At 31.0% G+C, this 72,089-nt stretch overlaps 5 protein-coding genes across 15 annotated transcripts in view; 1 reads left to right on the top strand and 4 right to left on the bottom strand.

Annotated features, from left to right (window-relative positions):
- Positions 1-22,173: 22,173 nt before the first annotated feature.
- On the bottom strand, positions 22,174-27,243 carry LOC111312330 (phosphatidylinositol 4-phosphate 5-kinase 1-like). Of its 2 annotated transcripts, XM_089765176.1 has the most exons (9): positions 27,196-27,243; positions 25,672-27,036; positions 25,414-25,578; positions 25,063-25,228; positions 24,761-24,871; positions 24,460-24,653; positions 24,227-24,357; positions 24,038-24,131; positions 22,174-23,450 (listed from the first exon to the last, which is right to left on the bottom strand). In XM_089765176.1, the coding sequence occupies exons 2-9, from the start codon at positions 26,799-26,801 to the stop codon at positions 23,147-23,149; spliced, it is 2,295 nt and encodes a 764-aa protein (XP_089621302.1). In that variant the 5' UTR covers positions 26,802-27,036; positions 27,196-27,243; the 3' UTR covers positions 22,174-23,146. The 2 variants fall into 2 exon arrangements, with proteins under 2 accessions (XP_089621302.1, XP_089621301.1); XM_089765175.1 differs by lacking the exon at positions 27,196-27,243 and having other exon boundaries at positions 25,672-27,186.
- An 8,523-nt stretch (positions 27,244-35,766) lies between these two features.
- LOC111312329 (oxysterol-binding protein-related protein 1C-like) lies at positions 35,767-47,681 on the bottom strand. Of its 5 annotated transcripts, none has more exons than XM_089765172.1 (10): positions 46,596-47,681; positions 46,147-46,503; positions 43,820-43,919; positions 42,570-43,018; positions 42,141-42,296; positions 40,977-41,144; positions 40,725-40,865; positions 40,350-40,580; positions 39,818-39,931; positions 35,767-36,030 (listed from the first exon to the last, which is right to left on the bottom strand). In XM_089765172.1, exons 1-10 carry the CDS (start codon positions 47,181-47,183, stop codon positions 35,905-35,907), a joined length of 2,430 nt encoding a protein of 809 aa, XP_089621298.1. In that variant the 5' UTR covers positions 47,184-47,681; the 3' UTR covers positions 35,767-35,904. The 5 variants fall into 5 exon arrangements, with proteins under 5 accessions (XP_089621298.1, XP_022768235.2, XP_089621300.1 ...); XM_022912500.2 differs by lacking the exon at positions 35,767-36,030 and adding an exon at positions 38,254-38,723; XM_089765174.1 differs by lacking the exon at positions 35,767-36,030 and adding an exon at positions 38,254-38,790 and having other exon boundaries at positions 42,570-43,015.
- Positions 47,682-59,690: 12,009 nt separating this feature from the next.
- LOC111312328 (biotin--protein ligase 2-like) lies at positions 59,691-66,231 on the bottom strand. Of its 2 annotated transcripts, none has more exons than XM_022912495.2 (10): positions 66,060-66,231; positions 65,706-65,976; positions 65,545-65,606; positions 65,251-65,399; positions 64,634-64,754; positions 64,062-64,217; positions 63,766-63,811; positions 62,976-63,042; positions 62,169-62,321; positions 59,691-59,915 (listed from the first exon to the last, which is right to left on the bottom strand). In XM_022912495.2, exons 1-9 carry the CDS (start codon positions 66,166-66,168, stop codon positions 62,184-62,186), a joined length of 1,119 nt encoding a protein of 372 aa, XP_022768230.2. In that variant the 5' UTR covers positions 66,169-66,231; the 3' UTR covers positions 59,691-59,915; positions 62,169-62,183. The 2 variants fall into 2 exon arrangements, with proteins under 2 accessions (XP_022768230.2, XP_022768231.2); XM_022912496.2 differs by having other exon boundaries at positions 62,245-62,321; positions 66,060-66,229.
- A 350-nt stretch (positions 66,232-66,581) lies between these two features.
- Positions 66,582-72,089, top strand: part of SDG37 (SET domain group 37) — a 10,509-nt gene continuing 5,001 nt past the window's right edge. For 2 of the 4 annotated variants that reach the window (XM_022912491.2, XM_089765169.1), the window contains exons 1-14: positions 66,582-66,739; positions 66,847-66,992; positions 67,075-67,209; positions 67,286-67,340; positions 67,446-67,564; positions 68,087-68,175; positions 68,254-68,335; positions 68,846-68,950; positions 69,056-69,146; positions 69,225-69,344; positions 69,598-69,704; positions 70,015-70,084; positions 70,914-70,977; positions 71,346-71,689. In XM_022912491.2, coding sequence (XP_022768226.2) covers positions 66,640-66,739; positions 66,847-66,992; positions 67,075-67,209; positions 67,286-67,340; positions 67,446-67,564; positions 68,087-68,175; positions 68,254-68,335; positions 68,846-68,950; positions 69,056-69,146; positions 69,225-69,344; positions 69,598-69,704; positions 70,015-70,084; positions 70,914-70,977; positions 71,346-71,505 — 1,443 coding nt within the window. In that variant the 5' untranslated portion in view covers positions 66,582-66,639 and the 3' untranslated portion in view covers positions 71,506-71,689. The remainder of the gene's footprint in view (positions 66,740-66,846; positions 66,993-67,074; positions 67,210-67,285; positions 67,341-67,445; positions 67,565-68,086; positions 68,176-68,253; positions 68,336-68,845; positions 68,951-69,055; positions 69,147-69,224; positions 69,345-69,597; positions 69,705-70,014; positions 70,085-70,913; positions 70,978-71,345; positions 71,690-72,089) is intronic. The other 2 variants (XM_022912492.2, XM_089765171.1) reach the window with 2 other exon arrangements.
- Positions 71,809-72,089, bottom strand: part of PPK1 (putative protein kinase 1) — a 5,928-nt gene continuing 5,647 nt past the window's right edge. The window contains exon 6 of one of the 2 annotated variants that reach the window (XM_089765165.1): positions 71,809-72,089. This exon is cut by the window's right edge and continues 711 nt beyond it. The gene's annotated coding sequence lies outside the window, so the exon portion shown is untranslated. The other variant, XM_022912490.2, reaches the window with a different exon arrangement.

Below are 72,089 nucleotides of genomic sequence, written 5' to 3'. Positions count from 1 at the left end.
TAGGAAGAATATCATAGCCAATCTCCTCAGGACTATTTTACTATTATTTGTTGCTTGATCCGAGTACTATTGATCCTTTAAATATCATATAATGTCATAATACCAGGGATTTTCATATTTTTCCTCTTTCAAGATGGCACAATGCATTGGAATATCCTTGACATCTAACTTGATGGGCTAAATTTTAGTAGTATTACCAATTCACACCATTACAACCAAGGTGACTAAAGCATCTACAATCTAATTTTCTTCACAAGGTGAGTGTTCAAACTGGATTGTCTCAAATTTCTTGCACAACTCTAAGATGTATTTATGGTATGAGATAAGTTTTGAGTCCCTTATCTTCTATTCACCCTTTAATTGATAGATGACCAAGGGTAAATCCCTAAATACCTTTAATACTTTAATTTTTTTGTCCAAGGTAACATGCAATCTCATAACACATGCCTCATATTCAACTATATTTTTAGTGCAATTGAAGTTTAATTTTGTTGCAACATGATAATAGTGTTTTATTGGAGATATTAGAATTACTCCAATCTCATGCCTCATGGTGTTAGCAACCTCATCAAAATACAACTTCCATTACTTTCCATCACATTTTTTTTCTATTTCTGAGATGGCTATTAAGTCTTCATCCAAAAAATCAAGTTGCATGGGTTCATAATCTTCAACGGCTCGGTCTGTGAGAAATTCGACAATGGCATTTTTTTTAATTGCTTTTTAGCTCATATACACCGTGTCATATTTTAACAACATTACTCGTCATCTTGCGATCTTTCTTGATAATGATGGCTTCTCGAAGATGTATTTGATTGGGTCTAATTTAGCTATAAATCAAGTCATGTGGTAAAGCATATACTACTTGAGTCTTTTAACCGTCCAAGTAAAGACACAACACATTTTTTCTAATGATGAATACTTGGACTTATATTTCATAAACTTCTTATTCAAATAGTAAATAGCTCTTTCTTTTCTATCAGATTCATCATGCTGTCCCAGTATACATCTCATCAACTTATCTTGCATCATTATGTACAGAATCAATGGCCTTTCTAAAACAAATGGTGCTAAAATTAAAGGATTTGATAGATATTATTTAACCTTATCAAAAGCCTGTTAGCATTTCTCTTTCCATTCATCGGGATTATTCTTTCAGAAGAGTTTAAAGATGGGGTCACATTTGAAAGTAAGTTGGAAAATGAATCGAAAAATATAGTTTAATCTACCTAAGAAACCTCGAGCCTCATTTGGTGTACTTAGCAACGATAAGTTCTGAATAGACAAAATTTTTTCTAGGTCAACTTATATTCCCCTTTTACTAACTATAAAACCCAATACTTTCCCTGACTTGGCTCCGAATATACATTTGGACGGATTTAACTTGAGCTAAAATTTCTTTAACCTCTCAAACAGTTTTCTGAGATTAGCTACATGGTCCTCTCCCTTTCAAGATTTTATAATCATATCATTACATACACCTCGATCTCTTTGTGCATCATATCATAAAAAAGTGTCACCATAACCCTTTGATAGATTATTCCAACATTTTTTTAGTCCAAATGGTATGATCTTGTAATAAAAATTTCTTTACATAGTTACGAATGTGGTCTTTTTCTTGTTATCTTGGGCCATATTTATTTGATTATAATAGAAAATCCATCTATAAAAAAGAATACTATATGTCTAGTTGTATTGTCCACCATTGTATCAATATTAAGTAAAAAAATTATCCTTCAAGTTAGTTGTTCAAATCACGATGTCCACACACATTCGTACCTTATCATCTTTTTTAGGAACAGGTACTATATTGACCACCAATTCAAAAAACTTGGTCACTTGTAGAAAACACACATCAAATTACTTTTTTACTTCTTCTTTAATTTTCAACAACATATTTGGTTTCATTTTTCTTAACTTTTGTTAAACTAGCTCGTATTCAAGCTTTAAGGGCAGCCTATGTTTTACTATTTCAGTACTAAGTCCAAGCATATCTTGGTAAGATCAAGCAAACACATTTATAAATTTTTTAAGTAGATCTTCTAATCATCGTCTTCAATTATTGGGAGTGAGGTACCAACCTTGACTTCTTTTATGTTTTCGACATCACTTAAATTGATCATCTCAGTAACTTCTTGATGAGGCTTAATAGATTTATTTTTCTACTTAATTAATCTTATTAAGTCTAAAAGTAAAGTGTATTCTTCAGAATCCTTTTCAGTGTCGAGTTTATCTGTATTAATTGAGTTTTTAAAATTAAATCTTTGATCATTGTTATGATTATCTTTATATTCATTTGGGGATCTAAAATTGAGTAAAACAAAAAATATTTATATGATGCTTTAATGAGAAAGTGGATTGAATAGAAGAAATGGATAAAACACATACTCTTATCTTTTATTGAAATAATAAGAAATAAAAGGCCCAAACATAAAAGATCATCTTAATGCTTTTAAACATAAGCAAATAAGAATTGTAATTACATTGAAAGAAAATTAAAGAAAGCAGGCATTTGGATGATTCTTTAATTATTCAATTTATAGTTTGGTGGGCATGGGCAAACCAATATTTCTTCTTTTTGGCTATCTTTGCTTACTATATGAATGGACAATTTAGTGAAAGCTTTTTTCCACCTTGGTTTTTTTCTAGTGTTCCCCTCAGCTATCGGCTACATTGGCTTCAACACCTATTTATCTATCATGACCACTTTAGTATTTTTTGAGGCTTTTACCTTTTCATACAACTCTATCTAGTAGGAATCCATTAACCTTTACACCTTATCATGGAATTGCTTGCATCTATTAATAGAATGCCCTAAAGTTCTGCTATGATACTTGCATATTTGATTTTGGACATATAATTAATCGAATGACATTTTGACCTTCTCCACTCTTTTTTTCATATGCCTTTCATCCTTATTCAAGGCATTGACTACATGATTAGGTAGGGAGTTTTCGCTGACATTGGGTGTTGTGTTTCCTTTGGTATCAAAACTTATTAGCCTTTTTCTTAATTAGATTTTACACCTTACACTTCAAAAAAGTATAATTTCAGTAGAATGACCAGTCACCCTATAATGGTAGTCACAATAGATAGTGAAATTATATCATTTGGGATAAGAAAGTTCAAACTATTTTACAAGAATGGAAGCAGTCAAGTAGTTTTTGTAAAGGTCTTGGTAAAGTTTTGTATAACTGATAGGAATAAGATCAAATGTAAGTCTTTTTTGGGTTTGTGATTCTCATATACCACTTGTTAGGTTGGTTGGATGAACAGTGAACCTTGTTGTGGTTGAGTGAAAAGGTTGTGTAGTTGATTGGTAGGAAAAAATGGAGGCATAATTTATAGTATGGTGGTATATTGGATAAATCGATCAAGGGTAGTTTTTGAATTACTATTTTTTGAAATTCACAGCTTGAGCCTTATTTTTTTTCTTTTTAAGCACCCTTTTTATGACAAAAAACTTTATTTCTTCAAGTTTACTATTTTTTATAGCATTCTTATAATTTCTCCTAAGATCACCATATCAACAAAATTTTTAGCTGCTTTTCTTATCATATTTTCATAGTATGGTGACTTTAAAGTACTTACAAACAACATCATTATTTCTTTCTCTATTAATGAAGGCTATACTTAAGCGATGACATCTCATTATCTTTGGGCATATTCCTTAAAAGACTCCGTTACATTCTTCTCCATACCTTACAATGAAAGATCGAGTCCAATCCGTTACATTCTTCTCTATACCTTACAATGAAAGATCGAGTCCAATCTTTTTATGATCTTATACGAGTTTTATTTAACTAAACATACTACCTTATAATAGACCTGATTAAGTTATCCTAAAATACATGCATGAGCAGTTTCTCATTACTGACATGTGCTACTATCTTGCAATAATACATTATGACATGTATAATGGAACATTTAGTACCATTGTACTTCTCAAATTTTGGTACTTTGAACTTTGATGGTATCATCACGTTTGGCACCAAGCAAAGCCCTTTGGCATTCATGGATCCATAAAAGTCAATACCTTCTACAACTTATAATCTTTTCTCAATCATGCTTATTATTTGATTAGTCTTAGAGTTTTTCGAGCATGCAGCCATCTGTAATTTTACTTTTTTTTTTGCCTTATCTAGACTAGAGATTTGGATTGGCTTAACTACCTTTTTAGCAAAGATAGGATTATTGTAACTTTGAACATTTGCCTAACTGGGTCATAGGGTATTCCTAGATAGTTATAACTTGGGAACGTGATCTATTGTGGCTGAAAGCTTACAGTGGTTTGGGTCTAATGTGGACCAAAACTTAAAAAATATAATGATTCAGTGACTTCATACGAGATATCTTCCTCCACCACTTTTTCTTTGTTTATTTTTTCTAGAGCCTCAAGAATCTTGCTTAGTTTTTCTTCAATTACCTCTTGAGCTTTTTTCAACTTTTCAAAACAATTTGCTTTGTCTTGCTCCATGTTTCTAACTCTAGCCCGAGTGTTATATGAATATTGAGCTATTTTTGCATCTCAATACCACAATTTAAAATCAATGATCATGATATAACATGATGAATGAATGTAATGCAATGCATGAAAAAAAAAGAAAAGAAAAAAATATTTACCATTTTAAAGATTTCAACAAAAGTGATCTTTCATTTATTCCACAAAAGTTTGTTTTACATTAAGTCTAATATTTTTCCTTTGTAAAAGTGCCTAATTTGTTTGTAATGATCCTTAGCTTCCTCAATAAAGTTCAACAATCGCTATCCGTGCTCTTCTGCTGACATGACCAAAGCTCTCAATGTCTCAGCCTCTTCTACCATTTTTCTTGCCTTAATCACTGCTTTATCTTTCTGGGTTGTAAGATGCTCTATGTATCTTTATCTTTCTAACCCTTTTTCTTTTGTTGAACCATACCTGATAAGATAATCCTTGTATTTTTTTGTGAGTGCAATGATGTGATTTTTTTTCTCATTTAACTTTTGTTTTAGTGTCTGGATGTACTCTTTGAGCATTTCACTTTTATACTGAGCTTTAACATAATCATCCTTCATTTGAGAGCATTCTCTTTTCAGCTTTTCATTCTCATAAGTCAAATTTGTATTGTTTATTTCTTTGGCTACACCAATATACGCAACCTTTTATGTTCTTATCATAGCTCCATAAGCTCCTTAAAGGTACCATCCCATTCTTTGATAACCTTTTGAGTTTTGTTGTATTTTTTAGAAATTTTATGGACTTGAATTTCTAACTTTTTTGCTTTGTCTTTCCACTATTCCTTTTCTTCTTAGAGCTTTAAAATTTCTTTGTCTTCCTACAATTTTTCTTTTCTTCCTAGAACCTTAAAATATCTCTTTCTCAACTTTATGTTTCTTCCTTGTAAGTTCTGACTCTAAAGGCACATTATCCAACTCTTGATTCATTAATTGGCAATGGTCTTTGAACATAGATGCAATCTCATTGCTTTTTTTGGCTCTCCAAATCAAATATCCTTAAGTGACTTTATTAGTAAATGGTCCAAGGCTTACCCTCTTAGGCTTTTTCCATACTTTGATCATGCCATCAAATTTTTGAAAAGTTTTAGGTTCTCCATATAAGCAGTCAAACTACTTAAGCTTATGTGTTATAGAAGTAAACTGTTCAGCTACATATTATCTTTTTACCATCAATGGTGCATAATCGTTGGCCCCCATAAGCCTAAAAGTGAAACCTTTATCTCATTTTCACATTGATACAATATAGGTTCCTAGTTCATCCACGGAGCTAGCCATTTCACCTGACAACTATGAACTTTTGCAATAGACATTCTCATTTTTTTTTGGGTTTTTGCTTCTGGCCATACACTCTCACAAAATTCTTTAACTGAATTTCAACTATAAAAATAAAGTTTGGAGAAAACACTCTTCCTGAATTTGAAATGAATTTTCATCCATAAATACAATAGTGGTATACAACCCAAAAAATGAGCTTTATCATTTTGTCTATAAAAATTCAGAGATCTGATGGTTTCTACCAATATTGCTAGTGCAAGATTGTATCATATTTTAATCTATTTAAATAAATCCATCACTTCTATCTCAATATGGCCTAAGACCCTAGGGAAAATGACCACCCTATATATTACTAGAGCAAATACTTTCATTTCTTGATCATCATCTAGTCATTTGATAATAAAGCCTCGAAAACACTCTCATGGAATACCTTTATGCTCTCTCTTTTCTTAAATATGTGAATCTATGAGCTCTTTTTTCATCCTTAAAATATACACCAGCTTTTTGCGATACCCTGATTTTTGCTTTTTCATATACACCATGTTTAGATACTGAAGATGCATACCCACCAAAGTTGAATACTCTTTTATTGTTGGCACCAGATCGACTTCATTAAAGATAAAACAACGATAGAAAGAATCCTAAAACTATACCATCATTTTAATTAGTGAGTTATCAACCTTCACTAACAGGATATATACAATATGCTCAAACTTCTGACAAAAAGCTTGTTGCCTTGAAGGAACCATACTGTTTTATATATTTGATAGACTTTTCAAATCATTTTATTTAAAGAGCAAATGAACATTCTTTGGTAAGGTAGAGACATAACCAGAAGATAAACAACCCATTTCTTTTCGCTGCCTCTTTTCAAACCTATCTTCACATCTATGGGCAAATCATATTTGAAGATTACAAACAAGGTGTAAACTTGATGTTCTGTGGGTTTCATAAAAACTTTTATTGAAAATACTTTCAGGGTAGGAACAATATGCAATATGCATCTATGTTTATAAATATACACAAGGAAAAAAATAAATAAATAAGATAAAAAATCAGTTAGTCATCTTAATGTAAAATAAAAAATAAACATTACAAAAGCAGGTAAAATAACAACATGACTCTAGATTTTGGATTAACTACAAAGGATGCAATGACACAGCTCTATCTATGGGTTAAACTCTTAAGGTTAACTATATGTGGCTTGGATTAGTTCTAAAAAGGCTCATAAATTGTTCTTTACATCATTATCCATCACAGACTAGTAAGACACCCCAATCCCCGTCCACTATAGGCTATAAGCGAAAATGATTTAATCTGAGTAAGAGTATTTCACTAGCCCAGACACAGACATGAAACCTCATGAAGGCATAAGTATTTCATTTCCTCATAAGGGACAAAGCTCAAGTGTAAAGCTTATGTTATGCACAAGCAAATAAATGATAGATATATGAAATAAATAAATGAATAACTAAACAAAATATAAGCAAGGAAAAGAAAAAAAAAAGGAAAGAAAAATAAAAATAAAAAATTTCAAGTTTATTAGGCAAGGCTTGGATAATAAGAAATCATTTGGTGGCCTGACTCTTAACATTTTCAGTGGAGACACTAAACTGTCATAACATATAGATCCGTAGACCTACTGCTAACATAGATTAAAAGAGTCACCGTTAGTCTTTTTTATTTAGTTGTGATTAGTCACTTGATTGAATCTATTTCATTTAAAGAAAAATTTCAAGATTGACTTAGGTAGCTTTAAATAATAGATTCTGATCCAAAAAATCATATTTTAGATTTGGGAGTATGGCTACATGTAAGAAAGATTATAGCACTCCCACAACGTCTATCCAAAGGATGATACCAGTTCAATTTTCAATTATCTAAGCCTTAAATATGTGCTCCGTCATCGGATTCATTAATATATTTTTATTCAAAAAAATAATTAGTAAAATCTTTCAATAATTTGGTAAGATTTACTTTGATGCAGATCTTTCAATAATTTGATGAGATTTTATTATAAAAATATTTATAAAATTTTATTTTTGACAAAATTCATTAAATCATCTAATTGTTTGGTAAGATTTAACTTAAGATGCAATCCTCCAATAGTTTGATAAGATAAAATATGAAATCTTCATTAAAAAAATATTTTCTTTTAAAAATTGATTTATGAAATTTTTCAATAATTTGATAGATTTCATAAAGTTTTAATTCACAAAAAATTCTCTAATAGTTTGGTAGGATTCATATATTTTTTTAAAATAGTTTTTTTTACTATTATTATTTTTTATTGTTTTCCAAAAATAAAATAACAAAAGGAATTTTTACAAAATATTTAATAAATAATAAATTACTCCATTAAAAAATCAATAAAGTAAAATAAAATAAAAACTTAAAATATAAAATGATTAAAAAATAAAATTAAAATTTTAAAAAAAATATGTGATCGGGTTAGGTCGAACCACGAGTGGCGCATAAATCTTACTCGGGTTCATGTGGATCCTGGGTACTCAAAAACGATGTTGTTTGGGGTGAGTATAAAAGCCAACCTTCAACTTTTTTTCTTCAGAAGCTCTCAGTCCCCTTTCCCTCTAGTGTAAATTTTCTCAACCTTCTCTGTAAAAAATCTAAGAACATTTAGTCGAAAATTGAAAAATTTGCAGTTTTTGAAAAATATCGTCGGAATCCCGTTAAAAAATTCAAAGCCTGTCAAAAAACTCATCGAAAATTTCAAACATTCAACCTAAAGAACCCAAATTTTTCATAAATTTTCAAAAATTTTCAGAAATTTAAACTTCAATCCCATAACTCCGGATCCAAATCTCAACACTTCAAACCTAAACAAAAAACTTTGAACTAAATCCAAAATATATAAATCCATAACCATCAAACTTAGAAATTAAACCCAAAAATTTTACCAAAAATTTTACACAAAGTCTTTTCTCCCAAAAATCAAAACGTGAATTGTTCTATCATTTTGTGTCCAATTTATTGGCTATTCTCAATAAAAATTTTAGGGATCAAACAGAACCAATCCAAGCTTGAATTTTGGGATTGAATTTTGCTCAAATATGATTTTAGACCTAGATCCTTGCTGATTTATCTAGATTGAATTAAAAGTCTTTTGATTTAATTATGCATTAAAACCCTTGACCATGCAGACTAGATCCCTTAATTCAGTTGATTAGAGATTCAATTTCCTTATTCAAACATATATTAAGAAAAAATGAAAGATAATAATAATAATAATAATATAATACTTATTCCAGACACATGTGAATGTCTACAATATTAATATGTAACTATATTTCTCCTTTTCCACCAATCTCGTGATCTATTAAAATTGAACTGCTTTCTTTTGATTTATCAGTCACTTTTCTGTTTCTTATGAAGTTCCTTCTAATTCAGATAATTGTTTTAATTGCAGGTAGGAAATTTCAGAGTTGAACCACCTGGGCTTTTCCGAGGCCGGGGAGACATCCAAAGGTATTGCAGACATGTTTGACAACTTTAAAGCTGTAGAGAATCATATGTTTTAGTTTGATAATTGAATTTGCAAGATTCTTGTATTACGTTCTTTTAGTTTTATTGTTGCTTATCGGATAGGAAAGTTGAAAAGACGTATTCGTTCAAGTGACATTACCATTAATATCAGAAAGGATGCCCCAATTCCGGAATGTCTAATCCCTGCTGAAAGGTTAAGAGATAGAGAGAGAAAGAGCATTCATTTTCTAGAATATATGAAAAGATTGAAGGTTATTTTCAATTTGGGTTATCTTAACTTTGAGATTTTTTGTTTGATTGCCAAATGGAAAGATATAAAATATGACAATACTGTTACATAGCTGGCTTTCTGGAATGATCCCATATTAATCCAAAAGAGTTCAAATACGTGTTTCTGGCAGCTAGTCGCTCTTTGAAAGGGCAAAATGACAAGGATAAACTTGAGAAAGCAAGGATGCTGAAGGTAATAAGCAACTTGATGGTGTTTTTGGTTTTTATTAGTTAACCATGTGTAATATATGTCCCTGCTTTAAATGCAGGATTATATAGAAAAACATCAGAGGAGCATATACTAAGGATTTTACAACTAAAGATGTTAGAAAACGGCAAATAGCAGTTGCTACCTATTTTATTAATAAATGAGCTATTAGGGCGGCTAATGAGAAGGTATATCACATGTGCACCATGAACCATTCTATTTGTATTTTTTTTACTGTATTCAAATACGATAATCGTTGGTTAAGATTGAATTTAATGGAGATAATGGATTGTTGGAGCTGATGTAGTTTATTAGGCATTTTGCGTTGGTCAGGTATTATATTTGGTGGCCTTATATGCATTTCTGTTGGATGTTTATGAAAATGTTAGTAGCCCTCGTTTAAACATAAGGATATGGTTCCTTGCTACCATCTATTTCATTATAGGTGGAGCTCATCATGCTTCATCCTGTGGATTCTGAGGGACTGTTTTAATTGGCTAGAAAAAATTGCATAATTCAACTGATTTTATTCCCGTGAAGTTGCAGGCCTAAAATCTAATATTATATTATTACTAACCAATCCCACTTAATCAAGCTTTGAATAAAATATTTCAAGTTTAAATTAAATTTAAAATACTATTTACTTAACAAAAATATTTTTATTTAATTTTAATAATATTAAAATATTAATTATAATAATATAAAATATTTTTAATGTTATTGAGACTATTCAAATCCCACTAAGTCGAGCTCTCAGCAATGGGTACAGAAAGTCATTCGGGTTTGACTAGACCCTAACTACAACGAACACCTCTCACATTATAATTAATTGAAAGTAATTACTGTGTCTAATAAAATCATATCAGTAATTAAATTATCAAAATAATCTTAAAAATATATCAAAAGTTATCTTAAAATTCTTTAAGCCATGAAAAACCATTTTCCATACAAGCATCATATGCCTTCAACTTTTTAGTTTGGTTAAAAAAAAAAAATTTAAGAAGGCTTCAAAACTTAAAATTCATTGGTAAATCTTGTAGACTCAAAAACATATGTAATTATTTAATTTATTAAATATTTTTAACTGTTTGATTTAATGATCAAGATAATTTTAAAAAAATATTAAAATTAATATTTGAACCCTAACTTTCTGCCCACTCGTTTAATTTAAGGCTCTACCCTTTGAATCATAAAAAAAAAGTTTAATTTACTAAACTATTCTAGTATATGTAAAAAATTAAAACGTTGAATATAAAAATATTATCAAAGGAAGTATTACATTTCTATTTTTACTTTCACCGCAAAATGCATATAACTTTTCTTTGCACCTTCTTCCAGTTTGCAAGTTTAGAAAATATAGATTACCGCACAATGTTTAAAGCTGACATTGCTTTTTCATTAGGTCAAGGGATTGGCCGGTTTCCTTAGAATTACATTCTCTCTCCATGGTTCTCCATCCAATGGTTCATCTTCTCTCCCTCCTACCTAACGCTTAAATTTATGGGATCTCATTATTACAATGAATCGCGTTCTAGGCGATGGCCCAAAGTGGGGGTGCAAAGACGACGATTTTCTGATTTTGTCTCTCAATACCCTTTCCATTTTCTTATACTGTCTACCCTAACCCACCTTGACATGTTTTGCTTCAATAGTTAAGTTTTGTTTTTCATTACTTAGAGCCATACAAACCCCAAAAAAAAGAAGCCTGAGACCCTGGAAAAGGCTTTTTTGGTGCACCCATTAAACGCTTTTCTGATTAGCTTTATCTGGAACCCTACGACCCTCTGTACGTTTTTGGCTAAAATTATACTACTTCGAGATGATGCTTGGCTGTCGGCTCTGAATCTGCCTCTAGTCTAGGTTAAAATTTGAAAATTTTTTTATTCTTTTATGTTGTGTTGTAAGTAGAGTTGTAAACGATGCATTGATACTCGTAAGTTATTTGAATTTGATTTGAATAAAATTTAAATTCGGTTCGATTATTATTAAGTCGAGCTCGAATTCGAGTAGTTCGATTTATTGATCGAATCGAATTTGAGTATTCTTATACCCGATTCGAATAACTCGCGAGCCTAATCGAACTTTTATATTAAAATTTTTTTATTATTTTAATCAATAAAATAAAATTTAAATAATCAAACTCTTGTCGAATATAAGAATAGAACTTATTTAACATATTAATCGAACTTAATCGAGTGAGTTCGAGTAATTCAATTTTGATCACGAATCAAACTCGAATTAAAAAAATGAAACTCGATCGAGTTAGAATTGAGTATCGAACATCGAGTTGGGAGTCATGCTCAAACTCGAGCTTCTCATTGTATCGACTCAACTCGATTGAACGATATCAAATGATTTTTCATTTCTGTTGTGTTGTAGGTTAATAACATCATAATCTTAAAATTAATGATACACTAATTTAAATATTAATTTAATCGATTCATATAATAATAATCCACACGAGAGATCATAGCATAGTCGCATAAAGACAGTTAATGATAAGTACAAAATTCATGACATCTTTTAATTTTATTAACCCTAGAATTGAATATGTTAATTAATTAGTGTTAATCTACACATTTTTTAAGAAAAGAAGTATTTATCGTGGAAATTTTAATTTTAAATTTTTTTATAAAAAATACCGTAATTTATACATAAAATAAATTATTATAACTATTAATATTTAATTTTGAATATATCACCTCGTAAAAGTAGTACATGAGTTAAATCTTAATATTAAATTTTGAATTTTTTCACCAAAGACATGCACATTCTCCTCCATCCTATGAAAGTAGTCGGATATGCCAAACGCTATATAATATATAATTTCTATTTATTACTTTTATTTTCTAAAACTTACGTACGGTTATCAGAAAAAAAAAAAAAAGGAAATTAGACTTGTGACGTGATAATTTTGTCAAAATAAATACATGATTTAGAGTTGCTTTAATTTTGCATATATGGAAGGAAAAAGGAAGAGCACAACACAGCAAAAACCAGTGGCCCAACGTGCTAAAAATTTGGTACTCCAACTAAATAATGCTGACGTTGCCCATCTCAAATTTAGGCCTAGACCCAACTGTTTAAAATCTGCATCCTAGCCCACTTTACAAGTACAATTCTTTGGGTTTTTGCAGATCAAATCTTAAATATGGTGGGCCTTAAGAACCTGCTTTGTGCTGGGTTATGGACACTTTTTGGTTAACTACAAAGTTAACAGAACCCATGAATTAGGATTCATTTGTTATGGGCTGGGCTTCAGATTCATTTGTCAGAAATGGACCCCGTTGACCCAAAATAGGAAAAAGATCAAGGAAGCAGAAAGACAATGTAGTAAGCATTGTTTCAAACATACTATATATCATAATGAAAACAGTTGGGACCAAAACTGATTATTGGACTCGAAGGTTCCCAGTTTTAAGAGGTAATTGCTAGCAATACATAATAGTATGTTTGATTACCATAATTTCTGTCAAACATCACGATTTTCTTTTAGCAGAAAAAAAATAAAAAGAAATTCTAAATCAACTACAATGACAGTGTTCACATCTTGATGTCCAGTCCAGTTTCTTTCTTCAATTATAAGCCACGTAAACCAGCAGCACAGCACCAGCACCAGCATCACCCCAATCCCTTTCACTCTTCTGTTGTGGGGAATTGTTTGTTACTGTTTGTCCTACAACGGATGCCACTCAACTTTCACCAGTTAGCTGGGATTTTGACAAAAACAGGGTCTTTCAAAAATTTTGTTCCATTGCCTTGTATGGTGCTGTTCAATGATGTTACAATCTTGGAAAATCAAGGCAATCATTCAAATTATTATTCATCCAAAAAGAAAAAGTTGAGAATAAATTAAGCAAGCTAGCTAAAATTAAAAGGATTAAAGTAAATGGGAGAAGTGCCTTTTCTTTCATACTTTGGCTATTAGAATATACAAAATGAATTTATAAAAGCAGATGAAAACAAAAGGGAGGGAAAGAAAGTCTAATTTGTAGAACTGAAAAATGGTATTCTACACTACACCTTTTTGGAAGTTGAGACAATATTATTGTGATACCTTACTCTGTCTCATCTTCCTTTGGTTTTATGTTAGTAAAGGGATAATGGGTTTTTTCTTGTTCTTAACTATATTTTTGTTAATGGTAACGAAATTTAAATAAAAAAACAAAAAGGACGAAGTGGTTGAGGAGTGTCCCCTTTATGTTGGGGATGACATAGACCTATTGCTGTTTGTAATCCAATAGTGGCCTTACTTTCCATTTTCAAAATTGGACAGCTTAGCCAAGGAGGCAACTGCTCCACCCCTACATTTAATTTTTAAAATGGAAAAAGTTTGTTCGTTTCCTATCAGATTTGGCCGTGTGAATATGATCATTCGAAACAACTCGAGGTTACTAGGTATTTTGTCCATATACTTTGTGTCATCCTAACTGGTTTATATATCTGTTAATTAATTTAATCTCTTAAATTATTGTTGTTTAAATTCAATCAAAATTTAAATTTAGAATTCATATAATCATTTTTAAAATATGATATTAAATAAATTTTAAATTTAAATATTTATAATATTTTTTTATTATCATAAAAAATCAATGAAATTTGATTTCGAGTGAAATATTAAAATTAATAACAATATGAATTAGTGCTTTATATTTTGTTTTTCCTAAAAAGTAGAGAAATATTTCTCATTTGATTTAGTTTGAGAACACTGACTTACTAAGAAAAAAAAAACGTGTGTCATATGATTAAGTATTATTTTTTCGTGCAATGCTTTTCTTTTCTTCATCTTTTATTGTGCCCCTCACGCCTTAAGGCATTATGATATATAGTAATCAATTCCAACGTACGTGCTTTCCATTATTCGAAAGCTGATCAGCTGCTTAATCTCAAGAAATTTGCTCTGATTCTCTCTTTCTCAGTTACATGTAAAAAATATTTGTAGCAATATTAGAACAATCCAACAGCTTTGATTAAATTACGCTTTGAAATAAGCTGTTTTAAGGTTATGTACCAGCAGACATAGTCAGTAGCTTGATTAGACACTGCCTTTTTTCATGTTTTCAAGGATATTGAAAGACTTGAGCTACTTTCTACTTCAATTCATTTATGATAGTACTTAAAAAAAAAACTACCACGATTTAAATTTTAATTTTCTACATCTAAAGAAAACCAAAATAAAATTGAGCTTGACTTTTGTACTTTGTGGAGTTTACAATTTCCCATGAAAATGGATTGCTAGAAAAGGAGAAATCAACCAACTGCCAAGCCACCTTGCCTCATTATAGAAGTGTAGCAGTTAAAAAAAATATATACGTCTTTGGGACATCATAGGGACATTATAATTAGGAATTCAAGCTACTTTTTTTTTTTTCATATATGTATATATAATAATCTTTTGATTGGGTAGATGAACTATAAATGCTGCATAAAAGCAATTAATTATGGGGGTAGACCTTGTCCCCCTCTAGACAAGCCTTATGTTTGGTATGATTATGCCTTTTCCCGACAAAGGGCCGCACTCCATTTAAGAATTGGAAGCCATCAGCCCATTTGTCTTCATCAATGTAATTATGTAAGCTTTAGATCATTTTAGATATGTTTGACAGCATGGTTCAAGTTGTGATCAGACACAACATGCCATGTTACCTTCAAGTTTCCTTGAGAAAACCCACATAATTTCCACTCCTTATCTACCATCTTGATATAAACCCTAAAAGTATATTAGTGTATCATAGATTTTGATTTTTTGACCTATTTCTCAACATGAATTTTGACAATGTGACATTGATATTAAAAAAAAAAAAATCATGAACCCTCGTTCTTCTGTTCCATATAATAGTGAATGAAAAGTTTACAATAATTGTAATCACCTGGGTTTAGCTCAAATGATAAAGTTAACACACGGTGAGAGTTTGGCAAAAATCCTAAATCCAAGTTTTAATACTTCACATTGGCATCCAAAAAAATTTTGTGCTAATCCTTTGTCTGTTATGATTACTTTTTGGGGTTTCTAATTTGAAGGATATATAATTCGAGTAAGGTTAAGGATAGGGTTTGGTAAAACCCATTTAGTGTAAATAAATTTGACTTTCCATTGGTAGGGTAATGACTACGTTTTATATATATAGTTGATAAAATTCCATATGTTGAGAATTGAAAAAGCCTGATTGGATTATAATTAATTCATACAGGGTAACAATGGCTTGCCCTAAGCTAATTAAGATTTTTTTTTATTTTGAGAATGTTATAAATTATATCTTAAAAAAAAGAATGTTAGAAATTAAATCTTAATTATTAAAATTATGATTCTAGTATTTTATTAACAATATATGACTATTGTCGTTAAAAAAAGATTTAATGAATGAAAAAAAAGAAAATGGCTTTTTTTTTTCTCTCTAGCACACTAATAATTCAAGAAAATTGCAATAAATAAAGGGATCATTCACTAATTCTTGAATTATGTTGCAACTGCCATGGATTTACAAGGGGTGAGTAGGGAAATTTATCGGATAGTACGTACTCTCTTTGATTTGGATCTATATCTCAATTCTAACAACGGGGAGTATGGAAATTAATTTCATTAGCACATGCACTCATAATTAAACAAAATTGTTGCAAAATTTTGGTGGCCATCCATTGATCCTGCAATTCATGAGATTATGCCCCTATATACTCTCCATCTATGGTATGTTTGAAATATTTTATTTTTGATATATAAATTTTTTAAAAAATTAAATTTAAGAACTTTTTATTTTCATTTTCATTTTTTTAAAGGGAAAGATATCTCTTTGTCTTAAAGAAATTAACAAAGAATATGTAAGACACGCATATCCTAGAGGACCTAAACCCTCTCTCACTTCTTAAAGCTTAAGCATAGTTGAACTTCTCATAAATACCATTTATAAAATAACCAAAAGACATGCAAGTGGACCGTCAATTCCTACTGTTATCTAATATTTATACAAGTAAGTCAATTAAGAGAGATTTCGGATAAGATAATTGGTTCAACATTAATTTGAGTCATTCATAGATGGTGTTTATAGATATCTCAAACGAAAAATTCATAGGTAGATGTAAAAATTAAAAACTTAATAAATTTATGTGCAAATAAAAATAGATTCTATTTTTTTTTATCATACACATGCGTACATATATGCACACACATATATATATATATATATATATATATTCACGCAAATAATTTTGGAATTCAAAATTAAAAGGTTGAATAACTTATGGAGATGGAATATCTACAAATAATTGAAAATATATCTAAATTAGGAAATATTATAAGCAAAAGTTAATCTAACTAAGGTGACATTTTTAAAAAATGTAATTAATGTATTGTTTCATCCAGAAGTTTATAAAATATTATATTAAATGCAAAAAAAATTATAAAAATATATATTTTTAACTATGCTTAACTAGTATATATAAAAACCCATTAATTAAAAGGTTAAAATAATAAAACAACTAATCCCCACGAAAAGAAATGGTGAAAAAAGAGGTGAAAATAAGTTTGGAGAAAGGGGCCAATGGCACACGTTATGTATCTACCACACTCTTTAATTAATTTGCCTCAGTTTCTAATGTAACACATGAATGGAATACGTACGTTAGGGCCAAACTCCAAGTCCTATCATTGAAGAAAGAAGAAGAAGAAGAAGAAGGTGGGCAGAGAGAGTTGGGTTAATGCGGTTATGGCTGGTTGTTTTCTAGACATTAACCCAAAGGGACCAGAGAAATTAAAAATGCAGTTCAATTTTCAAGAAAACGCGTACCTACTATTTAATTTGCATGTGAAAATCACCATCATTCTTAATTCACTTCCCTTCCATTATTCATTAATAAACATTAATTAATACAACCAAAAATTCCAAAGGCAAGTGGAAAACTCAAAGTCCCCCTCTTAATTACATCTCATAGTCATGGTACGTACGTGAGATAAATGCTTGTAACAATTGGATTTTCAGCCATGAAAACCATGACTATGAGATGTAATTAAGGATCCATTATGTTACATAATTAATGTGAAAGGTGGTAGGAGATGAAGTTATTTGAAGTTGTACTTGTATTTTGTATAGTATGAAGTAAATATACACATCTATATTTAGTATAGTATGAAGTAAATATACACATATACTAACAGGAAAGATATGTAAATGTACTTAAATTTTAAGATACGTAAATATAAACATCACATTGTCAACATTTACATATGATCATAAGATTTCGCATATGAACAGTTGAAACAATCTCATAGTTATGATACGGATATTAGTAGGGATGATAATGGGTCATGTATAAAAGTATATCCAATACTACCAACCCATATAAGTAGGATTAGATGCCCTATAAATGGTTTAGAATAGGATACGTGTATAGATTTAGGGTATCCAAATATGATTATAAATATTTTATTTTTTTTATTTTTTATGTATATATCACTTATAATTGACAAATCAATTACTAAAAATATATAATTATAAAATTATAAAATGTATTTTTAAAATTATTTTATTTTATTTTATTAATAAAATACATAAAAATAATTTAATTTAATTTTTTAATTATTGAAATTAAGTTGGGTTTTTGTAAATGGTTACCCGAACTATTTTTATCTAAATAAACAAGCTCCGATTACAATCAATTAAATTCACAGGGTTCAGATATTGTATTAATTAATAATCGGATTTGATAACAAAACCATTTATCTCTTGTGTTTTTCCCGATAAGGTGTTTGAGGAATGAAATGAAAACTAAAGCATTGAGTTGATATATCATGGCTGGCCGATCCAATCCTTGAAGGGTCGAGGGAAGTGCATCAACTGTTCAAGAGATTGCTAAAAATGTTGGGAACTTGGGTTTCTGCGGCAATTTTTGTACCAAAAGAGATGAATGCTTGCTTGCTGGCACATGCACGTGCCTTTTCTTTTATTTTATTTTATTTTATTTTTGGTGGGGGGGGGGGGGGGGCTTGTTTTAGACTACTGCTTCGTATTTGTATATCGGAGTATATGTATATCTCAATTCTCGGCTATTGATTGGGATTGAACATATGAGTAAATTAATTAACCTTATATTATTATTCTATGCTATTATAGTGACATGTAAATTTTTTATTAAATAAAATATTTAAATTCAACTAATTAAATTGGTATCATGAGTCAAATGCTTGATTGCACTAGAAATAAATTTAATTAGTGTTATTAAAATTTTGCCTTGATTTAGTCAAAAAATAAAGGGAATAAGAGAGTAATTTAATATATTAAAATATTATGAAATAAATTTGGAATTCAGTTTAAACTTGGGGTTTAGAAGAACAAAAAAGATTAGGTTAATTTGGCAATTTTACGTCATCTACCTGCAATATATAGATTGGAAAAAGAAATATGTGAAGTGAAATAATAGATTGAAAAAAAAAAAAAAAAGGAATGCCAATTTCCAATATTCATTATTTTCAATTTTTTATTCAACTCATCTTATAGAGTGCTGGTCTCCTTGTTATTAGTCACATGACATAAACTATGTCGCTCAAAACACTTACCAAAGCAATTAGAATTATCTTAAACAAAAACAAAAAGGTTAATGTAATTAGGATTCTAAATTATAGTAAAATATTTAATATAATATTTAAATTTAAAAAAATTTTAATGTAATATTTAAATTATAAATTTATAAATTAATATAATATTCAAAAAATTATTTATTCATTATATATTATTATTTAAAAACAAATCACAATAGAGATAAGTATTATATTAATTAACAAATTCTTAATTTATATATCATATAAAATTTTTTTAAAATTTAAATATCACATCAAATATTTTATTATAATTTAGAAGTTATTATAATATTAAAAAAATAAAAAACAAAACATAGAAATTTTGGCCAGTAGGAGAAGAATATTAAAATGTTGGAAGAACTTTTTTTTTTCAATACATAGATACTAAACAGGATCAAATTATGTAAATATAAAATTAATTAAAGTTATATATGTTTTAATATTTTAATAAATCGGTTGTTAGATTTAATAATATAATCGTATTTGACGACGTGCATGGTCTAAATGAATAAAGCATGAAATAAATATTATGATTAAAAAATTATAAAAAAGGTATGAAAAAATATAAAATTAAATTAATTTTAGATTGTTGTAAGTAGATCTTTCCTTATAAAATATAAATGAGGCTAAATTAATTACAAAAGATCTTTATTTTTTTTTTTCAAAAAAACCATGATGATAAGTTCAATTATTTTTATTCTTTTTGATAAAAATATTGGACGTGTTCAATTATTGCATTGAACTAACAAGCCATTTTTTCTGGCATGGCATGAATAATGGCATGTCCAAAAATAAATAAAAAGATAAGGAAATTGTTGAGCAATAATTATACAGTACAGCTACAACCAGCAGGTCAGATTATAAAAGAAAAGCAGTTTTCCAGTTTTTTTTTTTTTTTTTCTGAAAAAACTTCAGAAAAAGATTGAAGAGAACAAAATTTGATGAATTGCTGCAGCCTTCTGGGGTTACAAAGAGAGGTTTCTTGTCACTTTCAAGCCTTAAGATGCCGTGTGCTTCAAAACTTCTCCTAAATTAAATTAAAAAAAAAAAAGAAGATAAAGTGCATTTGCGATTACATGTATACTAAAGTTCTTATTTGGTGTATTATTGATTACTAATAATTTACTATTATTTATCAATTATTTCCACTCATAATTTTATTTGATATTTAAAAGGACACCCGACGCCCCAATTAGATAGAATATGAAAATTTTTCTCTTATTTTTTTCCACATGAATTAGTTGGTTGCTTTAAGTCACTCTTTAAAATTATTATATTAAGTAATATATTTTTAATATTAAATATCAACTATCGTAATTTCTAAAAATATTAATATTTATAATAATAATATTTTAATCAACCTTAAAAAATATGGCTTTAAAGTTTCTAACCATTGCGTTAACAAAATCCATAAAGGAAAGAAAATGGTCCCAACTCCCTCAACAGTCAACACATAGAAAGAAAGAAAGAAAGCCCACAAAAACACATCATACGAAATCTCTCCGTACAAATATTGACTGAGGAGAGTTGTTTTTTTGTTTTATACTTTTTTTTTTTTTACTTTGTTAATGTTTTTTGTAGTTTCGCTTTTTTAGGCATGCAATTGCAACGCCTACCTACCAAAGATATCATCGCTCTCCCTCTGTCTCTTGCTCTGTTAAATTTGGCAGGCCTATTAGTAGTAGTACCATCCTATTTCTCACCCTCTCTTTTCCACACACCCTGTTCCCCCTCTCTCACGTCTTTCACTGCTTGGTTATCGAGAAAATCGTCTCAGATCCATGCTTGATCTTCATGTTCCCCTTGGATTCGTCAAGACCAACATTAATTAATTTTAACTGAATTTAATATAGAGTGCTTGTATACTTTTATGTGAATGATGATAGCGCATACAGTTATCATGAAATTTTGGATTGTGTCTTGCGCACACTTCAAGGTTGATGAAGTTTTGAGATTTATTTGTTATTAAAAGTTTTAACTTCTCACCGTTGACGCATTATTTAATGATAAAAAGAAAAATTTATAATGTATGTAAATTTAATTGTTTAATTATATTTTAATTTATTAATTTGTTATTTAATAACTATAATTCTATTATAATGTCACATTGATTATTCAGTTAATAATTAAAAAAATTCGACTTTCTACTCTTGAATTTAAAATTTGAGATTGAGAAAATGAGATTTTATAGGATGTGGAAAAAAGGCGCAAAACTTATACTCCAAAACGTAATCCCAACTACTCTTTTTAAAAAAAAAAAAAGAAAAGGAAAATACGATTACATTATGACGTTAGTAAAAACCAAACATTCTTTGACTTCAAAAGCCTAACAGATCCTGATTTTAGGAGCAACTAATGTATATATCAGTTGACTTGTCGAATAATCTTCCGCATTGTAAGAACCCCAAACAATAATGTTTGTCAAAGATATAAAACCTAAACACTTTTTTTTTTTTTGGGTGTGGAAGGATGGATCAAAGAGACAGATCATATGCAAACGGTCCCACTATACACCAGACCCGTGCTTTGTGTCTAGGAAATCAGACAGTGGAAGGTCCCAAAAAGAGAACAAGGTCAAAAAGAGATGCAAACTCTACTGTATCCTGAGCCGGACTTTGACTCCCTTCAGTTTAAAAAACGAAAATAAAAACCCCTCACTCTTCCCAATGGTCTGATTCACACAATTTTATGACAATATTAACCATTCCCAAATTTGACAGGTGGAGGTTGATTTGATTGCTCCCTCGTATTTGGAAGAGCTAGAGTCAATGGTCTTCTTGGTTGTCCCCATTTTTGCTTTGGCAAACATTTCTTTATTTTCTCGTTCCACCGTTTCAATCTGTTTTCAAAGTTTGGTGAAAAATAATAATATAAATATTCAGAAGTAATAATAAAGTGTATAATATTTGAATTTTTTTTTCGAGATGATTAAAATATACAAAAAAGAAGGAACAGCAAAAAAAGAGGGAAGGGTGAAAATTAAAAAAAAAAAGGGAATAAGAAACACCAGCGCATCACTCTTTGCTTTCTCTCCTTTTCATGGGGCTTTAAACCCTTTCCTGCCCCAATGCCTCCCTCTCACTGCAAAAAGAAAAGCAAATGACCCCATTTTTATACTTCAATGCAGAACCCCATTTATATACAAGAGGTAAAAGAGGAGGGATGAGAGATCCCATGGGACTATGGGGACTTCTCTCTCCAGTTCTGCTAATCTGATTCAAATAATTCCTTTTTTTTCTTTTACTTTTGAAGAAATCTCTCTCACAGAAAAAAATTCATTAAATTCCATAAAACTATTCCATCCTTTCTATAAGCTGTACACTTTCCTTATTATTCCAAGTCTCCTCTCCCTCCTCCCACTTTGAATCTTCTCTCTCTCACTCCGTGGGAAACATCTTCTCTGCTCCGTATACCTTTCAAATCTTCACAGTTCACATTCCTCAGTTACCACAAAAATTTCACCCCACGAAAAGGAAAATGAAAAAGAGAAAATTAATTAAATAAAGGAAATCATCAGAATCCAAATTTCCCTCCCTCCTCCCCCCCAATTGAATGTTCAGTGGCCTGCACCTTCAATATCATGATGATGAGCTGATCCTCAAAATTCAGCCATCAGCATTCCTCAAAAACCTGCGCCCACCGAGCTCTCCCACAAATTTACAGTCAGTAGCTTGTTTAAGTGTGTCCTATGGAGTATTTGCTCGGTAACAGGAGCTGCATAATTCCCAGCGTGGCACTCCAGAATGGTGCAGTCAAGATTGAAGTTGCATTTTCTGACTAGACAGAGGCCGGATGTTTTATTCCAATTTGCCTTCTCATGTTGCTTACCAGTCTTCAACGAAAATTCTTCCTATAAAATCCCGAAACCTCTTTGAGTAGTGTTTTGGATCAACAGCTGATATCGAAGTAGGATCAGCTTGTAGGGATTTGTATGCATGCTCTAATTTCTTGCTGATGTCGTAATCTTGTAAGATATCAATGATGCCAAAGTATAAGACTACTTCATAAACTTCACCACTATGTGAAAAGTGACCGACTCCACCCTGAGTATACTGATCAAAGTCACTTCTTCTTGCCATTCGCTCTGCTCTTGCTGGCATATTTGCTCCTAGCCTAATCAATGGTTTCCTGGTAAAACAAAAATACATGTAAAATTTGAATTCAGTACTTGCTATTCATCCTCTAATCAAAACCTTAAGCTTTTTTACCTACCAAATTACACCTCACACACAAGAAGAATCAATAGAGCATGAAAAATTGGGATTGCATTCCAACTACCATACTCGTTTCAGATTCAATTCCCCAAAATATATTGTATGCAATACAATTTTTCACCAAGAGGGGAAAATCTATAAATCATATGTTGCAAGGAAAAGAGATTTTTAAGAAGAATTATTAGTGATACGTTTAGAAGCTTCGATTTCACCCTCAATTATTCATGTGCACCAAACTAGACAATGGGCGACAAAAATCAAGAAAACCCTAGGTTCTTATCTAGAACCATAAAGGACCACAGTTGCTACATGCCCCAAAAAATTTGTTGTCTTCTGGATTATACCCACAAGATCAATCAGACAACACAATCAACCTTCAATTATTCCAAGGGATATAATCAAATTAGAACAAATATTGGCAAATTCCATAACAACAGATAGATGAAACCCAGCATAAACTTCACACCTGTTAGTAACAGCTAGGGAGACAATAAAACATACCGGCCAGCTAAAATCCGATCCCTGTCTTGTAGCTCTGCTTCAAGAAATCTACAGCCACGCATAAACTTTTCATTTTGATATGAATCCTTTTTGCCTGCACATAGCATGCATAGTCAAATCCATATTCTTATTGCAACAGATTCTCCATTCAAATTTCATATGAAATAGTATGATTGTGTATAAACTTACCAGTGCGCAAGAGAAACGGTGATAACCCCATTTTATCTCCTGTATTATCATCTCGAAAGTGTAGTCCAACCAAAAGACTGTAATCCATAATTCTCTCAGCCTCCAAGAACTCACAATCTCGATCAATTTGCCTGCCATCATTTTGTTAGACGAAATTAATGATAAATGGGAGAAGGATGAAGTAACATAACAGGAGAGGGAAGGGGACAAAGGGGAGGAGTAAAATAGCTTACTTCATTAGTTCTTGGAACCAATTTCTTTGGATGCGAAACACAAAATTGAGATCCAGGTCTTTTAGGGTAGTGGTTTCATCAATTTCCTCCTCTGGCTTATCAGTTGAGCGGCCATGGGAGGATCCTTTAAGGTCAAACCGTCTATGTATTCGGTAATCAGAGCAGAACAAGTTGCCCATCACAATGAACCGGGTCTAGTATTTAACCACAATAGTTATCGAGCAAGTGAGATAATTTCATCAATGAACATAGCGTTGAATACAAGTAATTCAGTTTATTTTCTATCATTCCAAACACATACCTTTGGGCCACCGATAGGTTTGACACAATGCACGCCATAGAATTTTGTCAAAAGGGAATTTTCGTACCGACAAACATGCTGGTAATAACTTGGAAGCATCCTTATAAGGACCTGACATAGTTAATCAAACTTTAGATTCAGTCTAATCATCCTACCCATAAAAGATGTTTAGTTTAACCACGAAAGTAATGTGAAAAATTAGAAGTAAACAATTTTCTAATTTTAAATAATGCCATTAGCGAAATTAATGCATGAAGACACATGGCAACTTTCACATTAAGCCAAATGGGTTGGCAACTAACCTTGACTTCTGATTTCTTTACTGTCTTTATCATAAATCTGTCATCTTGAGTAAGGTAAAAGAAGCTTCCACTCTTCCCCGGAGAAGAAAGCTCCCTAAGGGCATCATTGCCGCAAATAGCTAACATGTAATCAGCTGGATCCACTTGGAATAGCTCTCTCAAATGTCTTAAAAACCCATAAGGAATCCAGTCACAAACATAGCAAAAAGCAATTGAAACAATGAATACTTGTATGCAACCAAGTAAAAGCTCATTTCTAAGATTATCTTTATCCTCAAAATTTGCAGATAAACCGACTAATTCTAAAAAAAGAAGACACAGATATTCAACTAACATGCAAAAGCAACATACCTAAACACCACTGGACAATAATCCTTCCACCGGAACTCGACAGATTGATGAGGCGGCGTAAGCTTTGATCCTTCAGCCGGAAACCTCGTCCAGAACTTCTCTTTGGGATCAAAATCACTGGGCTTCAACGCCCGCAAAATCGAAGCATGTCTCCCAACAGAATACCTACAACAAAATATTTCACCAAAAAAAAAAAATCAAACTCCCCAATCAAAAACATATATCTACCACTAAAAACCTCAAAAAATTATTTTTTACCTGATACCCAGTTGCAAATTAAGCATTAAATCGTAATTCTTATGGCCTTTGGAAATAGTTTGTCCGGGCTTCTTAATTTCCCCACTAAAACAACTATTTCTTCTAAATTGCCTAAACCCATCTCGATCTAATCCTAGTCCATCTCTGTAGATCATCGAAGCTTCCACATTATCAATTATATCACATGTAATATCCCCTGCTTCACCATCACTTTCCCATATACAAATCCTAGGAAAATTCATATTCCTTTCCCCTAAGCTTCCCCTTCCATCTACCGACGATCTTTTCCTTGGCATAAGCACCAAACTTTCTCCTCCTTTCAGACAATGCTCTTTCCCGTCGTTCCCGTAATAAAACGTTCCGTTTAACTGTTGGATTTTCTTCATGTTATCTTCGTTCCAAGCTCCGATATAACAACTTCCGTCCGGCCAAGAGAAAACTCCGCTTCCTTTGGGAACTCCGTTTTCCCATTGTCCGTCGTAACGGTTTCCGTTTGCACAAATCAGGGTTCCACGACCGAAGATAACGCCGTTTTTCCATTCCCCGACGTATTGATTCCCGTTACTCCAAACATAACGGCCGCGCCCGTCTTGTAGGTTTTTCTTCCACAATCCTTCATAATAATCACCATTGGCATAACGTTTATGGCCGTGACCGTGTTTACGATCGGAGCTCCACGACCCACGATACGTGTCGCCGTCGGATCCGATGAACGTCCCGAATCCTTCCATTCGACCTGACTTGAAATCGCCTTCAAAAGTAGCTCCAGATGGCCACGAGAACTTCCCTTTCCCGGAGGCTTTCCCGCGACGCCACTCGCCTTCATACATGCACCCGTCTTTCCAAAGGTACTTTCCCGATCCGTGAGGCACGTTACTGGAGAAGCTACCGATGTATAGATCACCGTTGGGGAGAAGTTTCTCAACGGTAGCACCCGAACCCGCGGTCACGAAGGCTGTGGTGGTAGTCGTGGGAGTCACGCGCCGAGTTGTAGCTTGAGATCGGCTCCGGTGATAGTGAGCCGTAGGAGTCGTAACAGCAACTACCAGATGTTCCCTCTCCTCGTCGGATTTCTTCTTCTTGGTGTTTGAAACGACCTCGCTCTGCTCGTTTGACAGCGCTTCGTGCATTTTTGAGCTTTCTTCCCTTTCTCACTAAAAACCTTTCTTTTTGCCTTGTATAGTATTTATCTCTTTGTTTCCTTCCACAACTTCAACTACTGCATTCCCGAAACGTCGCCGGAGATAGCATTTCCGGCGAACAGGTTTACAAATTCCTTTTTGTTTGAAAACTTTTTCTTTTCTTTTCTTTGGCGTTGTCTTTTTTGTGGTTTGTGTTCTGGAGAAATAGGTGAGAATGGGAATCCTACAAACACAATCAACACAGTAAGGAGAATGAAAGAGAATGAAATGAAACCGCAGCAAAGAGGAGAGGAGAAAAAAAAAACTAAAAAATTAAATTAACAAGTTTTTTAAAAATAAAATTATTTAAAAAAAAAAAAAGGAAAGGGTAAACGTTGCTCACGATGCTGGTGATCGTAATGTATTAGTGCCAGAAAACCAGCTCAGCTGGCTTCTACTTTTTTTGTTGTTTTTAATTTTTAAATACCGAATCTGCCCTTATGTTTTGTCCGAAATATCGGGATTCCAAAACTGAGTGTGTTTATTTTTATTTTGCCATCATCATCTTTTTATTTTTTCTCTCTGGTTTTCATTGTGACGTGAAAGAATCGTCTAGGAAATGCGACGCTGTAAGTGCGTCATTTTGTTACTGTTCTGTTTCTGCCCTTGATTTTCACCTTAATTACACAAACGCCATTTTTTTATACTTGCTTCTTTTTTTTTATTATTACAACAGAGCGCGGTCCTTAGTCCCAGATAGATTACTGGTCCAAAATTTGCCGATTCTTTGTTTCACGTTTGAAATGATAAAAAAGGATTATTAAGGCTTAAACATGTTGATTATGCTTATGTTTTTTTAGTTGGGTTTCCACAAGAAAACAAGTAGTAAAAAAAAGGAATCTTGATTTTTTGTCTTGTAAATAACAATAATAACCACAAATTTCCTTTCATGGTTGGTGGATAAAATATTCTACAATTACATAATGGAAGCCCAATAAGATTTTAATGATCACAATAAATATTCAAAAATTAACAATATTTTATTTTTATTTTTTATATTTAAATAAAAAAAAGTAAAAGCTAAATCCTTTTTAGATATTAATATTTTGGAGTTATAAACCTAACACAAAACCCATTGGTTTTAGCATAAATAAAACAAGAAAAAACACAGATTTAATAATAATAATAATAATAATAATAATAATAATAATAATAATACATGGGCGATCAAACAAAAGTGTGAGTGCATCAAATTTTTTAGTTGCAAGTAATATTTGATCCATGTTGAGCAGAAGCTTTGGAAATGGTGTTCGTCAAAGCAAGCATCATTAAAAAAAGAAAAAAAAAACCCTTTATTTTTGTGTTCCCTTTGGATGGCCCACCTTTGGGCCCATTTTTTTATGTGTTGGAGCTTCTCTCGGGTGGGTCTTCCAAGTTTTGAGAGAATCATCCAAAAATAGAAATGATATATGATAATAATCTTATTATTATATTGGCAGTATAATAATAATAACACTATTAAATATATTGATAGTATAATTTCTAGATTTAACAATAAAATTAAATGAATGACATATTTTATAATAAAAATAAAAAATAATTAAAAATGTGGAATATATGACAACAAATCTTAATTCTTCTTATGAAATTAAAAAATTTTATTGTCAATGTGTAAAAAATAAATTCATAAGGATATGCTTAATGTAATATTAAGAGAATAAAGAATGAGAAAACATTATTTTTCATATGTAAGAAAATCAGCATTTTTTTTTTGTGTGTTATGTTGTTTCTTTCTAACTATTTGAGTTGGTTAGTTTACTTGTCAATTTTTTTTTTATTAATTAGGAATATGATTTAGAAAGAGTTTTGTAAAAGAAAGCTCTTTAATGTAAAGTGCTCTTTGAAATTTGTTATTTTTGGTGTGTTCTATTTTGGAGAAACAAAGAAAATGTAGTTTTAAGATTTAGCCTAATTGAAGAACACTAGTGTTATAGTAAGGAATGGTGGATGATTTAATAATCAAACAAAGCACAAACCATGAACTTTGTCAATTAGATTAAACAAGTTTCTATTGCTTCACTGTCTCTACCCTTCATGCCAAATATTGCATGGAAATAGTATGAGTGTGGATATAGAAGTTTAACATACACATGAAGAAATTAAATTCATGCAGAGATTTGCTAAAATCCTACTCACTTCAAGAAAGGAGAAATATTTTATCTTTATAGCCTTATGATTTTATTCACACTCTTCTCTTAACAACTGTTGTTCAGAGAATTCACTTACATAAACCATACAGTTAATGATTTTTGCTCAGTTTACTTCAAAGTCAACAAATCACAAACGCTTTTAAAGCGTCTTACTTTAAACAAACCCGTCTTTCTTCTTTCTAGAGCATTATTTTTTTGGGGGGGTATCATAAATTGAGATGAATATTATTATCATAAGTTTCACGACCCCTCTAATTAATAGGGGCCTGCTGCATGCATGCATTGCTGCCCCTCCCATGACTACTCGTCCAGTCCAGGCAATGAATTAGAGTTTACGGATGTGAACTTTCAACCACCCATTAATTGAGAAATGTACCATTTTCTGATCTCTTTCATTTTTCCTTTGTTGGGGTTAGACTTTGTATGAAAAGAAATGACGAGCAGCTGAGCTGATGATGTTGACAAATGTTGGACCAATTAAAGTGTGGATAAATGAGAAACCGATTGATTCGCATTTTGGTGAGACATAAGGCTTGCGAATTGAGAGACATGCTATTGGAAACATCTGCTATCAGCTGCTTTCCATAATCGTTTTCCTTTTCAAGTCTAAGGACATGTCTATAATTGATCGAATCCTAAGCTTCTTAATATGCCAATATCTTTTCCCACCGCCACCTAATACACGAAACATTTGGAGCTTAATAAGCTTCGTAATTTATAAGTGATTTCGTCTTTTTTTTTTTAATGAAAATACAATCATTTTTATTAGCCACTTTAACATACAAGGCATTTAGTTTATCTAAAATCAAATCTTATTAAGTGTGGGTTTCGTCTAATTATATGTTGGCTTGTTAATTATTGGTTTTGGTTTTGTTTGTTTATTAATTACTTCTTGAGATTATTTGATTATCATTTTAATTTCATGCAAAAAACTCAATGAATTACTGTAATTCTACGTCTTAATTGTTATTTATATGCTTGCAAAAATAAAGCTTGATACAATTAAAAGTATTCAAACCTTCATTCAAGAAGTTACTATATAGATAATTTCTATAAATCAATTATTTTCTATAAATCAGTTATATACTTAAAAATTGTCATCAAGAACAAATTAACCTCTATGTTCCTTTTGGCCGAAAAATAATTTGTACGGATACATATAAATATATAGATACATCATACGTTGATTTACGAAATTATTTTATTATAGTATATAAAGTAGTATTAAAAAGCGGCAGAGTCGGAAAAAATAAGAAAATTCATATGGGAAGAAGACATTTTCCGGATTTTACATTTTGTTTTTCTCTCATTAGGAACTAAAACATAAGAATGACATTTGGACTCTTATCTTAATTCTTCTCCATTTTAGATGCCATTTTGGTGTTATCATCACCATTGACGCCTGCCCAATTTTGCTTAGAGATATATCTTTCAAAATATAATAAAAATTTACCAAAGTTTAGATATAGTGGCATTGGTCCATTGCTATATGTTCATTGAAGACTACGATTTATTATTAATTATGCCCCAAAAGAGAATAAAATGTAAAAGAAATTATTCGATATAATTATTAGACTTTTCTCTTACATAATAACAACACACCCACCTACGTGTTTGTAATTTGTATACAAATAAGCAAATTAATGGATTTTTTTTAAAATTATTTGGTACGTTGATAATAAAATTTTTTAATTTTATAAATAGAGTTAGAATAGTGAAAAATATCCCTTAATGCGTATTTAAAAAATAAATATGTATCATTATTTTAATCTTACTCTTAAAATTAAAAAAAATTTTCAAAAAATTTATTTATTTTTATGAAAAAAGTACATAACTTTATTTGTTTATTTTAATTTTATCTAATTATGCAATAGAATTCACAGCATTAAATATGTATAACAGCATATTTATTCTCTATAATTAAAAATTTTAATAAGTTTCCGATAAATAAACTTTCATAAATTTTTTTTCTCAAACAAAGTCTTAAAGTACTAAACTATCAAGTAGTAAATGTAGTAATATTTTCTTCATTTTCTAAAACAAAAAATATATATAAGCTATTTTTACTTTAAAATTTTCCATTAGAATTTTATTAGTATAATTAATTTAGAAGTTATTATGTATTTATGTAACAATTAAAAAAAAATAAAAATATATTTTTTTTCAACAATGTAGTTCTTAATTTAAAAAATATATTATCTATTATTATTTATTATTAGAACACAATTAACCGATAATAATCTAACCAATCAATCATTCGACAGTCGACCGATCGACATGAGCTGGCACAGCAAGGGACCCACTTGACCAGTTGACCTGTGTTTTAGCTGTCAAGTGGGACCACTTTTGCGATGTCGCTTTCAAAAAGTCCGACGTGCTAGCCATTTCGTCCGTTCAACGAGACATCGTCGTCACTCATATTCACCGTGCGTCTTGTTCTTAGGCTCCGTGTATTATAGTGCCACGTCAGATTAAAAATACCTTTTTTTTTTATTTTCTAAATTCCATGGGCGACTGCAATGAACCAATCGCGTCAACCCAAGTGTTTCATTTTGAACTGCAAATTAAGTGCTTAAGTTCTATTAAATACTAGTCAATAATTGCTTCATGTCAAAGTTGGGATTAATTTTTTGCTTTTTTTAAAAAAAAAAAAATTAATTGAATGATTAACGAAAGCGGAAAATATCGTTGGATTTGATGGCATTAGCTTTGAAATATTCTATTCTATGTTACTCAAAAATAAAATAACACTCTTTCTAACTTTTTTTTTTTTTTGGATGTTTCAAAATTATATTATATTTTTTTAAGCATCTAAAATTTTTATTTTTTTATATTTTAAAATTATTTTTTACTATTTTTTTCTTTTTTATATTAAAAATCATGAAATTTTAATTTTTAAAAAAAATTAAAATTTAATATTAAATACATTAAAGTCAAAATTTTTTAAAAAATTTTATAACAATCAATACATGATAAATATTTTGAGACGAAAAGAATAAAAGATAAAATTATCCACATTTCATCACTTTGATTGTTTGATTTTGAAACATGAAATTTATATTTTATAAATTTTAATTTTAATTTAACTTATTCATACATTAATTCTTTCAATATATCATCTAACAAATTTAAAATTTAAAGTATCGTAATATTTATAATACCTTTTCATATCTTCAAATTATATATATAATTTTCTTTGTACTAGAAAAATCATATTCTATGCCTTTTGGATATTGACTTCTCCAAATTCATATGCTGTTAATTTGCCTAAAATTTCCATGGGAATTTGAAATTTTTCCATGGAAAAAGAGGCTTGGATTTGATGTTAACAGGTTAGAATATTGGGGGAGGAATCATTATTATTATCCACAAATTTCTTAAAATAAAAGTTAATTCAAAAGAAACATAAATTATTTTATTTATTTATTTATTTGTAGGTGAAAAAAATCAGTTAAAAGATCTTAAATTCTGAATAATGGAATCAGTTATGGATGGTCCAAGCCCTCAATATCCTTTAATTACATAAGAGATACCTAATATTAACTTGCTTTGCATCTTTTTTTTTTCCCAAATTTACTGTTCAAAATTGAAAAAAAAAAACCTATCTAGCTATGTTTTTGTTGTAAAAAATGAAATATCAATGGATTATTACTATGACCTTATGCAAATAAAAGTTAAATGAGTGCACAATCTTAATTATTCATTGTTGACATCCAACAAATATATTGGTTCCACCTGCAAAAAAAAAAAAAAACTTATCATAAAAGACAGCATAAAATCCTGCATTTGTTCTCTAGGATATATCCAATATCCAACTTGTTGACCAATTTGCAAGATCATACAAAGAAGTATTCGATCCTCACAATATTTGTATCCATCCAAAGAATTTATTGAAAAATCCACTTTTTATAATCATTCCAAGATAAGAAACATGAATGGCTCAACATGTTTTTTTTTTACTCATTGATTTCAATGTTAATGCAGTTTTTTTTTTTTATTAGATATAAAAATTAACCAGCAACTCTCTTAGACCTAAGACCAGGATTAAGGGAGAAATTATAAAGGAAAACAGTATAAAAGGAAGCAAAAAAGGTGAGAAAATTGAAAGGAAAAGGACAAGCAATTGGAGCACGGCCATAGCTCATAGCTGGGTTGTCAGTTGTGCATGGAACATGAAGGTCTAACCGAAAACCCCAACAATCAACAACATTAAAAATAAAAATAGAATCAAAAAGCTCCCTTAGACATTTGGAAACATAGATATCGATCAGATATAGTTTAGCCACAAGTTTTTAGATCACAAATAAAATTAATTAAAGTCTTTCGAGTGGTGAAGTCAAGCTCCTAGGTGGTCCACTATGTGTGTAATGATTTTCTTAATAAGAACAAAGCCCTTTGAATATATTTTTTTTCTATCTCTCTTTATCTTGTAATAATGTTTAGTTGCTGTTTTTTTTATTTTTTATTTTTTATTTTTAAATAAAAGTTTAAGGTGAAGATAAGGTTTTTCAATTCAAAGTCAAAATAGACCAGAGGCTTCAGAGATAAGATATATTAAATATACATATTAAGTATCAAAAACGATTGTTCATAATAAAATTCAAACTTAAACTAAAGAAAATATTTAAACCTTACGAACTCCTCAACCATTCACGTTGACATTTAATTTCTGTTGTTAAGGCATGGAAGAGGTCATGAAATATTTATGACAAGACAAAAACAAAGAAAATGAGTTGAGGGACGTCGGTATCAGGTGATTGATTAAATATTAGTTGTTTTCATGAACTACCTGTGAGAATTAGACCGTTTGGGGGTGTGGATCAAAACAGCCACCTGAGTTCCCTCAACCGCTGAAACCCTGAACCCAGCTGCCAGGTTTTCTCTAGGACATGTAAGAAAACTTTGTCAACTAAATCCAAAAGGTTTTTCAAAAGGGTGTCGTTTTACCAGAATCATGACCCAAACTTAATATATTGTTCTGTCATATGAATTGATCGATGTTTTTGTAGTTGAAATCAAAGATTTTGTACATATGTTTAGGTCCAAATCCAACAAGATTGGGCACTACATGTTGTTTATGTTGGAACTAAAGAATACATGTTTTTAACAATTATATACGTTTATAACTTGGTTTTTCTATCTTCTTATGTTTTTGTAAATTTTAGGTGATTGAGATATTTTTATAATTTTTTTTGCAACATAATATAAAAACAACATAATGTTTTTGTAAATATATCATATGTGGGGTTTGATATTACCAATTTTCATGTGAGCCAAAATTATTGAAATTTTTTTAATTATTTTAAAAATGTAATAGTCAAACATTCCATGATAAATAATGCACGAAAATGATGACTTATTGATCCTAATTGTTGCGCACTTAGAAATCTTCTTATCCGAGAATCATCACTGCTCCTAACCAATCCAAATTCCATGGTCTCTAAAAAAGAAAGCATCAAAATTGTGGTGTTTCCTTTCAACAAGATGTTGAAAGCCAAAGCCTGCATATGATCAAAACACTGTTTTAGGAATAAATGAATAGTTATAAATATGTTGATAATAAAGTTCACATATATTTGGTTTTGGATAATGCTTCTCACTCAATTCCAAGATTTCATTTCCCTCTCTCATTGCATACAGTTTTTAAGTTCATGGTTAGTGGATTTAAAAAAAAATTTATTATTAACATAAAAAGAAAATAATAATTTTTTTATTCATAGAAAATACTATTTGAAACACCAAAATTAATGTTAATATGTTTATTTGATTGATTGAGAAGAAATTTTCATAATATAAGGAAGTAAATAATTATGTGTAATAATGTTTAATTAAATAAAAAAATTAAAGAGAATAAAATTAATAATGGGGTTTAAATCTGAAAAAGTTAATAAAATTATCATATTAATGCATAAATTTTACGAAAGAGATGCCAAACTAAAAAATCTTAATTACGGGTGCCAAATTAGAATTTTGCCTTTTGTTTTTGTTGAAAAAGGCTGTTCTTTAATTGAATTTTCAATAGTTTAGGGTACCAATCGTCCTCTAGATTCATCCACGATGATTAATATTTCGTTGCTGATGATTAATGATATGATTTGAATATTCAACTTCAAGTGATAAATAGCGAGTGAGGTAAAGAAAACATTTTCAAATCGAACAACTTTTACTTCACAATTCAGTCCATAATTCATTAGCAAGAGTATGTTTGTCTTGTAAGAAAATCCAGGTGTCATTTACGTGTAAAAGAACAAAAAAAAAAAACTGTTAAAAGACAACTCACTGCACGCTCAGTGCTTAATCAAAAGTCACCCTCAAACCGTATTTTTTTTTTTTAATTTATAGTATATATTATTTTTCTCGGCAGAGAAAGTGCATATTCTCTGGTTTGATAGAATCTTTTCGATGCCTTTTGTGGCTCCAAAAAGAGTACGTCTACAGTTCTACTTCCTCTTTTCTTCACGTTTTCATCCTCTCCCCCTATAATTTTTTTTTTATTTACAAAAAACCCAAGCCAAAAAAAAATTGCAAAGATTGAAGAGCCACCAGATTAGCTGGCGTGAATTTTTTATTATAATTTTATAATTATTTGATAATAATAAAAAATTATGTAATTATCTATCACTTATAAATAAAAATTAAAAATGAAATTTTCATAATTTTAAATTATAATTAATTAATTATAATATAACCTGATAAATCTTCATTACGTCTACGATGTCATCTAATTCTAGTTATACATGAAACCTAATCAACAATTAGCCTCCTTCTAAAAAAAATTGAAACTAACATTATGTAGATAATCAATCATACAATGAATATCTTCCACAATACATATATATAGCGAGGGTCTCTCACTAATTTTTAGATAGTTCCACAGACCAAAACCTTGGACCATCGATCCCTTACTCCTCATCAATGCACGTACAAGCCAGTTGGACGGCCAAAGACATCCACCACATGCATTTGCTGACCGGCTTGGACGAGAGCATTTGCTCCACCAATAAGGCATCCATTATTGTCCCTACACACTTGATTTGTAGTTTACTTGATTAATAAGTATCCATATGGCTTAATTTGTTGGTTATATGTACCTTCGAGTGAAAGCAGATTTTAGGATGGTTTGTTTGGGTAAATCTTTTCTCTTTTTGAAGCTATTGTCATATATGTTTATTTTTCTCTCATAAAGACCTAGAGTAAGCGATGACCTCTTTGGCAATCTAACCTATATATATATATATATATTAATTTCTTATTGTATGAGATATTTAGCAAAACACACACACACAAAAAGAAACCCACAAATTAGATAATTGCATAGATATATCTTAAAATGGCAGCTTAATTGTATAAAGAGTTTAAGATATTTTTTGGGTAGAAAAGTGTTAAAGACTATGATATGTGTATCCACATCAGAGTTTCATTAACTTTTGAATAGATGTTTCAAAAGAGGCATTGTATATTTTGAGATTCCATTATGAAGGGCTCAAAATTGAGATGAGTAAAATTTATAAAATTTAAAAGGATTCTCTTCCCTATGTAGCTCAAGATTATATTTTAAAATGAAAAAAAGAAAAAGAAAAAAGAAGGCTTATGTTATTTTAAACTACCCTGCATTGAAAATCTTAAACCCACTTATAAAAACAGATTCATTCCTAGTGAATTTCATAATACTCAATTTGCTACTTTAATGACCAAAATAATCAAGAGATCACCAAAATTTAACAAAGGTATAGCATACAAGTCATTCTAAAATGAAAATAAATATAAAGTTAAAAGAAACAATCTGGTTATAGCCTCCCAATTACAGAATTACTACATGAAAGAAAAGAAGAAAATAAAAATCCAATTCCTTTTCACGTGATTAATGAAGAAATGCATTAAAATGGTTGTTTTGTTTTTCATAGTAATGAGGTTGGCAGAGCCAAGATGTTGATACAGAAGTGAACCGTTACTGATCATTACTTGTCAGTGGATAGCCCGGTATGACTGAGCAACCGACCAAATGGTGAGTCAAATAGCCACAGCCACCCTACGTATATGGCTATATTTTAAAAAGCTGAAATTTTTTTCATTCTTCTGTCTTAATATACTACTTTAAAAAGAAAAACAAACCCAGCTGACAAATTTTATTAAAAAAAAGGGAAAAAAAGCTTAAGAGAGGAGAGGAATATGACGTATGAGATGAGATGACATAACAAAAGAAACTGCCTGGTGTGCTTAATCGTTTAGTAGCCACTCGAGGAAGGTTTGTTATGTTTTGGAGAAATCTGAACTTTTCGTTTAGAATAAATATGAAAAGAGGCAGTACCAATATCAATTGGTTTCAGGGAAGAGGGGAGATATGGGGGTCCATTCTCTTTTTTGATGAAGTGTCATTGAACGGTCTAGGTTGATTGGACGGTTAAAGATCATGTTTTTGGATACGTTTGGTCACCCACCTCTCCTCTCATCATCTGTCATTTGGGTTTTTTTTTTTTTTTGGGAGATAGATAAGTAGTGTTAAAAAAGAAAGAAAATATAAGGAGCGTATAAAGAAGATGGCAGCAGAACAACAGGTGGGCTGGGGAAAGGATCTTCCTCCATCAGAAATCAGAAAACAAATCCCCATTGCGTCAGCATGCCGAAAAGATTTGATGTGGTAGCTTTTAGCTTAGCCCATGAATTGATGGATGGGTCAACTCCATATCTGGAAGTAACAGAAAGAGGGAGATTGGCCTGGAAACTGAAATTTTGGACAAATGGAAATGAACACTGAACAGAGAGGAAATGAAACAAATGGTATCTAGGTTTACTGGGGTTTCAAAGAAATCATCATGAGGGTTAAAATCACTTGGCAGACACAGACGACACAAGTCATTCAATTTTTCAAGACCGTAAGCAATTCAGAGCAAGTTAATAAAACATTGGGGTGGCTGTTGTTTTAATCCACAGGTGTCTGGGAGACACCTCTGTGCATACAAGAGTCAGATTTGTATTCTTCTTCTTGCTCATAAATTGTTATCTCTGTTTTTTTTTTTTTTTTTTTTTTTATTTTAAATTTTGATAAACACAACAATAAGTACTTGGACTCTGTGCCACTGTGTCCTCTCAAAGTCTCAATGTCCTTTGGGATTCATCATAAATCAAAAACCAAGAATAACATACGCTTTTTTTTTCCCACCAATAAATGTCGGAAACTATGTACTTGAGTGCTAAAAATGAGGGACATTAATGACTATGTATCTCCACTTAAACTTGGTTTAGAAGTTGAGTTCGGGAAATTTTTCTTGTATTCTGTATCAATAGAATTCTGTCAAAAGTCCCCGTCGTTTGTTACAATGAAAATTTCGCAACCGTAACCCAATTCTTGCGTCACACTCACATCATCAGATATGAATCGAGAAGCAAGAGTATGGGAAAAATAATATTCTTCTATTATTTTCTAAAACCTTTTTCAATCTACTTACGTTGTTGCTGTCACGAGGCATACCATACTTCTTGGCCCAGTGGATGAGGCATCTCTCGTGAAAAAATTGAAAAAGAATGGAGAAGAAAAAGATAGGCAACCTGCACTTTAGTCAAGGATCTGATCAGAAGGGATTTGGCCAAAAATATCTGGACATGAATCCCACTTTCCCTGCTCTCTAGCCTCCCAATATCCACCGATATAATGGTAAGCGCCACTGTTTTTATCCTTTTCAAACCATCTTGGCTTCCAACCTCTCTCTTGCATCTTCCTAGCCTGAATACCAATCGAAAATGTACAATGAGACCAACTACCATAAAGCTATTTGCCTAATCCTTCAAATCTATCAACAAAACAAAAACAGGGTTTCGCTAAACACATCAGTAGGATTTTACCTGCAATATAACTATACTGAAAACAAGCATCGTAGTGAGGGTTCTAAACAAAAATATAGTTGTGATAGCGCTTTAGATATTGCACTGTTCATTAATTTACAAATCCAGATACTGTTCCCTGAATTCCAACACTGGAATGGAAAGTTTGCAGTAAAGTCACCTAGAAGTTCATTTAATCTTTGAGAATGAGTTATTTAGCAGCAAAGGAACCTTCAAGACGTGGTCAGGTTGACTTCTGACTGCTCTTGCTGCCCAGTTATGATCACAAAAAGGTGTTTTCTTAGTTATCCACGACAAATGATTATCTAAATTGTTTTCATGCAGAGCCTAGGATAAAATCCCTGCTTATGCATCTGCATAACTAAGATTGGAGAAAAAAAAGCATTCCTAAAACACGGCTTATTATGCTGTATATTGCTTGGTTAAACTTTACATTGATGGGCAATCTTATTGACAACCTAGTCAACAGTTGGGCATGTTGCTAGGTGAATTATGAGAATTTTCAAGAACATGTCTTGCCAGATATTATTGTTCCCACAGTTATGTAGTGCATTGGTTACTTAATGTATATCTACATGTTTGGCTCAGCTTATATACTCTCCATATACAGTTTGCTAGGAGACCAATCATTCAGAACAAACTGAGTGAATCTAAAACATTAAACATTCATATTATTTCCTGCTGCTGCTATACCTTCATATGCATCACTAACGGTTTATATATTTACTACATTATTGGTATTTGACGGTCAGTTTTAAAAAGCCTTGGCATGTTTATGTCATTAAGCTTTTATTCCCAGTTAGGAGGAGTCTAAAACTTGGAATGAGAAAACAGCAACTTTGGTTTATGTGTTTGCTTCATAGTTTCCTAAAGACCCAAATCATTAGTTCGTTGATACTTAAGCTCATGTCTAGCCAATTTGCATCATCAGCACATGGAATTGACAACAACGCAGAAATGAAACATAAAACTTACCTGCCGTTGCCGCTGCTCCAACCGCAACTTCTCTGAATTTGCCATTTCATACTCTCCATTTTCCAGAAACCTTTGATCAGGTCTCAGCCTTGAATCTGTAGGAGGCAATTTTTCCTGAATACAGAAAGGAGAAAAAAATCAATGTCCCACTTACTGCAAAGCAGTTCATGCAGTATCTAGACAGTGCATTTGTTTCAAATCATTCCATTTCATTTTTCTAGATTCAAATGGACACATTTAATTCCATCTTTTGGAAAAAGAATTTTTGACCAAAAATCAAATTATTAGAACTTAGAAGCACTCAAGGAAGGTACCCTTCCAAGTACTAGTTGTAATATTGCAATTCAAGAATTGTAGGGATATCCTAAAAATGCAATGGAAACAAATCTTCATATATGTAAAAGTCTCTGCATGTCTCCTTACGTGTGTGAAAGAAAGGACAAAAACCATAATGGAATTTTCACACCACCCACCTAAGGCATTAGATTGGCGCCAAGTTTATAAATCCAATCAAAACTATTATAATAATCACCTTCAGACCAGGCGTGAGCTCATTCAAGGTTATGGCAAAACGTGTTAAGTTATATCTGGTGGGATATTTAGGAGGCTTGCTCCGCTTCCAAAGCTGATGAGGTTCCGATAAAGACTCTTGTCCTTTTCCTTTTGCAGAACAATCTCCATTCACATAATGCATGCTCTCATCCCATTTTCCAAATAACGTAGCCACTGTCCTTCCATTCCTTTCTTGAACTATACCATGTACCTGAAGGGCAATAAATTTTTATAGATTAAAAAATGTCAGCGATGGTTAAAAAGAGGATAATAGCACAATATCATAATTCTATGAAAATAAGAGGAGTTTATATAATTTAATAAATAGGTTACTTTGAGGGAGATTAAAGATCACCTGGTGAGGATTTCTGTCTATGATAGATTGCTCCTTGAATTTAAGCTTACATGAATATTCACGATTCCCCTCTATTCGCATGGTACCATAGTGATCACAGTACAACTTTCCCAGTATGAGATTGTATATTGATGTTGTAACCTGGAAAACAAAAGTTCGTTTTCAATTGGATACAGCAACTGTATGTCTACATATACATACATACATACATACATACATACATACATATATTTGTTCTTTATGGGGCCATACCTTACTCCACTGGAACACTTCTCCATCTTCAAACTCCAAGGTCAAAAAACCAACAGGATCCAGCTGAATTGAGCGACCCCAAAATTTGCTCTTTAAATTGCTATCACCCCACAATTTCCATCCTGCACCCTGACAATGACATGCTACAATCATTGGATGATGACTAACCTGACACCAAAAAATAGAGTAACTATCAGTGGCTTTATAGATAGCATTAAAACAGAAACTAATAATAAAATAAAATAAAAAGAAGAATCGTGGAAAAAAAATGTAGTGCACTGTGCTGTTCTTTTCCCAGTACCCCAAACAGTGTAAGTGGCATTGATGCCTCTACAATAAAAGGAGAGCACTATCATTGTCACTTCTTAACACCTACATGCATAAGGTAATTTTTAAGATTGTCTCTTATACTTATTTGAAATTATGAGGTTCAAAGTCTTCAGCAAACACTCCTGTTTACCATCCCCCAGTAATTTGATAAGGACAAGGCTGATTTCACCAATGGATAGGAAGCCACCAGCTTTATTTATAGTTGGGCACCCAAACAATATCATTTTAGGTAATGATCTACTAACTGTGCTACCTTATTACTTTAACATCCTCTTTATTCACTCTGTTAAGGTTGAAACCATAACAAGGTTTTTAACTTAGCAAGTTTTTCTATAAGAATTTAGACCAAAAGTAAAAGGGAAAGGATAAAAAGGAAGAGCAAAAGAAGAAACAAAAAGAGGTAAGCTAAAAAAGCAAATCTTCATAGTGCCTTTCTATGCACCAAAGGATCAATAATGTATTAAATTTGCAAAGCTCTTGCAGTACAGCAATTTTGACATCAGACATATAAAACTAGGTTCAATTTCCCGTCATTATAATAACCAGGTGAACTGATGCCCCATAGAATGTACAAATTCAAAACTAAGTGCAACATTCCTGTGTATAAGACTTACACATGAGAAAAAAAAAATGTTTCAAGTTGCGTGTATATTGAATTTGATTGTTACAATGACACTCTAGATTGACTACGTGAAACATGCACTTTCTTCAGTCAAAAGGAAGACCTTAGAAGTGAGGTTAATATGCTTTGAAGCTTGAAGGACAATTTTGTGTAAATAAAGAAAAACAAAAAGTAGACAACAAGTATAGACCATATCTAGAGTATAGACAAACCTTCTCCGAGAAGAAGTGGACGCCTTTATCTGGGAAGTCAGCCTCATATGTTTCCCCTAATAATGGATTAAAAGGTTTGCAAATTCTTCCTTCTGTTGAAGAATATCCAGACACAGCAAATGCAGCCACATTAAGAATTCTCATGAGGCTATTCCCCTGCAAGTTTTGGAGAGAAAAATTATGTGTCAGGGAATCTTGCCAAAGATTCAAATTATCAAAGTTTATGAAGGAAGTGAACTGCTATAAGCATATAAAGGAAAGATATGGGTAAAAGAAGGAAAAGAGGGGGGAAATCAGATAAAGCAAAGATGTGTAACTAGATTGACGAAGTGATATGGTGATAGAGAAATATTAGAGTAGGAAAACATTTTATTGCAACCAATGCTCTGTTTCCTCAAACAAAAAAAAAAACAAAGTTCTTAGACTCACCCTTTTCCCCCATTCGTATGCACGGTCAAGTAGATATGAATATTCCAAATCCTCAAAACACTTTTGAAGAGAAGAGAGAGGCTCATTGAAGTAAACAGGAAGACAAACTTTTGTAAGATCTTTTCCAATATTATCCTTAATCATTGACCAAAGACTTACACCCTTCTCCTTTTCAACTGGGTCAGGCAACTTCTTTCGCCGTTTAATGTAAGGAAAGTTACTTCCAACTGATTTAATGTAAGGATCCATGTCATCTTCAGAATCAATAGCATGAAGACCCTCATCATCTGAAGAGAAAGATGATGTCCGGAAATCAGATCCATTGCTTTTGAAAGAACTTGATGATAAAAAGTCGCGAGTATCAAAGAATGTATGGTCATCCTCATCTGTTTCTTCTTCTGCAGCGTCAACTCTTTCATTATCATCATCTGAGTCGGTTATGCTTCCTTCTGAGTAAGAATTTGAACAAAAAAAAAAGGCAAAAAAAAAAAAAATCAATGAAAGATAGAAATGCTAAGAAAGTAATAACAATGACTTGAATGCAAACTAAACCAAAGAAGATAGAAGCAATTTATATAACGAAGCAATCAGCACTATAACTATTTTTAGTAAGTCGGCACCAGAACAGGACAAACACATGCTGTGGCCCAATGGTCATGTACTCTTCCTTAAGGGAGGGAAGACCATGGAGACCACATCTAAATCCAGCTGCAGCCTCTATTAGAGTTATCCAAATCAATGTAGAAAGGGAAAAAACACACAAGAAAAGGAAGAAAGAGCCAAGATAATGAAACGAATTGATAGACAAAGAATAAACTTATTAATGGAACAACTAGCAAGCAATAACAAAGATAAGTGACAGACATACACCACCTAATGGTTTGGTAATGTAAATCTAGCAAGCAATAAAAAAGATAAATGACAAACATAAACCACCTAATGGTTTGGTAATGTAAAAAGGAAGTCCTTTACTTGAATTGAAGTCAAGACATGTGTGCTACACATAAAAACTGCATCAAGATAACTTATGTACCTCTGCTTAACAAGCATTATAAGTTTTCTACAAATAAGTACAGCAAATACTCAGGCATGCTGATGATAGAACAAAAAAGAACTCCCTGACTAATAACAAACTGTGAACATTGATGATAAAATCAACCATGTATCTCAGCACATGATAAACAGTCCAGCATAAATTAGCTTATGGAACCAACAATTGTAATAAATAGTTTTACTGCCAAATATCTTACCACTAGACTTGTCTTGCCTTATCATAGAGGAAGCTCCTTGGTCATTCGACTTGTTTTGGCTCTCATCAACCACTGTATTCTCCAGATCAACTTTTTCTGTCTACAAAATACAGTAAAAATAGCAATTTCTTAGCTCAAGATTGCAAAAAGAAGAAGTAAAACCTTTGTTTACGGATAAGAGCAGTTACAGACTGAAAATAAGTAGCTAGAGCTCACTTTAAAGAAGTAAGATTACAATATATATATATATATATATATATATATATATATATGAATCACAGATAAAGCAGAGCACCTTTTGTGCATGCATGTTGCTGCAATACCAAAAGACAATGATTTTCACCATAGAAAAAGGTAAAAAGAACTCAATCACTTCAAGGTCTAGCATAAGCCTTATGGCTTTTAGGACTCCTGAGATTCTAATGTATGACCATATAGCTTAGCATCCCTAGGCAAAAGCTGCCTATATCCCTCGACATGTTCATGAACATATCAACTTCTTGCAGTATTTTAACGGACAGGTAATTGATGCTTCATATATGCCAAATACCAGATGCCCCAACTAAAGGCCATACAACAACAGAATTGTAGATGTTGAAAAAAGGGACAATAAGGCCCTACTTGCAATGCCTAGCTCATAACAAACTAGCAAGTGTAACCTTTTGTTAAGCATTAACTAAAAAGTCAAGCTGAAGTTAGTAAGATTCCAATTAACTCAAAGTACATATTTCAACCCTTCAACAAGGGTTATACTACATCTTGTAATGAACAAGATGGTACTGAAAACTTAAGTGTAAAGGTTCCTTATTCAGTCAGCCCCATTTTATCCCAAATGCACCAGCAAATTTGGAGAGGGAGAAGAAAAGGAGATTCTTTCTTCTCAAAAGAAAGGCAGACCTAAAAGACAAATATAATTGCAAGAAGGTTAAAGAAAGAGGAAATGCTTTGAGTGTAAAGTAATATACAATAGTTACTTTGCCCTTGGTGACAAGATTTTGACATTCTCAAAGTGAAACCACATGAAAAACGACACTTTATAAAAGATAGAAACTCAAACCTCCAAGAAAAAAAAGCCACCAAGAAACAATAGAATTAGACAATTTATGTTTACTTAATGCTACTTTTTCAGAAGAATGCTCACTTGTGATTAGAGTATATAAACTGCTTGTCAAGGAACTTAAAAATTATTACATTGTGAAGCAAAAACTTTGGAGTACTTAATGGATCATACATCTTATGTGCTTCACTCAGTGTAACCTAACCCAAATATTACTGATCCAACCACCAGCACAACTGCTGCTGTCACCACCATCAATGCCATTATCAAGATTGCAACAAGCCCCAGAACAAATGTCTCACAACTATTGACATTTATTTTGTTTCGAATCAACCAGACCACTACCAATCTTTTAAGTAACTACCTCAAAAGAAAGAGACATATAAGATTGAACTGCTCTCAACTTCTATGGCACAGAGTATTCGCAAGAGTAATTACTGGAAACAACATACAAACAAGGCATATTAATGGAGAGACTTCAAAATTACATTTTGCCTTCACTAGGAGATAAATGGGAAAACTAAAATTTTTTTCCTTTAAAAAATCAAAATATTCCTTCATTTAATAATTTTCTAATTGAAACTGGCACTCAAGAAACATTGATAGTTAGAGAAACCAATCAGCCTCAATCATCCCTAAAAATCATGTACTTGCGCAGCTAAAGCATTCAAAATGCACTTACAAAAAAATTAAAAAGATTTTAAAATTTATGAGCAGATATAGTTCATTAATCAACATCCTTCTTTAAACATCATTAGCAACCCTTCATGGACAACACATACACACTCTTCCTGGGTACATATAAAGAAAAACTCAACCGGTCCTGGGCTCAACACTACCCCATCTGCCCATAGAAGTATTTCAACAGTCTAACAGATTCAACTAGCAATAGACTAACTGCTTTTCTATATCTACCAGATGAAATTAAAGGAAATAGAAAATAAAATGGAAGATGACATTAATGTTCAAGAACAAATACTTATGAAATTTTATTTGAAATATTATTCAATGTCACCTCTGGTTTAGTGACCTAAGATACAAATCCTACATCAACTAACCCTTCTCCAATTAAAATTCAATGAACACCAACCACGAAAAAACACCGATATATCCTAAAATCTACATAGGCCTTCATAATTTCCATACAAAACAATAAAGTAAAAGAATAGCAAATTGATGTAATTGTTTCGAAACAATCAATCAATTTTTTTTGTCAAATTGAATGACGACTGGCAGCAGCATATTGTTTTCTAATTTTGATAACATATACCTCTAACTGACGCAAGGTGTCGATGAGAAGCCATTGTTTCTGTTTAAGCAACACCAGCTGGCTCTGCAACGCCGCAAATTCGCTCCTCATAATCTGCTCGCTATCTTGGATGGCCGATTCGCTCACCCCTTCCTGCAGCAGCCTTTGCCTCAACTTCTCCGTCGAAACCGCCACATTGTCCATTGGAGCCATGAGTTCGCTATTGGACATCCTAGGGAACATATCTTTAACCGCCTGAAGCGCCTCCATCCAGGCAACCCGATCTTCCCGCGTCTCAGCTCTTAAATGAAGCCTCTTTGTTCCGGTGAAGATCGAGAACCTCTTATCATCTGATCTGCTTTCCCTGATTGAGGAGACCTGAGAAAAGTTCAAGAATTCAAAAATCAATTCAAATTTGTTTTTCATTTTGCTTTATTTATTTTTGGTTAGTCCTTTTTCTTAATTTTGACCTTTAGATGGACTTCACCGAAGGGTTTGCGACGGGTAAAGGAATGATGAGAAATGGAATTGCGATGGTGGGAGATAATACGGAGAGACTCTTCGCCGATAACTTTGGATCCTTTTTCCGTTTCTTGGCTAACAACGATCTTATCGGGGCCATGGATTTTATAATATGATAAAACTCCGTCTTGCAAAACGAACCATCTCGGTCTCCAACCTTTCCCATAATTCACCCATTTGTAAAGCACTCCTGATATCCCGTTCCCTACGATGTCGTTTATCTTCACATCCACTTGCGGCGGAGGAGCCGAAGCCGGAGTCGTCGTAGCCTCTCTTCCCAATGGAATCCCGTTTCTCTGGCTCACCCGATTCAAATCCACGCTTCTACTACGATGATGGTGATGCTGATGGTTTTGATTGGACTGGCACTGGATTTGGGCCGTCGATCGGGCAGAGTTGGATCTGGTGGTGGGAGCGGAAGAGGAAGTGATTGTTACAGTTGTTACAGGAGGAGGAGACATGGTGATGACGTGGTCGGATAATGGTTTGACCGGGGATTGATCCGATACGGTGGAAATACAGCAAAAAGGATGCATAGGATAAATTTATTTTTAATAAAATGAAAGACTTTGAAGATCTTGGTATTGAGAAAAGGTGATGTGGCGACTGAGCACGGCAGTTGCAGTTAAACTTTTCATGGTTCTCTTTTTTTCTCAAGTTCTTGGATTGCCAGTTTTGAGAAATAGAGATGGAAAGTGAAGAGTTCTTTTCTTCTCTTTTTTGTTTTCCTGTGAAAACAATTTGCGGAGACGGTTACAAAAATATTCTAAAAAACGACGGCGTTTTTGTGCAAATAAATGGCAGTTGGCGAGAAGTTCGGCGGAGTAACCCGAGACAGAAAAGAAAGAATCCGGTGAGCGTGGTAACTGGTTTGGTTGGGCAGAGACTCTCCCAACAAGGAAGCAACAAATTCGTTGATTTTTAAGAAGCTACAAAATCGGAATTGAAAAAGAATAAGAAAAAAAAAAACTCGATAAAGTGTTTAAATATGAAGGCGGTCGTTGGGGAAATATAAATGATCTTAGAAGATCTACGTTTTTTAATTTTGAAGGGGTACGGTTAAATGTGGGAAAGAGTAGGGAAAGTGGGGAGCCGGCATCGCATGAGAGGAAGACACGTGTGGCCAATGAATGGTTGGGAAAGATTGACGGGAAATGAGCTGAAGGTAGGCTTTTGAGGATATTAAAAGAAGATGGTTTGGCCTTAAATCTTAGAAGGTCGTGTTGGATTCCGGCTAATAATGAAATGCTGCGGGGAAGAAAGCTGCCATTTCTAATAGCGGGTTTCTCAGTTGCTTAAAAATCACTCAATAGTTTTATTATTTTATTTGAATGACGTATTTTTAATTAAACTTATGATTAAAATTTAATAATTTTAAATTAAATATAAAACTAAAAAAAAATAAAAATGTTTTAAATAAATATTAATTTTAAATTTAATTAAAAATACATTTATCATTTTAAAATAAAATAATGAAAATTTTTTATTCATAGGATTAAAAAGATAGGGTTAGTTGAGATTGAATCAATGCCTTGCCTGTCTTTTTAAGATTTCTTAATCAATAAGTCAAGGAATTGAAAGTAATCTACTAGTGATTATTATATTAGGGGTCTTTTTTTTTTTTTTTTTCAAACTTTTTAGTCATTAGATAAAAAATTGAAAAATTTTTTTTAATTATTTGCCAGTGAAAACTTCCAACGAGATTTTTAAAGAGTGGAAAGCATCCTGCTGAGTGTGCTGCTCCAACACACTATCCATTTCACCTATCTATTAAATTTATTGGCTATTTCTTTCTTCTTTTTTTTTCATTTTTAAATTTTCCACAATAGTTTTAAGGTTAACCAAGTCAAATCTTTTAATTTTAATGGCATAAAAAAAGTGCGACTCAGTTAAGCACTATAGTTGAGTTAAAAAATTGTAATTAAACTACAAATGAATGTCAACTTAATTAAAATTTTCCTTTTATTTAGAAAAGCAATGGTGTAATAATTATTGAGTTAAATGTTCATACGCGACTTAATTAAATTTTTTTTATCATAACTGGTAATATCAAATATTTAAGTTTTGTTGAACTGATACTTTAATATTTCTTATTGTTTTTAGATGAAAAAAATAAAAAAATAAAAAAGAAATGCCAAAATTTACAAAAGCAAACACGACATATAATTTTTTTTAATTAAAAATATGATTATATTTTTATATAAATTAATTATGTTATTTTAACATTTAAATTTATTATGACATTTTTATTAAAATTGCTTTTATAATAGTTATTCAAACTATAAAATAAGAGATTGTGTGAATTGCCAAATAACAAAAGCTTAATTTAAAGATGATAAATTTGGATTATAATTCCAGCCAAAACACCATTTTGTCATAAATTCCAATCTTATCAAGAGAATTCCCCATCATTAAAGAAAACAATTTCCAAAAAAGTTTAGAGTCGGTTTTTTTTTTATATATATAAATTAAAACTGTAGAAATTAAATTTGATCACAAATACTTGAAATTAGAAGCTAGATGATTGATAATCTTTCTCTTCTATTATATCTTTGTACTTTTTGGGAGAAAAGTTTAATTTCCCAAAACAAGGATGTCGAGGCAAAGAACAAACCTTTTGAAATGAAGGTGCATAGCTCCCTTAATTATGGGTAGAAGGAAGGAAGGAAGGGTAAGGTTTGAATTTCAAATTGAGGATTCCGATGACAGGTGGATTGCACTTTAAATTACTCTATGTCAATAGCTCGGCTGGACTGCAGCAAATGTGCTCTTCATTTTGCGTAGGCTAAACCAAACATTGGCTCAAAATAAGACTTCTTGACCCACCCAAATCGCACATCATTTATGGCCATCTCCATACATTCTTTTTATTTGAAAAAAGAGAAAATTCCAAATTAATAATTTGAGATTTTGATTAGATTATTCATTCATTTAATCTTGAGCTAAAATACTTTTGTGCAATTTGTTTTCTTTTTAATAAATCCCTCGCTATACAAAACTTTCATGTTTTTTACTTGTTTAGAATTTTTTTTTTCAATAGTTGAAAATATTAAGAATTGAATGTCAATCATTAAAATAAAAAATTTAATATTTTATCGATAAATCACATTATTATTAATTTTTATTTAAAAAATTACTACTTAAGCTCAAAAACAAATTACATAAAATTAATTTTTAATGTAAATTAAAAAAATACATATTGATAATTATTATATCAAATAATTAATTTAATTTAATAAATGATTTATGATTATTTAAATGATTTTTTATGCTCCAATTGGTGTCACATTGTGTGCTAAATTGCTAAAACGTGCCTAAATGTGTCAAAGTACAAACAAAAATATAATCTTAAAAATAAAATTTTAATTTAAATAAATATTAATTTTTAAAAATGATTATAAATCAATCAATCTAAATCATGTATTCAAATGTGTCAAAGTATTGTACATAGGATGTTGGAAGAAAAAAAGTTGCCCCCACCAACCATGCGAAGTCAAGCAGCTGACGCGGCAATAGAAAATAGGGCAAAAGAGCGGAACTTTCGGGGAGGATACACAAATTAAAAAATAGTTGGCAACTAACCAGTACGCCATGGAAATACGCGAACAATAAAAGGGTAAAGTATCGCGTGGTCCACTTTGATTGCAATGACTTCACGGCATTCCACGTGTCGCTGCGTTTTTACATCTCGTTACCAATTTTATCAACTTTTTAAACGGAAACGGGAAGGCGGAGATGATTCCCCTCCGCTTTCACCTGTAGGACTGTACGAGGATTCATCTTACTGACGTGGTAGGAAAAAGATGTTCTTAAGGGAGGCTAAAGGCCCAAGAATTTTATTATTATTATTATTATTTTTTATTCCAACACAATCACTTGCTCGGACTCTTTATATTAGGGTTGGAAAAAAATAAAAATTTTGAAAATTGATTTAAATTTATAATATTCAATTTGATTTGATATTTTTTTATATTATTTAAATTAAATTTGAATATTAAATTTATATATCAGATTCGGATTGAATTTCAAATCGAAAAATAAAAATAAAAAAAATCAAATTAAATTATATATTTTTCTTAATTTTTATATATATTTAAAATTTTTATAAAATAAAAATAATAATTTTATATCAAAATTTACTTAAATATATTAAAATTTTATATTAAAATAATATATATAAATTAAAAAATTAAAAATTGATAAACTAAATTAAATTGATAAAATTTAATTCAAATCAAATAAAAGTTCGATTCAAATTCAAATTATATTTAAAATTTTCATAATATTATATAATATCCAAAAATACAATCAAATTCGATCCAAATCGAACTATTGTCACTTTTACTCTATATCTCTGTTTGCTTTTTTTTCTTCTTGTGTGATTTTTCTTATAAATTTTTATTTTTATTATGCAATCAAGCAAGATATTCTTTATCTGTAATTTTGATGAAATTTATAAATAATTTTTTAACCAACTAAATATTAGTTCATATAACATACAAATTGATCGAACGTATAAAAATTACAAATTCAAAATAAAAATTTAAATGATTTTTTTTAATAATTTTGTGGAAGTAAGACTTAAGAGTTTGTTTTAGGAAATCAATTTTGATAAGTTCCGTCTACCAAACTAGAAAGTAATTCGATATGTACAACCTATATTAATTAGGCATTGGAATATTTAGCAGACACCTTTTTATTTTTATTATTATTAATTGAAATGTTTGATTAACTTGGAGAGTTGGAGTTGCTACTGTCTTTAAACCTTGCCGCAAATTAAAGGTTCAACTTAGATAAAGAAAGTTTTTTTTTTTTTTAATGTATTTTAATATGAACTACTGCTATATGTTTGTCTCATATTTTTATCTCAATTATTTAAATTAAAAAGTAGATTTACTAAGTAATGAATGAATCAAGTAATTCATAAATTAAAATATTATAATTAAATTAATAAATTACTATCTCATTTGGTGAAATATAAAATGTTGTCGTATTATTTCTCTTAAGCCATGATGCATATGTTTTAACGCTTGAGTTTCACTTATAATATTTGAATTGTATGAATTTTTTTCAAAGAAAAAAAAAATTTGAGTGTAACTTTTTGAATATGAAAATAAAAAGAAAGATTTACATAAAATTTTTAGGCAAATTTTTTTTTATTAAAAACAATTAAATAAAAAATAAAATTAAAAAAAAATCAATTTTAAAGTTTAATACATAGATGAAGTGTATACATTTTAAAATATTTTTTAAATAATCATTTTTAGTAAATTTTTGACATTAAATAATTACTTATCAAATTTGAATTATAAATGATATTTTTTTTTACATATTATTGATTTTTTCTTTAAATTATATCAATTTATAATTTATAATTTTTTTATTAAAATTTTAATTGAATCATTTTTATTTTAAGAATTTCACTTAAAAACTTTATTTAAGTTTTTATCTCAAAGACACATGAATTTTTTATTAAATTAAATGTTGGTACATACGAATATAATAATATTCGAATAGATGCAAAGTCATAAGTGAATTGCATGTTTCTTTGCCGCCATTATTGCATAGAATATTCCATAGGATTACCGAAACTATTCCCCAACTAAAAGAAGAGCCTGGGAAACTGCAATTAGGATAAAGATGGAAATAAAAGATGACAAGTCTCCTTTTTCGGAAGGGAACATTTGATATGTCGACACGTGTAAAGTTTCCTTTACACCAATTTTTTAGGTTACTTCAAATATTTTCTTTGTTAGGGATTTGGAATAATTGTCTTCCCTAACATTTCACCAAAAATTAGGTCATAAAAGCAAAATAGATTCGTATAAAGAACAAAAAACACACAAAAAAGTTTTAAATTTTGGGAGGAATCAATTTATATTAATGTAAAATTAAAAAAGGATAAGAGAGATAAATGAAAAAAAAAATCTTTAATTTATTTTGGGGAGGAATCTTTATGGAGGAATCGATTTACTTTTTTTTTTTTTTTAAATTATCGATTTCAATATATAAAAAAGATTAGAGAGATTAGTGAAAATAAAACAAAAGTTTAATTTCATCACTTAAATCTATTAAAATCAATAATTAAAAAAATATAAATTTTTTTTATGTAAGTTGATCCCTTCCCGTTAAATTAATATGTACAACTTGATTTTATCTAACTTAAAACATCTGAATGGTATATAGGATATGAATCTAATGAAGCAAATTTGTTGATAAAATCTTTAATTAAATTTTGAAATGTTGATAACTTAGAAGAAATCATCTATTTCCTTAATTACCAAATCATGATATGAGACAACGTATTTGCTTATAAACCAAAATGATCAAAGAAAAAAGGAAATTCTCGAATATTTGCTTATAATCGTTCCATCTAATTTTTTAGGTTAATTCAAATAATTTCTTTGGTAGGGATTTGGAATAATTGTCGTACCTAATTCTTCACCAACAATTAGGTTACAAAAAGTAGAATATTAAACAATCTTGAAGTTTCATATAAAGAACAAAACACAAATTATTAAAAGGATACGTAATTGCAAAGAAAGAATAAAGGAATTCTCTTCTTTAAAAGATCCAAATAAAAAAAAAAAAAAGAAAGAAAATCCATAGATTAGAATTAGGGCACAATTTTGTAATCAAAACCATTTGGAATATATATATTTTTGAATATGCATATTTTTTTACTTTATATAATTATACTCTTTTTATATTAATTAAATTGATAAATTTTGAATATTTTATTTATAAATTGTAGATTTTATTATCATAACCTATAATATTTTTATGAATGGTATATAAATCTAATATAAATATAATATAAATTTTCCTTGAAAATTTTTATAAATGCTAACTCCAAAATGAGATATAAACTTTGACTAAAACAAAGGGCCATTTTCTGCTAGACGTGTTGAACGGTCGCTTTCATTCAATGTAAAATGAGAGGATGACACCGACTGTTAACGTGTATCGGAACACAGAGGATCATGGATAAATCACGTTTTCTTTTTTTTTTTTTTTTGTCTATTATTACGTAAGTTTGGGTTTTGACTGACATACGGTAACAAAGTGACAGACGCTAACGTGGAAGACACGTGGCGGCAATCACCAAATCATGGCGGTGTCTGTCTCTGTTGTCTTGAAGACTTGTATCCATAACTATAAACCGTCCTCGTGAAGTGTAGAATAAAATGTTTTAGCTTTTGATTTCTGATCACACACCTGGCGCTCTGTTCTGTCGCCACGTGTTAACTAAATGTGTATTTTATGTGTACTGTGTACTGTGTACGTACTCCTCAATGATCAAATGGTTTATTTCCTTCATCATCCACCGCTGGTTAGATACTACTGTTTTCCCATTATCAAACAATCATTCGAGACTTCATTTGTCGGTCAGGTTATACAAGGAAGCTTGCCCCCCTCACCCTTCCCTTAAAACGTTAAAAATATTTATCTCCTTTTTTAGGTTAAGTTCAATTTCTATGTTTTTTTTTACAATTTAAAATGATTTTACGTAATTTTAGCGATGTTTGATGTTATTAATTTTTTATCTTTAAAATTATATATAGTATAAATTATTTTGGCATTTGCAAAATATATATGTAATTATATAGTTAATTTTGATATATAATGTATATTTTTTGGGTGTACATTAACAATAAAACAATAGAATAAGCCTCAATAAATATGATGATATAATTGGATTGATAAGAGAATATTTAATGTAAATTTAAAATGAACTATACATATATACAAATGCTCTGTGAGACTTAAATAAATTTTGCATGTCTAAATGTTTTATAATTTCCTTCTTGTTATTGAAAAAAGGCCTAATTAATAAGATACTTTGTAATCTTAGTTTATTAAAGGCATGGAAGGGAAGTTCAAAAACTTTTTTTTTTTTTTTTTGGGTACATGCATGATGAGATGACATGTTCACCATGGTTCCTCGTGAGAGCACCAATGCTAATCATGTGTACTTATTTATTCTTTAATTAGGGTTTGTTGATATAAAAGTAATTAAGACCCTAATAAGAAACTATATTCATAATAGGTTGGATTTTGTCAATAGCTTATCTTATAATACATACAATCAAAGCATGCACGTCGAATATTCATTTTTACTTTATAATGAAGTCACAATATAAAAATAAAAAAAAAAGTTTATATGTGTAAAAATTTAAATATTAAATTTATTAAATATCATCTCTTAAATGTAATTATAAGATATAATTGAATTAAATTCATGTTCAAAGATTGATTTTTAAAAGTATTCTCTTTTGACAAAACTTTTCTCCTAAGATTGAAAGTTTTGTCTCTTCATGTATAAAGTTTGGCTCCAACATTTTATATCAATAAAAGGTACAATGATGGAGATTCGGGTAAATATTATGTTTCAAAAGATTATAATTAAACCATTTTTTTAATGAAATTAAATTATAGCAACCATTATCCTTAGTTATTTGATTACATATTTGAGATATTGTCAGTGGCAGTCCAAGCTAAATTATTGCTTCCCTTATTAATTTCCCAATATTGTTTTCAAAGGTAACAAATTATTCCATACATATATATATATTTTAATCAATGGCTCAAACATATCTATACATTCTACTTACGATGATAGATCCAAATTATTATTTATTTTTAAACAGATGCAAGTTTATTAATATACTTTTTAATTTGATTAAATAATAATCAAAAGTTAAAAACCAAAAAATGAAAAAAAAATCTAATAAGCTTTGAAAAAAAATAGATAAATGAAGCCAAATATGTTCACGTGGCATTATGTCGAAATATTTTCTATCAACAAGTACTAATAATAGTAAATTAAAAGAAAGCTACAACATTCGCTAATTAAAATTAGTTCAACTGAAAATAAGTAATTTTTTTGTCAATAAATCTTCGATTTTCATGGAAAAAAACTTCAATAACAAAATTTTGAATGCCAAACCTTGAAAACAAAAGGTAAAAAAAAAAAAAAAAAGGTGAGGTTGAGATGTTGAATGATAATCACGAGAAATGATACGATGCATCTTGCATTTTTTTTAATTCATTATTATTAGTTGGTGGCTTTGGCGGTTTATGCTAATGCTATATTCCGATGCGAATCCAATCCAATCATGTTTTTTGACCAATGACCTAATTAAATGTTAATCATTCCTCTAATTATAACGCGTTTGTTGGAAGAATAAATAAACAAGGAAAATCTTTGCATGCGGATGCTCTATCGCACGCAAATTCATATTGGATATGGAGAGAGAAAAGAGAGATTAAAAAAAAAAAAAGTCTAATTTTTATAGGTAAAAAGGTGGGAGAATGGGGGCATCGACTCTCGATTTGGCTAATATGGTTATATTTGTGCCATTTCTTTTTTTTTTTTTATTTTATCATTATAGCCAAGTTGAAAGTGAACTTCTTGCCATGATTGTCTTTTTCTAAACGCTTTAATCATTTTAACTTATGCTTTTGTAGTGATAAAAAAGTAAAAAATTTCAGAATCAAGATTTATTTTAATTAATTTGTATAATTATTTTAAAAAAATAATATTTAAAATTTAAACTTTGATATGTATAATTTTTTATATTTTTTTAAAAAAATAATTAAAAAAGGGGTTAGATCATTCTAATTATTCAATGTCGCTTGGGTAAAAAAGAATTAGAATTTGCAAATGTGAACAAGCATATAGCTTGACATCCATGCATATCTTTTTGGTATCATTGAAACGAAGCAAGATAAAAAGTACGTTAAAAATGGTTGGATTAAAATTAAATCAATAATATTTTCAAGCTTTTAATTTAATGATTAAAAGCGTTTGAAAAAATATCAAAGATTTAATTTTGAATTAAAATTTTTTTTATTTGTACTAAAATTTTACTTATGATATAATAAAAAAAAATTGAATCAACAATGTGAATGGCATATTGGTGTTATGGTTACTAATATTGTAAATGCGAGTGGAACATTGGAGCATCTGTGTGTTTAAGTTGATGGTAGCCCATCTTTTCAATCCTATTCGATTCTTTCAACCTAATCTTTGGGTCCACCATGGGAGCTCACCATGTGATTGCCTAAAGAATGTTTTGACCGCTCTTGTCCCTTCAACAGCGGAAAAAAAAAAAAAAATCCGTTGGGTTTTGTGAGGCTCAAATTCTATGCTGACTTTCTCTCCTTCTCCATTCATTTTTTCCATTGGGTTTATATTCTTTTCCGTACGATTCAGAACATCATTAATCATCATACTGTTAAATTATTATTATGATAGTTAATTTCTTGACCCCATTATTATGATTCTTATAGAGAACATCAACTATAGGTTCTCCTTTCTTCTCTACAATCTTAGTATAGTAAAAATCTTACAATGATGAATTGTAAATATTAAAATTTAAATTTATTAAATTAAAAAATAAATATATAAATCAATTTAATTAAAAAAAGTATGCTAAAAGTTTTTCTTCTATAAAAACACCAATTGCAAACCAAAGGATGTTGATTAAAAGGGAAAAAAAGTTTTCAAACCCTACATTTAGGCATTAAGTGGCTATTTAAGAATCAAGATAGCTTAATTTTAACTCAAAATCTTATTTTATCAACAATTTGTTTTGCACCAACTTTTGGTGAATATGTTGAATTTTCATAGAGAAAACCCCACAGCCATAATTATTAAATGAGGATCATGTGCTTCCTTCAATTTTACAGCTGTTCAGAGAAGCAATAAATCCACAGATAAAAAATAAATAAATTAAAGTAAAATTAAAACGCATGAACTTTACAACTCATTTCGTTATCATCCTCCCTTCTGGAATAGAAGAAAAAAAGTTCAAAAAAAAATAAGGAAGTTATCCCTTTGAGCAGAAATAAGTACCATTTGTCACCGTCATGAATTACCCACATGAACTTTCGCTGTAAAGCATTTGTTTTGTTTTTCAATTGTCAGTTTTTCAACAGCAGCCAAGTATGACAATCACTAAACAATATTGACTGTAATGAACAGCAAACAAGTTCTATACAGCAAGACAAAATTTTGTTGATATTACATGATAAGTTTCATGCCATATAATCCTAATCCTAATCCTAATATATAGAAATGCTGGGTTAGACCTCATTTCATTACATGCAAGATGAGTTGGAGACAGACAAAAGTTGCAATGCTTAAGAGCTGATGTTGTTTTTTTCTTTATGGGTAAAAATTTGTAGGACCCTAAACTTGGGAATGAAATTGGAACCTAAAAAAAGGCTCTGGTGAATGGCAATACAACATATGATACAAGCTCTTTTGCAGCCTTCTGAGGATGACTAAACCTGAACATAATTCCATATTGATACTGTAATGGAGGGACAATTTTGCTGTATGGGCCCCCTAAAATGGTCTGGTGGTTGTGGCCTGCGAGTGATTTCATATCAAGTTGAATAGCTAAGACATTTTGTTTTGATATAAGAAACTCGTGTCCAGGCTGGGTTAGGAGGGGAGGGGGGGGGGGGGGGGGGACGGACGGGTGAGGTAACATATAGGCAAAGATGGGACAAGCAAACCTATGACCATAGGACAGACTCACGGACACTAAACCACTTAAAATAATCATGTCGTCCAGTGATCCTAGAGATAAAGCAAATAATAGAACTATTTATTCTCATCAACAAAAAGGCAGCAAGGAAGAGACCAATTTCTAACAAACTGATTGATTAGTTGGATATATATTTGAATTCAAAATTGCATAAGATTAGTACAAAAGTAGTTGTCGATTATTAAAATTTAAAAATTTAAATTACGGTAATTATTATATTTTTGGTTGTATTATTTTTATCACGATTATAAATATAACAAAGATCTTCATAGTTATTACAGTTATTACGATGATAAATTTTTTTAAAAATTTTATTTAATTTGTTACAAAATATAATAATTTTAATTATTATTATAAAATCTTTTATTTTATGATTTTTAAAGTAATTTATATCATATCATGTGTTTTATTTATTTAAGAAAAAATATTTATAGTAAAATATTCATAGTTAAAAAATTATTCATATGATAATTAAAAAATAACAAGAAATAAATAAACATGTGAAAAATAAATAATCATAAAGAATGATATATTTAATTATTTAATTATCGTACTCATCAAATTATTATCGAATTATATTATACATAAATCAAATAATAAATCATTAGATATTTATAAATTAAATAAAAACATTATTATTTATGGGCCAAGAGAATTATTTTTTATGGGCTTATAGTAAATCAAACTTGGTAACCTTCATGTTGTGGATAATCTTCAATAACAATAGCCTCTCAAGTTTACTTCTTCTACCTCTTAACTAAATTGCACAGACCCACACAACTTCTCATATCCTCACCTTGCATTCAATAATTTTTTCTCAAAACCTTCATTTTCATCCTCATCTCTTAGTTCTCTTTTATATATATATATATATGTGTGTGTGTGTTATTTGCTTATTTCTGTTAACCACAAGTTTCACTCTCATATTTTGTCTCTTATTTTAAGTCTTATCAACTCCTGTCTCTTTCTACTAATACACCATAATCCAATGCAATTTTAAACAAATTAAATCACGATAAATTTGAAAATTAAAATAAAAAGCAATTTAAGTGCTGAATTAATTACTTACTTTAAATTGTATATACTTAATTTTGATTGAAGTTGAATTTAAAAAAATTGATATTTTTGAAAGTTTAAGTTTTGTAGGATTTTTTTTCTTGATTTTGTAAATTGATGTTTATTTTTTTTTCTTGCAGTTTTTATTTTAAATTTTTAAATAAAATCAAATGATTTTTTTTTTTGAATTTTTGAATGAAAAACCGAATAACGAGTAATAATAGATCACTATTATCGCTATTCAACGTTACATCGTAATTTGCAACCACGATACATTTGCTATAAATGAGATTCAAATTCTTCTACTTTTTTCCTTCAATAACAATGACGGATGATGATGTAACCGTAAAATAACCGTTGTTATACCGCCATCCGAGTGCTATTTAAATCTTTGTTAAAATCTAACCTAAAAAATAAAAGAAAGCCTTGTGTAAGTTTGACCAAGATCTCATTCAATCAAAAATTAAAAACATTCAATCAAAAAAAAAAAAAAATCTTTTGGGTATTAGGACATAAGTTCTGAAGTAAAAATTTGATAGAGTATCCAGAGTTGCGCACATGTTAGAACACGACAATCTGCACCAGTGGAAGATGCCATGGAATGTTATTCATTCAAGTTTCCTTCTGACCAGTCCTTTGAAGAAGTCAAAACTGTGTTCACATGAGAGGCAATATTAAAATGACCGAGGAAATCATAAACAGTTTGAAGACGTGGTGTGAACTACTAGATCATGAATTTCATATGTGGAAAGCACACGGAAACTACCACTACCAATGAAATGGATGCCTTGGCAAGTGTTACATTCAAAGAATAAAGAGAAAGGGAATCTAAATGCTCTCAGGATGCAGCAAAACAAAGTATAATCTTTTCCAACTTATTAATTTAAAAATTAATAGCATTTAAATTGTGTAGTTAAAAGGTAATATTATCCTCTGGACTTCAAGGACAATGAATAGTTACAGATCTTGATATTTGATATTGAAGAACCAAGTAATATTATTTTTTATGACTAGTTTATTATACTTCTTAATATCAATATATATGTATAAGAGATATATTAATAAAAAAAATTATTATTCCAACAAACGTTTAAAAATAACATAACTTTTAAATTAGTAGTTGAATTACTAATTACACAAATTTTCAATGACAGATGAAATCTTTCTTATTTTTTTGATAGTTTAAATCGAAAATAGAAAGCAAACAAATCATTATTTTTTATTGGCATAAATCTATTGAATGACAGTTAAAAATTTATACAAACAAGAAAACAACTATCTTTTAAAAATGAAGAAAATTTTGAGATTGAAAATCATCTAACTTTTTAAAATAGTTTCCAATATAGTTTGTATTGAAAAATATTGCAAAACAATATAGACAATATAAGATAAAGATCTAGAATAATTAAAAGCAAAATATCATTAGTACAAGAAAAGTTGTAATTAGCTAAAAAAAGGGAAAAACATCAATAGTCATATGGTCGGAGAAAAACACATTTAATACTTGACTGAAGACAATATTGTTGAAAAAGCTAGAAAGCTAAAATCACATGATTGCGATTTAAAATGAATTACAAAACTCTTGATTTTACGGATTTTTGAATAATAATTAGTGGATGCAATAAAAAGATAAATAATAATGTGATTTTAACCTTTTGAATTGCAGTATACAAAATTAAATTATTAAGCCATAAAAAAAAATAGTTTGAGAGAACCAATTTAAATTTATTTAATCAAATATACATAATATTTAAGGGTTTCCATTTTTTTTCCGGGGGGGGGGGGATACTTTACTTTACGGTCTACCATTGAGAATGAAACTCATTCAAGAAATATACGCGCATACATGCATGCATTCTCTTATACATTTAGTTTATATTTGGCACATAATATTATTATAAGATATAATAAAATAATATTATAAATAAGATTAGATTAAATAATGTCACAAGATATGATAAAATAATATGATAAATAAAATTAAATTAAATAATATCATTTTATCTTATATTTGATGTGTACAAAAATTATAATAAGATAATTTATTTATTGATAAAAATTATCCTTCCTTAAAATTTATACAATTTGAATTATTAATGTAATTTGATATAATAAGATATATAAGTTTAATTTTTGTACTAAAAATAATCCTGCTTTTCCAAATAATTAAGTTATCCTATTGGCATAAAATATCTAATCCTTTCAATAATCCAATCTTTTTATTTAAGTGCATAACAAACACATGATAAGATTATTAGTATCTTATCCTTTAACTAATTATATGTGCCAAACATAGCCTTAATATTTTAAAACTTTCCAAATAAATGATTTTCTATGTTTAGAAGTTTAGTAATCCATGAATCTTTTAGATCAATCATAAGCCAAATCCTAAATTTTTGGTCGGTCATATTACTACTGCTGAATTTAGCATTAAAACCCTGGAAGCTAAAATGTGTTAGATGGTGGAGAGCCCACATGACATGCATACTTAACATTGGAAAGAGAGAAATTTTCATCTGGTTTTGCATTCTCTATTGGCCCATTTTGCAGGGCAGGGCCACAATTTGTGGACCATACAATGATCTTTGGACCATATATATGATGTTGGATAGTCAGAAATGTGCTCAAGTGATTTCTGTTGAACTTAAACCATTTATTAATAACTTCTTAGTTTCCAAAAAGGCAAGGGGCAAAATAATTTTTCATAATGTGGACTTTGTTTTGATTAATGAGATCAAATTTTAAAGGAAGCAGTTAAAGCTTAAAGAAAACACGTGTAGCGTTTTTGTAACTTTCTTTCCTTAACCGTTAATCTTTTGCTTTCTTTGTAGATGTTTTACAGGTGGTTAGATTAGACACAACCTATAAAATAAAAAGAACTGAATTCTGCACACTGTTAATTACCTAATGGAAATTTCTTCAAGCAGCAGGAGGAAGGGGGCAGTGGGGCTTTAGCAAGATAAACTGTAAAGCTAGATACCTGTTTCCATCAGGATGAAGTTCGCACACCTGATTGTCGTCACCAATAGCTAACAAATATCCTGAGGATGTTAAACCCTGCCAAAAAGAAGTGAATAATATTTTATACTTGTAAGATGCTCAATTTCAAGTTAGAACATCAAGAATACGAAATTATGGTCACTTCTTTAATATATTTATGGAATCGAAATTGCTACATAACACTAATTGAGATTTACATAAGAAGCTCCTTAAGTTACTACAAGATCATTGGCTATACCCTAATTTACCACAAGGGCAAAGACCAAAGGTGTAGAGAAGCAAACTGTAGTATGAACTCAAAAATGAAGATGGTCTTTCATGGCATTGTTTACTTTTACCAAAAAGACTTCTACATGAAATTTACTAAGTGGCAAATAAAAATGAAGTCTTGACTAGCTTTCTCCCCTACAACCATCACTAGCAAATATAAATTACAAAGAGAATAATATACATTGTTTCATTCATGCAGTTAATTGACAATTATTTACTCCAAGCTCACAACTACATATGCAACAACTATATAATCATGGAAACAGAAAATCTCCCATCATACAAAAAGAGACAGAAACTTCAAGTATGAACTTAGAAGATTTTTAATCATTTAGAAGGGCATTTTTTCTCTTTATGTCTGTACCCAAAATTAAGACACCTGCCTATCTAACAGAAGGCTTCGTCAGAAACTAATGCAGTAACCTTTTGAGTCTACCATACCTGGATTGTGACCACATTTTCCACAAATCTGTCCTCATTCTTTTCCTGTACAATAACTCTCTGCCCACTGCACAGCCGATTGAAAATAAAATCACATGCCTATAATAACTGATTTAGAGCATATACGCATGCCATAGATGTTAGAAAATTTTCACCATGATTCATTAAAATACAAAGCAGAGGCATAAGCTTAGTTGGGTTGCATCAATTAAGAAGTTTATGAACATAAAAGTTTGTACAAAAAAGATCAATACGCAAATAAACACAAAGACACAAATTTTTAATAGATTGTTCAAGTTGAATTGAATTATTGATCAACTACATGACATGAAGAAACTTCATCAGGCTTTTATTAATTTAATGCCACGGAAGAATAAGCACACCATATTTGTTTTCTCTGGACATGATGGCCATCCATTAAAACCACTTTCTAAAAGATTTCTCCATTTTATACATTTATAGACATTGGGATTCAAATAAGAACAACATAACATGGCCAACCCTCCCTGGCTTTGATGAATGTAAATGCGGACAAGCAAAAATTTTATTTGACTTCATATTAATGCAACCAAAGGCAATTGTCGTCAATAATAAAAGATTAAGGTTGATAAGCGCAACGGCACTAGCTTAAGTCCCTAAAAACAACATGGTAAAACAGCCAAAACCAATGCCACAATCATTGACTATAAGTAGCTCATAATCCCTTCTCATACATTATTAAACCCATAAAATTTCATAACAGATAATGTGCACATAAAGTGAAAAATGAAAATAATAAAAGAAAATTCACCTGTGAAGCCATGTTCTATAGTAAAGCTCCTCAAGTGTTTGAAATCCTGCATGTTATGTGACCCCGAAAGTAAATTTGGAGCCAATATTTGACAAGCTATAATTAATTGAGAAACAACTGTAGTAACAATTACCATTTTCCTAGCATTTCAGTTAACTACTGTCTGTTAGAAATTTATGGAAATAGTCTTATATTGGGTATAAAAATTACACATTTATAAGAGCAATCAATTCAACAGAGTAAATGGCATATTTTCGTACCAGGAGATTATGGAGAGAACCAAAAGATTTACTCACCTTGATTTATAAAAATGTCATAGAACATCTCAAATTTATTAAAGAAGGCAGCCATAATATCTTCTCTTCTAAATTCATTTGAAGTAGTAGACAGCTCTTTTAATACTGCATTCAAACATGTTGTTGGTTTCACATTACCAACATTCAAACCTATACCTGCATGATCATCCATTGATTTGTAAGCTTAATCATGCACATAAATTGTATAAATAAAATAAGGCAAGGAATATCCTATTTTCGATTAAAAAATGCACTTAAATAGATCAATGGTCTACCCATCCTGAAGCAAAAATCTTCCCAGGAGGAGAAGATGCTAACGGAAATGCATTTAAAAATGAAAGGGCATAACAGAACTACTGGAGGTGGAACTGGAAGTCAATATATTTTTGAAATTATGGGCATCTTCAAAGATCAAAAATTAACTTTTTAAGAAATTTTGAGGGTTACATTCGTCAAGTTTATAATTAGTCAGTGGCTCTGCCACTGGATCTAGGGACATGAAAACACAGACTGAAACATAAATTGTCAGACTGAATTTGCTTATTGGCACCAAAAGGAATGAGTCTTTTTACCAGAACTGACATTGAACTTCTTTGATTTATATGTTGAGGTGCAGAGAATGCCTCCAACTTTAAGGCCCTTTAAGTACAGATCATTGGGCCACTTGATCCTAACATCAAGAGATGGGAAGCCCTGAAACCATTTTTTGAAAAAGAAGTCTATGAAATCTAAACTTCAGGATCATGCTGAAGACTAATGTGCCATATAATAATGCTAAATGATCTGAATTTTCAAAGAACAGCAATAAACCCGAGGTAAATAACAGTTACCTAGTTGCAAAGCATGATAACAGCAATTACGGTTCTGTGATTTAGCTTTACTAGGTACTATTAAAAAATTGTGCTCCATAGTTTAAACCTTTGAACTTGAAGTTGATGCCTAGCAATTGTGGACTAAATATCCTTTTCATTCAGTGGCATTCATCTTCTAAAATCACAGCCTTTAATATGCCTAATGAAATGAACTTTAAAGGTCCAAACATCACCTATTGTTTTCTACACTTTAAGAAGCTAACCTAACAAATTTCTTTAGCCCCAAAAAAATAGCCAGAAAGTCAGTGCCTCCTTCATTCCCTTTCTAAGTGAAAATATATCCATATAGGCAGAAAAGAGAAAGAAGAAAGGCTTACATTTCGATTACAAACATCCTTTATGGCCTCCGTCACAGCGAGAGACACCACATATTGTACCAAAGGCACAATTTTTCCATCCTCCATTTGCAATGTAAACGAAAACATAAGGCATCCCCTTGGAGACTCCCACGCATTGTTCGACCGACCTGCAAATTCTCCAAACATATACAAAATCATATTAATTGAAAACATAAAAATAACTTAAACGCAAGATTCAATTTTTAACTATTCAAAAATATTATTTACAGCTGTTTTTAAGTTTGTTGAAGTAATAACCAAACCGAACCTTACCTCGCCCTTTAAACTGAACATCACCTACACAAACTGCACCAATTGGAAGCTCACAAAAATTACTGTTCAAAAGCAAAAAATAAACTTTAGCATTCAAAAAATAACAAAAAACTTCAACTAAATTTATTTTTTCTTTTTTGGCCAATAAATCGTTTGCTTACTGAGAAACGATGTCGTGCGTAGAGGATAACCGCGGGGACCAAATAAGAAACCGACCGAATCGGTTAGTCGAGAGTGAATTAATAAACAAATCGACATCAAAAGCCTCTTCACCGAATTGGAAATTACTAATCTCCGACCGTAAAAGATTTGAAACTTCGCCGCCGTCTGGAAGCTTAAGAGCGTTGCTGATTTTCAATGATTTAGCACTTTCGGTTTCGGCAGATGATTTGCCGCATAAAAATAGTGTACAAGTCGAGCTCTTATCCATGGCTGAAAAAAATAAAATAAAGGAAAAAGGTCAATACGTAAGGATTAAAGGTGAGATTAAGCCTTTAACAGAGAAAGAAAATTACCCGAGGATGCGACGCAGAAAGAAAGGCTTGAGGGGATGGGATTGTGAAGGGAGAGAAATGGGGGGTAAATGTGAGGGTAAAGGAAATGGAAGCAGCTGCCTACTAACATGCGAGATAAGCGTTTGGCGAAGCCAATTGGGAGACTGGTTGTTCAACGACAATTTTGACTGCCGTTAGGCAGTAATGAAGGGAAGTTATTCTTACGGGAACACTCGAGGAATTGGCATCACATACGTCACTGAGACCGTAGATTTTAGTCATGGATTGATGACTTGTAAAATTCGGCCGACATGTGACTGTGACGCTAATTTTGAATCAGGTTCGTGAATTGGCCGCCCAGGCTCGCAATCCCCAACTGTTAGGTGGGTTTAGGTATCTCGTTTTAAAAGGTGGGCTGGGCCGGGCTTAGATTAAGATTTTCATTTCCATGACCATGCTTTTCAAATTTTTATATCCAAACGGTGCCGTATAGAGTTCTATGTCTCCACCTTTTAACTCTCGTCTAACAAATTCATCTTCTTCATCATTGGTTGAAAGGCAAAAGCAAAAGCTTCCAGAGCTTACTATTACTTGCTTGTTCATGGAGGAATTGCAGACTTCTCTTCGAGCTCATGGCTTAACCGTTTCAAGCCTCCCCGATAAAGGCCGATCTCTGTTCGCCACCAAGGATTTCTATCCAGGTTTTCTTTCGGTTTGATCAATTAATCTCTCGATAGCCTGCGAAATGTAATCTCTTTTTTAAATGATTCCTTGTTTGTTTTCATGAAAATGAAACTTTAATTTGTAGGAGAAATAATTATTATCCAAGAGCCGTACGTTTGCGTGCCAAACAACTCCTTAACCGAATCAAGGTGCGATGGATGTTTCAGCAAAAGCAATCTCAAGAAGTGCTCGGCTTGTCAGGTTGTTTGGTTTTGCGGGAGCACTTGCCAGGTATACTATGTTTGAACTCAATTAGTTGAATTTCTCATCAAATCAATTGAAAAAGCATTGATTGGTTAATGACCTATTACAGAAGCTGGAATGGAAGTTGCATCGACTGGAGTGCCAGGCGCTTGCTAAGCTTAACAAGGAAAGGAGAAAGTCTGTTACGCCCACAATCCGAATGATGGTGAAGCTTTACCTTAGGGGAAAGTTGCAAAATGAGAATGTAATGAGGCTGGTTATTGTTGTTTCATATGTGAAAATTTTGTGCCGAATTATTAAAAATTGCTTGCAATTTCCAGGTCATCCCTGTTACTGCAATAGACAATTACAATTTGGTGGAGGCTTTGGTTTCTCGTATCCTTTCTTTCTCTTTGGATTCAGTCCATTTTGGTATAATACCTTTTCTGATGTTATAATCCTGCTGTTCAACTATTTTCTTTACCCTTAAATTGAGGAAAGACATGTCGGATATAGATGAGAAGCAGCTAGTGTTATATGCACAGATGGCCAACCTTGTTAAGTTGATTCTTGAGCGCCCTGACATCGACATAAAAGAGATTGCTGAAAACTTTTCCAAGGTCCTTTTTTTAGCCATTTCAAGCTACTAATTTCTTATTTTATTATTTGTGAAGCATAATCACTTGAAACACTTTAAATTTTGGAATGGTTGTCCTTCGTCCCTCTAAGAAAGAAATTAATGAAGGTTATTTCTAGGTACTATGGGAGAAGGCTAACATTTCTTCCATGCGATCTTTTGCTATTTTATTATTAAAATCTCTTCTCTTAAATTTCAAAACAACAGGAAGAGTGCAAGCTTCTGTTGGAAACCCGAGGGTTACTTAAAACATTTCGCAGAAAGGATCAAGGTTGTCTAAGTTGTGTTGTAATAAGATGGATATTCAATCCAAAAGTTCATGCAAAAATACAAATGGCCTAAATAAGCAGTCCGGGAATTTAATACAGTGTAATATACCGTTTCTTTTAAATTATTCTTTGCATGTAGATAGTCTCTCTTTATTTGACCAAAGTGAGGAATCTTAACAAGATCTGTCTAAAATGGATATGCATATGTTCTTATCTACTAATTCTGAAAACGGCAGTTTGCATGTAATGCACATAGCATTTGCGACAGTGAATTGAGACCCCTAGGGACAGGACTGTATCCTGTTGTTTCCATCATCAACCACAGGTAATAATGCTTATAGATTCGTGCGGTATGATATCCATCCTTGTGGTCTTGATTTACTAAATAATCATCATGCTGTAGCTGTTTGCCAAATGCTGTCTTGGTATTTGAGGGAAGGTTGGCTGTGGTACGTGCTGTACAACATATACCGAAAAATTCTGAGGTGAGAATTATTGCAGATTTGTTCTTTCCGGTTATGTGAAGTGATGTTAGGCTTTGTTTTTCTCTGTGTTTATTACTGGATCATACCGGAGCTAAACCATCAATGGAATTTCTGGCTGTTATCTTGCCGAAGCTTTATTTTGTATAGGGCTAGAATACTCGCTCAAGAAAGAAAAATGTTTCTAGATGTTCAACAGCAAGTTTTTTCAGCTTTTAGCCTTGTAATATATTGGGGAAAAATATAGTAATTGTCCTATTAAATTTTTCATGAAGTCTTTTTTTTGCTCTTTCTCTAGTATTCCTTTGTTCTTTGTCTTTGAAAACTATAACTGAAGCTTAAAACAGCTTTGAGCTAAATACCAGTCTCATAACAAAGCAACAGAGAGGAATTTACTAGAGAATATTGAAGTTTCAATTAACCAGTCACATTCCTGAGATATTATTAGAATAATCCTTTGATATATCTGTTTTTGCAACTGAATGTGCTATTCATTTTCTTATATTTCCTAAGGTATCGATCAGTTATGTAGAGACTGCTGCAAGTACCATTACTCGGCAAAACACTCTCAAAGAACAATACCTTTTCACTTGTTCATGTACCCGCTGTATCAAAGTGGTACTTGCACCATTGAATTTTTTTATTCTTTTCCCATGTAACCCTGTTGCATTTGAAGTGGAATTTTTTATTCACTGATTAACCAGTGGTTGTATTCTGCTGAAGGGTCAGTACGATGATATCCAAGAAAGTGCAATTCTGGAAGGTTATCGGTGCAGGGACAATAGATGCAGTGGGTTCTTGCTTAGAGAATCTGGTATGTGATTATACAGAATTTAAGTCAGTCAAATGACCTAAACAAGATTTTTACACATTTTGAAGTTTGGATATGCAGATGACAAAGGATTTGTCTGCCAACAGTGTGGCCTCATTAGAAACAAGGAAGAGATAAGAAAGATAGCAAGTGATATCAAAGCTTTGTCGGACACGGCTCTTAAGTCTACTTCCTCTGGCAGTATGCTTCTCTACTTTTCTCTATCTAGGAACTAATCATCTTTGGCAGTAATTCAATTTAATATAGTTGAACATAATTTTGAAGTTGGTTGCTTGTTATGGTATTTTAATTTTTTAATCTTTCTCCACTGCCACGGTTTGAGTAAATAATTTTCTCCTTGGTGAATTAATGTCATCTGGGAACGATATCAATTTGCATTCATTAAAAAAAAAAAATATCGAGAATGAAATTTGATTCTTAACTTGAAGTGCAGATCTTCAGGAAGCCATTATTTTGTATAAAAGTATCGAGAAACTCCAGAAAGAAGTGTGCCATCCTTTTTCAATCAGTTTAATGCCAATACGGGAAAAACTTCTTGAGGTACTTCCTTGAGTCAAGTTCATACATCTGAGTAGAATGCAGCTTGAAGAAACTTAATTTAAAGATGATTCAATTTTGTATGATATAGCAGCAGAATTCTTACTGGTGATTTATATTTTATCATCTTTCCCAATGTCTTTATGTTCATATCAATATATATTCTTTTCTTGGTACTTCTGATCTGTTGAACGGCTAAATTTCATGTTTCCTCATCTGTCAAACATCTTTTGGTAAAATAACTTTGGTTTGTTTGCAATTAAAATTGAGTAAACTTGTGATTCTGCTAAAATTTAATCAATTGATTCTTCAGATATTAATGCAGCTGGAGGAGTGGAAAGAAGCTTTGGCAGTTTGCAGATTAACCATTCCAGTGTATGAAAGTATGTCATGTTTCAACTTGAACTTTGACAAGAAACAAATTAAAGATCTACTTAATTGTTATCACTTTTCTCACTTGTCATGGTAGTAGGAGTGGGAAGAGGCAAGAAAGTTTAATTTCTCTTCCTCTAACTTATAGCATAAGGCAGATGCATCAAGTTTCTTTTTCTTTTCTTTTTATTTAATCTTTCTCTAATATTCCATGAGTTTAGCAACCCAATTTAGTGGTTTTAATCCCTAGGAATAACCTAAAAGTGCATTTCTAATCCTGCTTCAGACCTGTGAGATTTTCAATTTAGCCTGAAAACTTCAGTAGAAGTTTTGATAAAGCTGGTTGAGTCTTGGATTAGTGTACCTTAAAGATAGGTAAAGTATAATGGTCCTGAGTAGGGATGTAAATGATTCATTAGTATTCACAAGCTACTCGAGTTTAATTTGAATAAAATTTGAATTCGGCTCAGTTATTATCGAGTCGAGCTCCAATTCGAGTAACTCGACTTATCAATTGAGCTGAGTTCGAATATTTTTATACGCAGCTTCAGTAGCTTGCGAGCTTAATCGAGCTTTATATTTTAATATATTTTAATTAATAAAATATCTTGAACTTGAGCTCCAGCTCAAGCACAAATAATCGAGTTTTTATCGAATATAAGAATTGAGCTTATTTTTTCATATTAATCGAGCCTAATCAAGCGAACTCAAGTAGCTCAATTTCTATTTCAAGTGAGCTCGAGCTTAATGCTATATCGGCTCGAACTCAAATGATTACACCCCTAGTCTTGCGTCGAGAAATTACTGGCATTCTGACCTTACCTTTCTGTTTCATTTCAGGGGTCTATCCAGGATTTCATCCTTTGCTAGGATTACAATACTACAGTTGTGGAAAACTTGAGTGGTTAGAAATTTCTTGCCCTTGTTATTTTACTTCATTCTCTGGTGCACTTCTTTCTTCCCTTTGCTTGAACCTGGAAAACTTTAATTAGAGGTCGTTTAGAGGAAAATATCCATTATTTTCATTGTAACATGTAGGTCGAGGCTTCCTTTGAGCTAATGGTAAAATGTACTGAACGGTTTTGTTGTTCATCTTTAACGGGTCAATAAGTGGGCATGACCTGCGTTCATGACCTTTTTGTTTATGAAAGTTCAATCAGGGATGTTTGAATCATGAAATGACATCTTCACAAAACCTCAACATCCCTTTCATATGATTTGATAGTTTTAATCTGTTTTGAATCAAAACAACTTCAATATTAATCATGACAGGTTGCTTGGGGAGACAGATGATGCTATCAAATCATTCACCAAGGCCATTGATGTACTGCGAATCACTCATGGTACAAATACTCTATTTATGAAAGAACTCTTGATGAAGTTGGAGGAAGCTCGCTCTGAAGCTTCTTTCAAGCTTTCGTTTAGGGAGTAGCAGATTCCTGGCAACTGAAGCGGCATTGTCTTGAATGTGAAGCATACAAGCTGCATCTGACAATGCCTCAATTTTCCGGTTCAATAGTGAGAAGCCATGAATTTGGTTTCTCTCAAGCTCGTTGGAGATTTTTCAGCTTCAATGAGAAAGGATCATGTATTCACTGCAAAATCTGTATCCGAAGGTACTTGACTGTCGTTTTATACAAATATATTTTTACTATTTAGGATTGATGATTTTCATTTTTAGAGCATGAAATTCAAATTTTGAGAAAATTGAGAAAGGGAGGATTAATTTTATAGGATGAAATAAAATTATTTTATTTCATATATTTGAAAATTAAATTTAGAAGATGACATGTTCATTTCTAAATATGTATTAACGGCCTATTTTGTAAGTTGCAACGATCTAGTCAAGAATTTGAAAACTGTTCGTCACAAATCATGAACATACTCAGCGAACAGTTGAATTGAGACAATTGGACTGCCAAAATCAATTCAAGAAAAAAAAAAAAAAAGGAAGATTGTTAGGCAGACACCTTCATGAACTCACTGAAGGATAATGTTTCATCTATCTAAGAATAT

Source organism: Durio zibethinus, chromosome 1, assembly GCF_047325235.1.
Source record: "Durio zibethinus cultivar Kanyao isolate XHJ-2024 chromosome 1, ASM4732523v1, whole genome shotgun sequence".
NCBI lineage: Eukaryota > Viridiplantae > Streptophyta > Magnoliopsida > Malvales > Malvaceae > Durio > Durio zibethinus.
This window is presented reverse-complemented; position numbering and strand designations above follow the sequence as displayed.

Coding starts and splice junctions, on each gene's coding strand:
- LOC111312328 (XM_022912495.2), bottom strand. CDS start 66,168: ATGTTAGTAGGCAGCTGCTTCCATTTCCTTTACCCTCACATTTACCCC. Junction 65,607..65,705: donor ACGCACGACATCGTTTCTCA/GTAAGCAAACGA, acceptor GCTTTTGAACAG/TAATTTTTGTGAGCTTCCAA. Junction 64,755..65,250: donor AGGATGTTTGTAATCGAAAT/GTAAGCCTTTCT, acceptor AAATGGTTTCAG/GGCTTCCCATCTCTTGATGT.
- LOC111312329 (XM_022912500.2), bottom strand. CDS start 47,183: ATGCATCCTTTTTGCTGTATTTCCACCGTATCGGATCAATCCCCGGTC. Junction 43,920..46,146: donor ACACCTTGCGTCAGTTAGAG/GTATATGTTATC, acceptor TGTATTTTGTAG/ACAGAAAAAGTTGATCTGGA. Junction 43,019..43,819: donor AAGGCAAGACAAGTCTAGTG/GTAAGATATTTG, acceptor ATTCTTACTCAG/AAGGAAGCATAACCGACTCA.
- LOC111312330 (XM_089765176.1), bottom strand. CDS start 26,801: ATGCACGAAGCGCTGTCAAACGAGCAGAGCGAGGTCGTTTCAAACACC. Junction 25,579..25,671: donor AATTTGCAACTGGGTATCAG/GTAAAAAATAAT, acceptor ATTTTGTTGTAG/GTATTCTGTTGGGAGACATG. Junction 25,229..25,413: donor TATTGTCCAGTGGTGTTTAG/GTATGTTGCTTT, acceptor TGGGTTTTTAAG/ACATTTGAGAGAGCTATTCC.